The 60,603-nt window shown below is 45.7% G+C and overlaps 2 protein-coding genes across 3 annotated transcripts; one reads left to right on the plus strand and one right to left on the minus strand.

Annotated features, from left to right (window-relative positions):
* Positions 1-36,482: 36,482 nt before the first annotated feature.
* CDKN3 (cyclin dependent kinase inhibitor 3) lies at positions 36,483-43,125 on the plus strand. 2 transcript variants are annotated; one of them, XM_071557238.1, is made up of 8 exons: positions 36,483-36,518; positions 36,919-37,001; positions 38,583-38,638; positions 39,251-39,295; positions 40,087-40,309; positions 41,284-41,315; positions 41,735-41,838; positions 42,582-43,123. In XM_071557238.1, exons 1-8 carry the CDS (start codon positions 36,507-36,509, stop codon positions 42,666-42,668), a joined length of 642 nt encoding a protein of 213 aa, XP_071413339.1. In that variant the 5' UTR covers positions 36,483-36,506; the 3' UTR covers positions 42,669-43,123. The 2 variants fall into 2 exon arrangements, with proteins under 2 accessions (XP_071413339.1, XP_071413338.1); XM_071557237.1 differs by lacking the exon at positions 36,483-36,518 and having other exon boundaries at positions 36,895-37,001; positions 42,582-43,125.
* Positions 43,126-44,638: 1,513 nt separating this feature from the next.
* Positions 44,639-52,443, minus strand: CNIH1 (cornichon family member 1). The gene is made up of 5 exons (XM_071557239.1): positions 52,317-52,443; positions 51,171-51,239; positions 47,146-47,258; positions 46,716-46,859; positions 44,639-45,921 (listed from the first exon to the last, which is right to left on the minus strand). Exons 1-5 carry the CDS (start codon positions 52,395-52,397, stop codon positions 45,894-45,896), a joined length of 435 nt encoding a protein of 144 aa, XP_071413340.1. The 5' UTR covers positions 52,398-52,443; the 3' UTR covers positions 44,639-45,893.
* Positions 52,444-60,603: the final 8,160 nt, after the last annotated feature.

Below are 60,603 nucleotides of genomic sequence, written 5' to 3' on the forward strand. Positions count from 1 at the left end.
GTTCTTTACAAAAATAAATTGTTAGCTGGAATATTCTCCTGACTGGCTGAAAGCTGTTTGAAAACCTGTTCTTTAACATTCACATAGAGCTTTGGTACCACCCAGTGCACCAAGAGGCAAATAATTACCTGAAGCACAACTCACCAAAACACCTCCCTGAGCTCCTCAGGCCGAATCTCAGCACCAGAGCAAGTTCTGCCAACAGCAGCTTTTTCTTGACTCTTCACCCGCAGGGAGCTGAAGGGAGGCTCAGGCAGAGTGGAAATGTGCAAAGTTACTTACTCTGCAAACATCCTCTCCTGCATCCAGCAGTACCTGTAGAAAATGGGACAGCCTGCAGCCCTGTCAGCTTCCTAGGAAAATTGCTCATGGAAGGACTGTATGGCAGGCAGAGTTAGCAAAGGGCTGCTATTCCCATGCTTTAAACTAGCCCTGCTCCCTGGCTTGGCACAGGACTCACCCAAGCACTTGCTGGGACAGCTGGGGTGGCTGGGAGGAGGCAGAAGGGCAGGTGGGCAGCTGGAGCAGGCTGGCACTCAGCTCCTTCCACACTCACCTGCTGTGCAGTGCAGCACCTGTGTCCATCAAGAGAAGGGCACCCACATGTAGGGATGTGAAGCCTCACTGCTCTGCTACACAAATCCAGTCTGATCTTGGGCAAACTGCTTGGATCCAGATCCTGCAGGGTCTGTTCTTAGAGAGCCTTAAATTACTACCTGTAATTATACATTTAAAAAGGTTTGTCATCTCAGTCAAAATTTTTCCTGGGTTCTCTGGAATGTTATAGGAATAAAAATAAGTCTCTGAGATGCCAGGGTAAGTATCTACAGAGGAGATATTTAATGAAGTTAACAGAGCTTGTATTAAAATGTCATTGAAAAACAGAGCCTTTAGCACTGCCCCAAACACAGAAAATCCTCAATCAGAAAATCCAGTGATGAGACAGATGAATAGAGAGACCACAATAAATTTTTCAACTCTTTGCCAAACTTCTTGTTTAAAAATCCTTGTCACAGTTTCAGCCTTTATCACTTTGCCTCCCTTTTGTGAGCATTTTGAGGACACTGTTTAGTGATGAACACAGTGCTGAGTTGGTGGTTGGACCTGATGATCTTTAAGGTCTTTTCCAGCCTTAACAATTCTATAATTCATCTATCTTTTCTTCTGCATTTCATAGAGGCTTTACCAGGCTGCAGAGATGAATGTCCCTTTTTATTGATCCATCAGTTCAGCAGTAGCAACAAGGCCAAACTATTTGGTGTCTACAGCCCCAGGTTCTCTTTGTGGTTCCACCCCACCTGAAATCCCAGGTGCTCTCCCATCCTGGCTCACAGAGTTCCTACCCCATCCCATTTTCCCTGTGTGGTTCCACCCCACCTGAAATCCCGGGTGCTCTCCCATCCTGGCTCACAGAGTTCCTACCCCATCCTATTTTCCCTGTGTGGTTCCACCCCACCTGAAATCCCGGGTGCTCTCCCATCCTGGCTCACAGAGTTCCTACCCCATCCTATTTTCCCTGTGTGGTTCCACCCCACCTGAAATCCCGGGTGCTTTCCCATCGTGGCTCACAGAGCTCCTACCCCGTGGCCTCTGGTCTGTGAGGGGTCCCTACAGTCCCTCCCAGTGGGATGGAGAGGACACTTTCCTCTGCAGCACTCCTGAGGCTTTTTTTCTCCAGTTGCACTGGAACAATCAATTCCAGTAATTAAAGGGATGTGGGAGTTTGTAAGCCATTGTTGTACCAAACAACCTGTAAAAGGCACCAAGAACTCAATGAACTTCTCTTACCTCCTCTTCAACTCCATTTTCACTTTTTGCCTTCTTAAGTTGTTAGAAGGTCAGCTGTGATAAAATACTCTGGGGCAATTCACAATTTTGTTATTTCCTAAAAGAAAAAGGTAAAACATCATCCAGTAGTTTCCAAACAACACATTATCTAAATACTGATTAGCTGCATTGAATCATTGATTTTTGCACAGTTAAGCCAAACCCATTTGAATAATTTTTGAATATTTTAGTTCTCCCTTTGCAAATTAAGATCTTACTCCAACTCCTGTTCTATAAGCTTCCAAGAAGCAGCTGTTGAAGATTGCTGTAGGTCTGATCCCCTGATAAATCCCAGTTCCCCATTTCTCCTGTAGCAGTAGCTGTAGAATTCCCAATGTACTCAGAAGAGTCTGCTGGATTGTCTGTTCATCCTTCAAATCTGACTGTTCCTTAATCCCCAAATGCAGGAACAAGGGAGATGGTCTGGAACAGAAGGAAGAAGGAAACACATCACCTCTAAATTTAGGCAGGTTAGTGAGAATTAAGAAATTACAGGGTGTTTTTCTGTAAGCAAAACATATTCTATGCCAATGAGAGTTTGTTAAACAGCTCCAGGGGATTTGGGTCCCTTCACAGATGAAATGAGCTGAAGTTTTTGTGTCAGTTCTCATTTGTCAGGCAACAATCATAAGAGAGGCAGCAGTTACACCCTGGAAGGGTGGAGGAATGGGGTTACAGAGCAGAGAATTCACAGTAACTGTCACTCATCATCTCTGCTGGTGGTTCCAACTATCAGCATCCAAGGATGCCATGGAAAATCCTACTGCATTTGCTCCTGAAGGCATTCCCGAAGGCAGAAGGAAAGTAGGTTATAATTTGCTGCAGGAAAACTGGGCATTACTCCATCAAGACAGGGAAAAAAAAAGAAGAGTGCTATTTTAAAAGAAGATTATGAAATCAGATGCCATCTTGTGGCCAAACCCCGTGGAATTGCTATGGGAGATACAACACAATACACAAAGCACACAATAAACACACAGACAAAAGAGAAGAAAGGAGGGATTAAACAAGTGGTGACACATTGCTGAGACTTCAGTCTCCAGGTCTGTACTTCTCTGTTCAGTGTTTTTCTGTTTACAGGTGTAGCACCAATTCCTCCCCACCTCTGACAGCTACACTCCAGTAAGGGATAGATCTAATTAACAACAGGATGGTCTTTAAGGTCCCTTCCAACCCAAAGCATATTGTGTTTCTATGAGCTCTGCATAGAAAAGCTCCTTTTGGCCTTTTAGATGATTTCAGATCACCTCTTATGTCCCAAATGACTGGCTGTGTGGTCTCTGCAGGATATGAAACTACCACACAATCAGGTAAAGCCTTTATTTTCACACTTTTTAAAATATTCTCTTTCCTGTTTCATGGTTTTGCTAACCAAAAATCACAGGATCACAGACTGGTTTCAGTTGGAAGGGACCTTAATGATTATCCCATTCCACCCCCTGCCATGGGCAGGGACAGAGTAGAAGGTGTCCACTGTCCCAGGTTGTTCCAAGTTCCATCCAACCTGTCCTGGGACACTTCCAGGGATGGGGCAGCCACAGATTCTCTGGGCACCTGTACCAGAGCCCCACCACCCTCACAGCCAGGAATTTTTTCCCAATATCCCACCTAACCCTGCACAGTGGGAAGCCATTCCCCCTTGTTCTGTCCCTCCAGGCCCTTGTCCATCCCCATTAAGACATGTGGCCCTCCCATTGCACTGTGGGAGGACACCAATTGCTGACTGTGCACATCCAAAATGGAAAAATAAGTGTAGAACATAATCACAGGCACCCAGTGACTCTGAACACACCTTACAGCATATCCAGCACCAGAGGACCTACAGGAGCCCCAGGCCCTCCTACAGAGCAAGACCTGGAGCCCAGGTGGGACCCCTTACAATGTGTAAATGGTGCTAGAGCCCTCATTTTAGGGAAATGACCTGTTCCTACCCCATGGAAACACACAGCACTATACATCTGAACATAAAAAATACATCTGAGCTGGTAGCAGCAGCAGTTGTGAGTAAGGGGTTAACCAGCAGCCATTATTACAGTGAGGAAATTACCCCAACAGAAGTATAATCCACATGGTAGAAGACAAGTGTTATTCACAAGTTATTAATAAAAGAGACCAAAAAGAAGGCAATGCTATACTGTTCTGTTAATCTCATAAGCCCAGATGTTCGTGAAATGAAAAACAGCCCAAGTACATGACCTTTCATACTGATGTAAAGGAATGTTTAAGATATGATGGGATGTTATATATCAAGGGATGTTAAAAACATCATGGAGAAAATTCAGTATGGATAGCAAAAATGTAAAGAATTGAATACTTACAAAAAGATCTGCCTGATAAGATGCAAAAAAAGGAGAAATTCTGATTATAAATTTCCATAATCATGATTTTACACACTTTTATAGATACCACTGGGTATACAGTGCCAAAGTACAGTCAGGGCAGTAATCACTGTGGTATGGGATTGCTGGATTTTCTTGTACACTTTCTCTCAGTGTGAAAGGAGCTGTTCATTCTTTTTGGAGACATGTGATGCTCTGGTTTTATGCACAATAAAGTGTTATGCAGAAAGCACCCTACGTGCAAAAAAATACAAAAATCTGTGGATTCTGCTGCAGCTTCCTATTGGAGTCAGTTCTCAAGGTAACCAATTCATTTGGAAGAGAATTAATTCAGAAATAAAATTTCTGAGGATACTGGTCACCCTTTTCTCTTCCAGCCCTGGTGAACAAACACAAATGAAGAGACACAGGTCCTGTGGTGAGATCAGGAGGAAAATCTGTGTGTGCAGACAGCAAAGAATCCAGACAGCATCTCTTGGTCTTCCCCTTGTTTCTTTTCCTTTCAGATGCTTTGGTGTAAAACATGTGGTTTACACTCCTCTTTGTGTAAACTTCTCCGGGGGTGATCCCAGACACAGGGCAGGCCCTCTGTAAACAGGGTGGACAAAGCTGGGCCTCAGAGCCTGCAGGAACACGTGGCTATTGTAGCTCTTTATTGCCAACACCACCTGGTTCATGTGGATTCTGTGAGCACAGACCGGCACAGACCTATGGGAAGTGATGGGGTAAAAGCAAAGGAACTCACCAAACCCTGCAATCCTCTCCCAGCATCCCCATCCCTGCTGACACTGGAACGATGTGGCCCCACCGAGGGGAGTGTGGGGCAGCTTTGGGAGGTCAGTTTACACCCGGGTCAGCTTATAGTGAGTGTATACAGTATGGGGGTCTGTTTTCTATTTGCTTGTCAAATACCAACACCATAAAGAAAGGAATAGTCCTAAATCCACCATTTTAACCTTACACATACCCACAATTACAGCTGAAATAACTCAGCAATTTTTGAGTTATATGAGTGCAAAGAAAGCATCTGTAACCAATCACCTATTTTTTGTTGGTGCCTTTTTTTTTGGCAATTCTATATCTTAAAAATTGTGAATGCAGTTCTAGGGGTTTTTTTAAAACTTGTTAAAAAAAAAACCAACACATGTGCTCTCAGGCTGAAAACACACATGCCAAATTCAGCCTGGAGAGAATTTTTACGGCTGAGTTATAAAACCCTGAAAATAGGGATTTATAATGGAAATGCTGACAGACCATTAACTACAATAATAACATAAATGGAGCAATAGAATTTCCAAGTTATCTCCTTTTTGTTTGTGTCAGCATTCCTGCACCAAGAGCCTGTGTAACACACACACAGTGTTAGCAGCACATCACTAAGGGTTCTCTCCCATGGAGTTCATGGGATGCAGAGGAAAACACAGCAGGGGAAGGAGAGGCACAATGTCCCTGATGCACCTTGGGGTGCACCACGTTCTCAATCAGCTCTAATTTGATATAGGATATATAGAATATTGATTATCTCTTGCTGGATAGAGATTTTGGGAGGAATCCTGCCATCAAGTGAGTAGCAGACGCCAGGTCACCTGTTTTGCTCCGTGCTGTATCCAAGGAGAACAAGGCATTGCTTGCTGATCCCACACACTTCCACTTCCCAGCACGAGGATTGCTTGGAGCTTCCTGTGTGACCCAAAAAAGAAAGAGGGAGATGATAATTGGGCATGAAAACGGGACACATGAGGATTGTTAAAGATTTTAACTACACTTTGTGTGCTCTTGCTATAAAAGCTCAAGCTCAGAATTCTCTGGGAAGATGAATATACTGAAAATATGCAAACTGTCGTGTTGCTCAAGTTAATTTGTTCCCTGTTACAGACAAGGACAAGTTGTTTAAAATTAAAATAAGTTGCAGCTAATACTGGAGAATCTGTACATTGTTCACCCTTACAAGCTTTCAGTGCTGAACTTGTGTTTAGCCCATCTCTGTCAGTTTAAAACAAAGTGTATATTCCTTATGAAAACATAATTCCAAATTCATGGAATCACACACTGCTTTGGGTTAGAAGGGACCTTAAAGCTCATCTCCTTCCAATCCCTGCCATGGGCAGGGACACCTTCCACAATCCCAGGTTGCTCCAAGCCCTGTCCAACCTGGTCTTGGACACTTCCAGGGATGGGGCAGCCACAGCTTCTCTGGGCACCTGTGCCAGGGCCTGCCCACCCTCACAGGCAGGAATTTCTCCAAATTATTCTGCATGGGATTGACACTGGGAGTGAAGGAGGATGACAGATCAGTGTACAGGAAGGATTTCTCAGACTGAGGGTTTTGAAAGATACTCCAATACAATCAACATCTGGCTTGTTCCCTGCCTCGTTTGTCCTACGCATCCTAAAGCACCTGACATAACATAGCCAGTATCATTCCCATTTTACAGATGGTTAAAGAAAGGCACAGTGGTGTAATAAATTCCTCAATTTTACATATCAGGTTTCTTCCAAAATCCAGGAAAAGAACCAAGTTTTCCCCTTGTTTTAGTAACCTCTGCTGTACAAAACCCAGATTTCAATTCTTTTCACTTCAAGTGTAAAAAGGCTTAATATGACCCCAGAGTTGACAAAACTCATCTGCTTCAGAAAAGCCCTGGTTCACTCCAGAAGCGGAGAGCAATTCTCATATCACAAAAGCAGTTTTCTTAAGAAAAATGCTGAGTTTTATACTAAAAGAGTAAGTTTGAGCAAAAGAACACACTTTTTCTGCTAACATCATCAACAGTCCCTCCCTGCCTCCAGCTTCTTCTGACAACCACCACCTCCCTCAACAGGGAAACATTATCTTAAAAATCATTATTCCCTATTAGCTGCAGTGAGGAGGAAAACCAGTGGCTGTAACGACTCAAGCTGCTTTACTGAGTCCTCCTGCCACTGCTGCTCTGCTTTAGTGCAGCTCACATGAGTGAGCCTCGTCAGTGCTGGGAATATTTGGCAGCCCCAGCTGCCCCTGTCCCCTGGCACTCGGGACACTGCCCAGAACTGCTCCCTCTGGTGCTCAGGCGCTCCCCGAGGCCACTGCTTGGATCGCGGAGCTCAGAGATGACACGTGGCTGTGACTGTTGTTTGCAGCCCGGGATAACACAACAGACGTTCAGTTGTGCCGGTGGCTCGCCAAGATTAGCACGTGGAAGAGCAGGAGCTGGCTGGAGCTGAGGCTCAGCAGGACAGAGGTTAGACTTGTGGGCAGAGGGAAATGCTCTGAGGAGAGCTGCGGTTCCTCTGGAGCGAGGACACGTGCTCGTGGATTATCAAGAGAATCCACCTCTGGAAGTTTTCTTTCTCCTTATTGATACTGAGCTCTCTGACAGCAACATCTGTGAGGAAAGCTTTCTACCCTCTCTGACAAGACAAAAGGCTGCATGATCCATGTGGTGACCCAGCCCCAGGGATAAATGCTGTCTTCGCTGCCCAGCTCACCCAGCTCCCTGTGGCACTATGGACCATTTGGACTCTGAGCATCAGCACCAAGGAATCTTCAGCTGGTACCAAGGGATGCAGCAAAACTTTCTTCCCACAGCAACTACAAGCAGGTTGTTTCCTTGCTCTCACACTGGCTATCCATAAAATATTCTCTTAAATCCATGGAATCACATAATGGTGTGGGTTGGAAGGGACATTAAAGGCCATCTCATTCCACTCCCTGCCATGAGCAGGGACACCTTCCACTATCCCAGGTTGCTCCAAGCCCCATCCAACCTGGCCTTGGACACTTCCAGGGATGGAGCAGCCAAACCTTCTCTAAGCAACCTCTACCAGGGCCTGCCTACCCTCGCAGAGAATTTCTTCCCAATGTCCCATCTCACCCTGCCCTCTGGCAGTGGGAATCCATTGCCTCTGTCCTGTCATTTCATGCCCTTGCAAAAAGTTCCTCTTCATCCTTCTTGTAGGCCTCCTTTATGTTATGGAAGGATGTAACAGGAGTTCTGGACTGGAAGGAAGTTCTCACCCTTATTTTCAAGGCACCAAATAGCCTGAAGAAAAGCAGTCCAGAAGCCCAGTGCCACCTCCAGAGGTCCTTTCTCAAGGATACTGCCACAGCTGACTCTAAAATGAAGATTCTTGCCCTGGAAGTAGAGCTGCCAGGCCGTAGAACATTTTCTGCTGTGCCCAATTCAGACACAAGTATTTCCATCTTCCTGTCTGAGCCCATCCTAAACTTCCCTCTCCATAGGAAAAATGCACAGCTCAGTCCATCCAATAAAGAGCAAACCAAAGGGAGGCCCCCCTCTATCAACTTTTCTTCCCACATTTACACAATCCATGCACTACACACTTCAAAACTGGAAAGAAGTAGAGTTCTCTTGCAAACAATCACCAGAAGTGAAGCAGCCAACAGCGTTAACCTGGCAGCTGAATGCCCTGGGGAATGGCAATAGTGTGGCTAATCCCAGAGGGAAAACTTACCTCAGCAGTGCCCAGCGTTGCTGGCACTGCCTGGAAAAGCTTGGCATCTTGGACTTGATAACATGGTATTAATCATGTTCTTGTCCTCCACAGTCACCATCAAAATCAAACAGCAAAACTGAGAGGGACAGGAAATGCTGAATTAAGGTAACACTTCCCCTCAAACCCACCACTCCAGCCTAATCCTGTTCCTTAGCTATGCCAGTCCTTGTAAATTAGAGTACTCAGGCTGTTGGAAGGCTCCACAGTGAGGAGTAAGTACATGGCTCCCAGCCACACTCACGATGCCTCCCTGCCAACCAACCTCCCCAGGTGCAGGTTCACAGCCATGACAGAGGCTGGGAGCAAAGTGGAACAGATGCAGGGAGTTCTTTCTCCTGGTCTGAGATTTCAAAAGGAATCATAGAATGGATTGGGTTGGAAAAGACCTCTGAGGTCATCAAGTCCAACCCTTGGTCCAACTCCAGTCCCTTTACCAGATCATGGCACTCAGTGCCACGGCCAAGCTCGGTTGAAAAACCTCCAGGGATGGGAAATCCACCCCCTCTCTGGGCAGCCCATTCCAATGCCTGAGCACTCTCTCTGCAAAGAATTTTTTTCTGATCTCCAACTTCAATTTCCCCTGGCAGAGCTTGAGCCCATCGTGCCCCCTTGTCCTATTGCTGAGTGCCTGGGAGAAGAGACCAACCCCCCCCACCTGGCCAGAACTTCCCTTCAGGCAGTTCCAGACAGTGCTGAGGTCACCTCTGAGCCTCCTCTTCTCCAGGCTAAACACCCCCAGCTCCCTCAGCCTCTCCCCATAGGACTTGTGCTCCAGTCCCTTCTCCAGCCTCGTTGCTGTTCTCCGCACCTGCTCCAGCCCCTCAGTCTCTTTTCTGAATTGTGCTCCTGACAGCTTTGGAGAGGGCTGAGGGGAACAGGCAGAGCTCAGCACCTGCCCTCACCCTATGGTTTCACTGTCACGGTGAGAAGGGCAAACTTGCACCATGTGCAGCCTTGGTTTTTAAAGTTACAGAGCCCTTCCTCAGTGATTTATAGTGTTATAAAGTTGTTTGAATTACTGAAAAATAGAGGGGCTAGGCTTCTTTATTTTATTTTCATAGAATCATAGAATGGATTGGGTTGGAAAAGACCTCTGAGACCATCAAGTCCAACCCTTGGTCCAACTCCAGCCCCTTTACCAGATCATGGCACTCAGTGCCACGGCCAAGCTCAGTTTAAAAACCTCCAGGGATGGTGAATCCACCCCCTCTCTGGGCAGCCCATTCCAATGCCTGAGCACTCTCTCTGGAAGGAATTCCTTTCTGCTCTCCAACTTCAATTTCCCCTGGCAGAGCTTGAGCCCATCGTGCCCCCTTGTCCTATTACTGAGTGCCTGGTTTGTTTTTTTTTATTTAGTGCTTCAGTTGGTTTGGTTATTTGTTTCATTACAAGTGATCAGAAATAATTCTGATGCTCACAATGACCAGTAAAGGCCATTGAAATATGCAGGAATAAGTTTAAAAGCAGGTGGTTACCTTATTAAGTGTTAAATATTCAGAGCTGAAATATGAGTCTGTTTCCATCTAGGGCATGCAGTCAATGGCTTCCACACATGCATAGCAGCCCATTAGCACAATAAAAAATATTAGTTATCCAGTTGAAATTAGAACAAATATGTACTAAATGCAAGAATTTCAAAGGATCAGTTTTACTTTAAGAGCTGTCATTCCAGATGGATAGCCATGGATGCCCTAATCTAAACAAATGCAGCACAATAGAAATGATTCTTTGGAATTCTTTTACTCACAGAGTATTTGTGGGAGGAGAGGTGGGGGGATAGAGAGGTTTGGATTCATCAGGTGCATGAAAAAGAACCTTCAAATTTTCATTTCCTAAAGAGTTCAGAGATTCCACAGGCAGAAAAGCAGCTTTCCAGGGCAAGGGACTTCCTCGAGTCTGCAACATCAATTGCATTCACTGCTGAAACTCAGCTTAGGGAAGCAAATCACGATCCCTCTCAACATTGTGATCGTATTTTAGCAGGTCTCACCTCTGCATGAGTTGCCCACTGCAAAATTAATTTGGTGAACTTTAACTGACTCTTTTGGAGTAAAATATTCACTGGCAGGTGGGCTTTAAAGGGACAAGTACCAAGCTTAATAAACACACAGTCTATCAGCTTGTGTGTGTTTTAATAACCATAACAATTTTGTAGGTATTCAAAAAACCCAAAATAATTTTATTTTTACAACAACCTGTGGCAAGTCAAATCGGGAATGGGGCAGTCTAACACTGAACTAAATGCCCATAAACTTTTAGCCATATATGCAAAAAATAAAATTGCACAATAAAAGCAGTTTAGCAGTCCCTGTGCCCACGTTTCAGCTGAAAGGGAACTGTTTCAGTCACATGTGCTTTTCCTCTGGAGAGTGATGTTTGGTATTTTACACTCAGCTCTGGCACTATTTTTCACTTGTTAATTGGAAACCACAATCACTTCTGCAGCGTTTTGCTCTGCTTTCTGTATTTGTGATCTGCACTCAACTGTCAAATATTTAAAGCCCAAAGCTTTCCTGACAAGGGAACAGCATCTGTCCCAGCTCCCCACAGAGCTGACCTTCCACAAGCGGGTCCTGGATTCCATCTGTAGCAAATGGGTTGTTACTGGAAAGACAAAACCCAATTCTACAACCTGAGCATGAGAACAAGACTTCAACAACAGCACCGTGTCTGTTCACACCAGGGGAGAGTTCAGCAGTCAGATTTATCTAAACCTGTGCATTTTGTACTCAAAGGGAGAAGTTTTAGAAACAGATGCAAATCTTCAGCATTAGGTCTCTGGTTGATTAGGGAGCCTTGTCACACAATATAAAACCTGATGTGTGGTATAAAACTTTACTGTGAGATTGTTATCATGGACATTGTTAAAGCAAACATGAGTTACAGTCATGGCAGGACTGTGGGATGTCTCTCAGGTACACACACATATGCCTGTATATACATGTATGTGCATAGCAGTTATCCTTATGGATAGACTTGAGAGATGGGCTGATTCCAATGGGATGCAGTTCAACAAGGCCATGTGCAGGTCCTGCACTTTGGCCACCCCAACCCCCTGCAGCGCTCCAGGCTGGGCACAGAGTGGCTGGAGAGCAGCCAGGCAGAGGGACCTGGGGGGACTGAGGGACAGGAAGCTCAACAGGAGCCAAAAGTGTGCTCAGGTGGCCAAGAAGGCCAATGGGATCCTGGCCTAGATCCAAACTAGTGTGGCCAGCAGGCCCAGGGCAGTGACCCTTTCCCTGGACTCTGCCTTGGGGAGGCCACACCTTGAGTGTTGTGTTCAGTTCTGGGCCCCTCAGTTCAGAAAGGATATTGAGGGGCTGGAGCGGGGCCAGAGAAGAGCAACGAGGCTGGTGAAGGGACTGGAGCACAAGTGCTGTGGGGAGAGGCTGAGGGAGCTGGGGGTGTTCAGCCTGGAGAAGAGGAGGCTCAGAGGTGACCTCAGCACTGTCTGGAACTGCCTGAAGGGAAGTTCTGGCCAGGTGGGGGTTGGTCTCTTCTCCCAGGCACTCAGCAATAGGACAAGGGGGCACGATGGGCTCAAGCTCTGCCAGGGGAAATTGAAGTTGCAGATCAGAAACAAATTCTTTGCAGAGAGAGTGCTCAGGCATTGGAATGGGCTGCCCAGAGAGGGGGTGGATTCCCCATCCCTGGAGATTTTTAAACGTAGATTTGGCCATGGCACTGAGTGCCATGATCTGGTAAATGGACTAGAGTTGGACCAAGGGTTGGACTCGATGATCTCGAAGGTCTTTTCCAACCCAATCGATTCTATGTTTCTGTGATTCTATGATTCTATGTCTCAAATAAAGTGCAGTTTTAAATAGCATCTTTATAGTTACAGTAAAAATACTTTGTAGTGTTTATCACTGGGGAGGAGATTGAGTCACCAAGGCTGTGCCAAACCTTGTCTGGCTGCTCCAACCCTTCCAGTAAGGAGCTCCTCAAAAGTCCCCTTGAACAAATCTAATTTTCATCCTGTACCTCTGGTAAATGTACATTCCTGCACGACCTCTCCAGCCATTTAAGCACACACAAAGACCACAAAATCTCCCTGAACTGGACACCTCCCTACACGGCACTTGGGGACACCTGGGCTGAGTGTTCGACTCGGTGATCTCAGAGGGCTTTTCCAGCCGAAATGATTCCATACCTTCTAGGAATCTGCCCAACTTCGGGTTGAGCTTCACCTTGTTGTTTCTAGGTACCTCATCCCGCCGGTTGCTCCCACAGCAGGCAGGGACATCTAGCGACCAAAAAAAGACATTGCATATAAATAACCATCGCCTCTATTTCCTACACGGTTTTGGTAAAATCAAATCTGTTTTGTTTCTGTGCTATTTTCTACCCATTAAATTAGCCAATACCATGTCCACTCATCCATCATCTTCACCGGGTTTAACCCTCATCAGGAAAAAACAGAAGGCAACTAAATTTATTTTTTAATTTCATTCTAGAAAAGCACTTTTTTCCTTGAAATAAGATCTTAACAGGAAAAGCTGCTGACCAAAAAGTTTTCTCCTTCACACCGAACAACAGGAATTCTGAACTCATTAAGAGGACACTCACATTTGTTTCATTACACATTTCTTATGCTTCAAATAAGACAAAAAGCAACATTCTGCATCACTACCAACTTTCTTTTTCCTCCACATCTATAAATGCTCTCATGGAAAAGGCCCTGGTAAGTAAACCCATATTTCTGACCTGCTGCATGTCTAACATTTCTTCTTTAATAACTCTACGAGCATGGCAGGCTCTTCCTATTAACTACATTACATCATCATTATCAAAGACGAAAGGAAATTAATTTTGTTTTCCAAAGACTTGGCAATAAGTCGGGTCTTTACTTCATCAGACATCTGCTGTTTTTCTACGTATGTCATTTGTGAAGCAGAGTTTTCCCCATGACTTTATTCTCCTCACAGTTTATCATGCGACGCTGTTTACCAGGGAATAAAGCAGAGCAGGATTTCTCATTTGCCCTGTAAAAGTGTAAAGCCAACTTAAAGCCAATGGCATAATCTTTAGTTTGGTTTCAAATGTTTTTTCTCATTTAAAATAAAGCTCAGCAAAGACTGTCATGCAAAAATAACCTCTCGTGGTCTTTGCCTGAAATTTATTACTCGTGCTTCAGGACTTTGTTTTAACAGATGGGACTTTATCAGCAAATTATATGGGCAGGCCACCAACTTCCCTCAGGAATGGAGGAGTGCTGGTACTTACTCAGGCTCTTATCTGTGCACTTAAAGCCATATTCTAACCACAAACTCCTATTTTCATTTATTGATAGAAAAGAAAAAACACAGAGAATCTTCTGTTCTAAACCCCTCCTCATCCCCAAGCTGTGTCCCCCACATACTGAGCAGGAGCTGCTGTCAGATATTTCACACAAGGAAAACTTCCCCTCTTTCCCTTTTGCCAGTTGGATGGACTTGATGATGTGTTTTCACGTCCCTCACGTAACTCCATCAATGCTGCATTAAAGTGGACAATTTCAATCACTTTTCCAAATATTTACTTTGCTAAATAATTTGTTGTGGTTTGCCTGGAGTTTTTCTCTACTTAACTGCTCTGTAATGTACCATGTAAATAACATTGTAAAAGAAAACTTTGCTCGTGGCAAGTCCTTCCAAACTACAGTCCCACCAGCACTCCAGAACTGGAAGGTTTAGTGGATGTATCCAGAATGGAGTGTCACCAGTTCCATTCATTATCTTATCCCAGAAGGGCTCAAAAAAAAAAAATAAACCTGTTCTGAGCAGGACCACTGGGGTCAGAAGGGAGGGAATCTGAGCCCCCACAGCCAGCCTGGCCTGCACCTGCTCCACAGTGTAACCCCTGGGGATATAAAAGGGGCAGGTGAGGGGGAAAAACTAAATAAATAATAACTCCAGGGAAGGAAAGAAAGAGTGATAAGCACAGAGCACCACAGTAGCTGCCAGCTGCTACATCCCATTTCAGAACCTGATATTTATTCTTGTTGCTAATCAAGATCTAAAGGTGCAATATATAATTTATTTCTGAATTGCACACATCATCTTAAAATAAACTTTTTGAAGGAATTTTGAAAATGTGCATCACTTACCTAATGAGACACCACTCACTTTGGAGGAGATGGAATTCTGAAAAGTACAGCACACAGCTTATTTTAAGATTTTCCTACTGAAACCCTGCTTAGCAGTACTTTGAAATAACAGGAAGGATGACAGGTAATTTATTTCAAATGGGAAAGAAAATTTTAGTAGAAGACCACGTAAAAACTTGCAAAAAACCCACTGAAATGTTTCAAGTGTTTTGTTCCAAATTATTGAAAATATCATTAAAACCAAACAATGTTTTCCTGTTCAATGTAATTCTTTCAATTTAGTTTTATTTTTTCGTGTCTGTTACAGGGTCTGTGCTTCAGGACCAGATCCTGTAATGACTCCCATGGAATTTTCTCATGGAGGGCATCTAGGAATATCAGAGCAATGCATTTGAGACTCATCATTCAGCCAGGTGATGTTCTTCGTTAGCAGAGAGATCATAAGTTAATTGTCAACTATAAAATTCAGAATCCAGCACAAAAACAACCCACATCATTCTGACATAGTTAAACCCAATTCGTCGTAGTTTTTACTCCTGATGAGTTGATCATCCTATTCTTCAACCACAAACAAAGCCCTGCTAAGCAAGAGGGACCTCCACTCTACTCAGTGGGCCTTGGATCAGATTTTGGCCAAATTCTGCTTTTTTTCATTCCCAGAATGAATAGTTTCTGCTCCATGGGGAACTCCCCCAAAAATGTGGTGTTACTTCAAGAAAAGGTATCAGAGACTGGACCTCAGAGAATAACTTTGTAATACTCTCCTAGCAAAGAAAGTCTGAAAACTCATTACAAAAGTAAGAGGATTTGTAAAGCAACACTGAAAATCTGGTCATGGTTCTGGCCCAACAATCTATATCTGAATTTCAAATACTCCAGAGTTTGCAGCTAGAGATATAAACCAAATGGTGTGGCAGGGACCACCATAAGGGTAAGGGTTATTTTCTAAATAATCACTAAAATCGTGCTCAGAGGCAATAAACAACTGCCAGAGCTCTGGAGTGAGAGCAGTTAAGGCAAATTCCAAGGTATTTTAGCCGAATGTTGCATTTAAATTCTGACATACAAGGATAGGAACTCATGTGAAATGTGGACCCGGATTTCAATTTGAAACTTCTTGCCATTAAAGTTCAGGGTATGTTTGGGTCATGCAGCTCAGTGGGTTGAGATCTCTACAGGATATCAAGTTTTTTAAAGATACTTTTCATTTTCAGATGTGATGGTTAAAAAATCCTGGGTACAATAAACCATTTGACTTGGGGGAAAAAAAATGTTGAGCTATAAACTGAAACCAAAGCAGCTCAACTTGGGAGTGTCCCAGCTGCAGAAAACTCTTAATTTTAAAACATTTTGATTGATCCCCAATCTCTTCAAATTACAGTGCAGCAAGGGCTGTGCACCCTTCTGAAATCAGCCTATGCCTCAATTACTTCATCTGTGGATAAATTTCATTGTTATTTGAAACATGTGCAAAAGGCAGATACCAGTATACCCTAAAATTGATTAAATATCTACCTCATTAAAGTACAAACCCTGAAGTACAAGAGGCCCTGCTAGGAGGGTTCACTTTGCATTAAGAATTCTAAACCTTGCCAGGGAAATACCATTCTGGATCAATCCAGCTTAGCTGGACAACATCTGTATTTGAGCAGCTGGACACTCACAGCCCCACCACCTTCATCAGGGTTTTCACAGAGTCTCTACTGACAGTAAACACAAACTGGCTCACCTGGTTCACTCAGGCTGTCCCAAGGAGAAAGGCAAACAGGATCAATCCCTCCTCAGGTAAAACCCTGCAGTGAAAACCTTCATCCCATGAACTGACATTTTTTGAGCACCAGATTTGAATCAGAATATTTCAGGACGTTTCAGGAATTCAAAAGTGACTCAAGGAAATGTGAAACCTGACAGGCTGTTAGTCCATTCTGGGGGACTATTACCTTCCAGACAATTATTTTCAACATCTAATTCTGAGGTTTGGAAAACCCTTGTGCCACTTCCCGTGAGGATTCACAGTCTGTTGGCCAAATGTGTCTCTGCCTTGTGATACAACACACTCAGTAACTGCATTTGCTGCCCTTGACACAATACACCACTGAGCATTCACAGACAGGAGGAAAATTTCATACCTTTGTTCTGAGACACTATTTAAAAAAAAAAGCAATGATTAGTTTTAGAATATAAAAAAACTTACATAAACACAAAACTGTCAGGAAAGATGTAGGTGTAGTCAGTCCCACCTTGGCAAGGGAGCAAATAGGTGAGGAGTATTCAGACATTCTGGCTGGATGGAACAATTTTTCCTGCCCTTCTACTACAAGATTGGAGGTGCCCAAATAGCAGGAAATGGCACTTCCTGGAGGGGAGTTCTCTCAATTTTTCATGAATGCAGGAAAGCCCCTAAGCATCCCAGCATACCCTTGGAAAAAACAGAGTCGTGGATGTGTGCTGGATCAGTTTGAACAGGCTGCTCCCAGTTGCTGCCTTCTTTTCCAAGGGAGAATTGGGAGGAGGCAGAGGAATTGCTCCAGAGGTGGTGGCCTGCACTTCATGGATACCCTTCACAGGAGCTCACAACTGTTGCCATGCACCTCATGGAATGGAAGTCCAGGAATCCCTTAAGGAAAACAGGAGTCATGATCTTGGGTGTCCATCACCCAGACAACTCCAGAAGCCAGTTCAAGCTCCATGAGTTCCTTCCTAAAAAGAAGGAGCAGGTTGCAAAGTGGTTTAATCCCCTGGGTGAGCCCTGTGCAGCCTGGGGAGCACAGCTGAGCCCCCCTACAATCCAGAACCTCTCCAGGTGTCTTTCAGCCCCATTTTGCTCCTACAGTTTTGGGAGGAGCAGTTCAGCTCCAGGATGCTGCTGCTCAGAGCCATGTCCACAAGGTGTGCAACAGTTAAGTCAGGAATTTGAACAGGATGAGTTACAGGGTTGTATCAGGTTTAAATCAATCCCTTTTCAGCAGGGCACTTATGTATGTGATTACCTTTAAAGCTGCATGTTCCTCATTAAGTCAGTGGGGTTAAGTACAGCCTTAATGATATAAGAATGATCAGAATATGCTTAACTATTTTACAGATGGCAACTGAGCCAGGACCCTCATTAGTGTTCCTGCTACACTGACAGAGGTTCTGGTCCCTTTTACTACAAGGGAAATGGGGATGTGGTCTTTCATATTATTTCAAGCATTAAATCCAAATGCAGTTTCCAGAAGAAAGCCACTCAAACCCTCACGGACATCCCAGCTATGTTACTGTACATCCCACCTCCTGAGCTCTGCAGGAAAATGTCTTCTGAGTGTGGAAGTGGCAGTTCCCATCCCTGCAGGGCAAGATGCAAAACCTGCATTATTGGAGAATTGCTTGTAAACATGGCATGAGGTTTGTTTTCTAAAATGCTGCAGTGAACAATTTGTCTCTGACTCCAGGTCTGACAAACAAGCCTCTTTAGGCTCATTGGGACAAAGATCAGGAATGCTTCAGTGGAGCTAAGGGTGGAATCAGGTGCTTCTTCCTGCCTGTACACCTCAAAGGCAGCACTAACAGGAAAGAAAATGAATTCTGAGATGAAAACTTCAGAGAATTTAGCTGCCAAACTGTAACAAGCCTCTACTAAATATCTGTGGACTAAAATCTTTTGAGAGCCACACAGCTTGCCCAGATTTGGGAAAATTTGTATAGGGATGCCAAGAGATGTCTCCATTTGATATCAGAAGAACTTCCACACCAAATTTCAAGTGTTTGTCCAAAGCCTGCCTGGGCTCATGATGAGAATGGACAAACCTTTGGTTTGCTGGTTTGATTTAAGCACTGGGTTTTTATTAATGCATTTCTAGTAGAGTGAGTGGAGTGCAGTTAATTAAAACCAGTTAAAAAGCTGGAAGAGAGATCAGTGCAATATGTACTTAAAGCATTTGGGTTTTTCTGGGGATACCAACAGAGATTTAAAATAAAAAGTTAGGAATAAAGTTTCTTGATTTTAAGGGTAAATAATATGGCTAAGGGATGTTAGACCTTCCAGTGACTCCTGGTGGAGAAAAGAACAAGGAATATCAGTGTAAAACACTCTCACCCATAACACGAGGGCTGAGGGACCCTTTTACCTGAAGGCACTGCCCAAAAAGGTACTTCCCTCTGGGCACTTCCACATGTGCAATTCCTGTGGAGCAACAACAAGATCCAACAACCAGTTCCTGGCAGGTGAGATTCAGCTCCAGTCAGCTGGAAAAAAATCTCAAGGGAAATCTCATGATAGTGTTTGTTTCTGTCTTCTTCCATCTATTTGAGTACCTAATTCTCCCCTCATACCCCAAATTTCTGGGTCGTGATGAAAATATAAAACCCAAAAAGTACTGAATAAGGAGAAAAATATTAGAAGTTTGTTGAAGGTACTGGCAAAATGGTTAGTGATTTTCCTCTTCCTGAAAGTGTCAAGGAAAGTAAGACATATATGACAAATTTCCAGTAGAAAATAATTAATTTCAATCAATAAAACCCTAATAATACAAAAACAAAAATAGATTTTCAGCATAAAATATCTTTTGGGATTTAGTAAAAACTTTCCATGAAAGTAGACATTTTCTACATAAAAACCAAAAAGTCTCCATGTCTTACCAAAAACGAATCAACAGGAAATTTATGGCCATGGATACTCTTTGGTGCATCTTTGTATTTTAAGTTTCCTTATTGGAGTTTTTCCTGAGTTTAATCCTGGTGGGCCACTAAGAACAGCACCTTTGTGATTCCTTTCACAGAAACATGGAGTGATCCCAGAGACAGCCAGTGGGCCAGGAGGATCCAGGAATGATGTTGTAATTCCTTAAGGCTCTGTGGCTTTACTGGGGATTTCTTTCCACTGGTCTCCAAAGACTCTTCCTGAGTATGACTCCTCCACCCAGGATGTGTCCATGGGAAGGTTTTATCCTTTAGGACAGAGGGAAATGTGAAGAAAAATGTGAAATCTATTTTAAATGCAAAGCAAGATGAAGCAGATAAAGGAGTGATTTTAAGTTAAGCTAATGAGAGGTGTACAAATCATTTTAAAATCAATATAATTATTTCTTAAGCTTTTTAGAAACACCCATTCCTTGGGAGGACAATGGCTGGGACACACTGACAGTGGAGGCAGGTGCTGCCACCTCAACATGTAATTCACTGAGTGTTATCAAGTGCCTCCCTCACTTTTAAACTGACTACAAAATCAAATTAATTTGGTTCTAGTTTATAAATCAAATAAAATATGCACAAGATCCCTCCCTTTTCTCCGTGTTCACTACACTCACCAGGAATAAGGTTCCACAAGGGGCAGGGATTTACAGTTCAGGAAAGAGACTGAGGGGCTGGAGCGGGGCCAGAGAAGAGCAACAAGGCTGGAGAAGGGACTGGAGCACAAGTGCTGTGGGGAGAGGCTGAAGGAGCTGGGGGTGTTTAGCCTGGAGAAGAGGAGGCTCAGAGGTGACCTCAGCACTGTCTGGAACTGCCTGAAGGGAAGTTCTGGCCAGGTGGGGGTTGGTCTCTTCTCCCAGGCACTCAGCAATAGGACAAGGGGGCACGATGGGCTCAAGCTCTGCCAGGGGAAATTGAAGTTGCAGATCAGAAACAAATTCTTTGCAGAGAGAGTGCTCAGGCATTGGAATGGGCTGCCCAGAGAGGGGGTGGATTCCCCATCCCTGGAGGTTTTTAAAGTGAGATTGGACATGGCACTGAGTGCCATGATCTGGTAAAGGGACTGGAGTAGGACCAAGGGTTGGACTTGATGATCTCGGAGGTCTTTTCCAACCCAGTCCATTCTGTGATTCTATGAGTGCAAGGCCCCAGCAGAGATTTGAGGGAAACAGTAGGAACAGCATCCAGGTTCCTGGCTTGCTCCACACAGAGCTGTGCTGACAGTCTGGAGTTCCCTTCACACTGTCACAGTCAGGCTGCTCACACCGTGTCCCCGCTCCTTGTCCCTTCCATGTCATTTGACTTCCTTGACTCATATTTAGCTCTGATGAGGTTCCACACACCCATCCCCACAGACTGAGGCCCCACATCCCCTCTTCATGCTGCTCAGCAAGCTCAGCCAAACATCCATGCTGAGGCAGCTTCCCAGGCATCCCTGCAAGGGATTTCCTTGAGAGGGTTCTGGTTCCAAACCCAGCCCAACAAAGCAAAGGGCTTTCCCCCACACCTTCCTGTCAGGGCCTTAATTCCAGCCCAATGTCACTGTCACCTCATCAGACACACACAGAGGTGCCAACAAAGTGATGTCCCACCTCAGAACTCCAGTTTGTCACCACTTCCATGTCAGTGACAATTCCTATTATTTCCACAGATCTCCAGGATGTGAATCCGGGGTATGGGCTGTAAACATAATTCACAAAACAAGCTGAGGCTGCATTGACAAAGTGTATTTCTTACTCCTTTAAACACTCAACACACCAAATACATAAAACATCTTGTTTATGAACATCTTCCTGTGTGGACAGACTCACTCTAGAGAATCAGCCCATTTTCTTTGTGTCACATGAATGAAAATCAGCACTGGAAGATAATCTACTGTGGACCCATTTATTGTGATTTATTGAAGTATAAGACACTACTTTTAAACATATTTGGTGTAACCCACCTGAGAGTGACCATCTGGTTAAACAGGATTTTTCTAAGAGATTTCAAAAAGTTGCTGCACTTGGCCTGCAGATACTAATGCTAAAAAACCTCAGCAGTAAGGAAAAAAGTCCAATTACACAAAGGCATAAAGAATTCCTGATCGAAACTCTGCATCATATCCTTGACTGCTGCAAATTGGCATGAAGCAACTTACATGGAGCAGGAATGTGGTGAGCTATTTAAACATGAATGGCTGTAATTCCATAGCATCTGAAATCCTTTTTCTAGAGGAACTCGGGCAACCAGAGTTCACCAGATTGCAATGAGTATCTCACAGACATGATGCTGCAGGATAGAAAGTGTGCTGGTTGTTTCCCAGCAAGGAACTCGAGCATGTGCTTATCTTTAAGCTTATGAGCAGTCACACTGAAGGCCCAGGTTTGTGCCTGAAATTAAACATCAGTTCAAGGATTTGGCTGGGTCAGGGCCAATGCAATTTTAAAAGCACCAACTTCAAAAGCAGGGATTGCTTTGGGAACAGCTCCTCAGGTGCAGCCAGACTGAGCTCAGCTGACAGACATGGGAGGGATGGAAATCCCAGGCACACAGCAATAGGACAAGGGGGCACGATGGGCTCAAGCTCTGCCAGGGGAAATTGAAGTTGCAGATCAGAAAAAAATTCTTTCCAGAGGGAGTAATCAGGCATTGGAATGGGCTGCCCAGAGAGGGGGTGGATTCCCCATTCCTGGAGGTTTTTCAACTGAGATTGGCCGTGGCACTGAGTGCCATGATCTGGTAAAGGGACTGGAGTTGGCCCAAGGGTTGGACTTGATGATCTCGGAGGTCTTTTCCAACCCAATCCATTCTATGATTCTATGAAGTCATTGTCACTTCTCTGCTTCCCAGTAATCTCAGGCCTGACAGTCTCTCATTTAACCAGCATTTTCAAGTTATTGAACATGTATTAAGAGTAGTAAAAGAATTTAAAATCATAGAATCATGGAATCGATTGGGTTGGAAAAGACCTCCGAGATCATCAAGTCCAATCCTTAATAAAATAAACTTACACAAAACTTTGCAAAGTGTAGCATACATATACCTTCAGCTCAGTGTCCCAAAATGAAAATAGAAGATCTAAAAATCTGACTCAAAGATTTGAATTAGCTGTTTTGTCAATAACTGAGTATTACGCAGCATTAACCTGCAACTTCAGCTTTTAAAGTAAGTCAAGAAGACAGGAAGTAGAGATGGAAATCAGAAAGAATAAGAGCTGCAAAATTAAGCTGTTTTCTTTCACATGTGAAATTCCATATAAAATACTTCCCTATAAATAGTTGTCAATAAACACAACTGCTGCAAATGTATTTGGTAAATGTTGAGGTCAAAGGCCTCAACTGTTTATTGCCTTGTAAACTCAAAGGCAAGTAAATTTATTGCCTGAATGAGTTTCAGAGTATTGGCCATCATAAAAACTCTGCATCCAAGGTACAAACCAGTCCATGGTTATTCCACACACAACTCAGGGGCCACCACCACGTGTAGCATAATTCAAAGTATCAGAAATATATCAGAAATATATTGTTGCTGTGCTGGATATCCACTGCACTTCACAGCTGGGAGAACGGGTCTCACAGTTTATGTGAGCTGGGTCTTGAAGACAGAAGATTAGCACTTTAAAGCACTTATTTTCCCTAATTTTCAAAAGGTTGAATGGGTTCCATAACTTTCTCTAAACTCACTAGAACCATGGCTGATGTTTCGTGCCAAATCCTGTTCTTAGATCCATTATTGATAACTATACTTCCAGGATTAAAGTGTTGAGAATCTTATTATCTTCCAACTCCAAAGGGTCAGTTCAGGAAACAAAGTGTATATATAAACATAAATATATTTTCTTGACTAGGGTTATACTTAGGGAATATTATGTTTCTGTCCTCCAAAGTTACAGCTCTAGAGTTGAATGTGTTCAGTGCCCTTCCTCTCAGTGTTCCTTTCTCAAGTACTGTATGACTATTAATTAATGTAAATTAGGAGAGAACAGATACGAATTTACACAAATTAGGGGTGACCTCAGCACTGTCTAGAACTGCCTGAAGGGAAGTTCTGGCCAGGTGGGGGTTGGTCTCTTCTCCCAGGCACTCAGCAATAGGACAAGGGGGCACGATGGGCTCAAGCTCTGCCAGGGGAAATTGAAGTTGGAGATTTTGAAAAAAATTCTTTGCAGAGAGAGAGAGTGCTCAGGCATTGGAATGGGCTGCCCAGAGAGGGGGTGGATTCACCATCCCTGGAGGTTTTTAACCTGAGATTGGCCGTGGCACTGAGTGCCATGATCTGGTAAAGGGACTGGAGCTGGCCCAAGGGTTGGACTTGATGATCTCAGAGGTCTTTTTCAGCCCAATCCATTCTATGATTCTATGAAATTGGACCAAGAGACCATTCTAGGCTCAAGCCAACATGTACCATGAAACATGCAGCCAGTCCTAGTAACTTTGGGGTAATTTTTAATCCCCCTTTAGTGTGGTCAAAAGGGTCCTGTCCAGCTGCCCAAACTGTGCTTTCCAATCCAACTGGAGCCACACCCTGCCTTTCCTCTGTGAGTCCAGCCATGAGCAGCTGATGGTCAGCAGGCAAAGCTTTGCAGAGTGTTATTTGGGAATGAAACTGCTGTTCCATGTGCCAGTCAGGAGCCTCACTCTCCTCACTGTACATGTGTAGAGGGGCACATGGCAGAGCAGCACAGACAGGGCCTCACAGAGACAGGAAACCCACCAAAAAGACACCAGCAACAGCCACACTTTAAAAAATCTACTGCCACAGACCTGCAAGCTCAAATAAATCAGAGATCTAAATACAAAACAGGAACATGCACAGGTACATCTCATTTCCTACAGAACAAGTACAGCATGCAAGGGTTTGGGTTTATTCCAGGCAGATCTGTTCTCAAATATTGTTCCCATCAAACAGAACTCTCTTAGCTTTCCTCCAGCCACTCCTCTGAAATGTTATAAGATAAAACCACTGCTCCATCTGAGAAATCTACCCCAGGAAATTCCACATGCTGCACAATCAAAGGCACAAACACCTTGTCAAAGCCAACAAACCACCATTTAAACTGAAAGGTGCCATGCAAGGTACTGTCAAGCTGACCCTCTTGTTTCTACCTGTAGCTTTTATAAAAACACAGGTAATCCAAACCACATTAACACATTACAAGCACAATACTGTGACATGGTTATGTTTGAGTGGGCAAATCACAAAATTCAACCCTTTCTTCCATGTTCCCAGAACAGCTTTACCTTATGATGCTGATATACAGGAGCCCAAATGCAGAGCACTTATGACTGAAGCCTTCCCTGGAGAAAACTATTCCCATCTCCAAGAAATTCAGCAGGAACTCTGCTCCTTCCCACACCAGAACCACTGAATGCACCCACTGCTGGGGATTTACCATTTACAGGCACCCAGTCCTTGTGGGAAAGGCCCAGAAGGCAGCACCTCCCTCCTTAGTGCAGCCTAACAGAGAAATTACCCAACACAGACCACTCTCACAGGAGCAGCTGCACTGAGGTTAATGGGACCAGTCAGCAGAAGAGTTAAAGCAAATTACAATGGGGAGAAAACAAGCCAAACAATAGGAATGCAGGAATATTAAATACAAAACACTTCCAGGTACTTCCAGGGGTTGTTTAGCCTGGAGAAGAGGAGACTCAGAGGTGACCTCAGCACTGTCTGGAACTCTCTGAAGGAAAGGTCTGGCCAGGTGGGGATTGGTCTCTTCTCCCAGACACTCAGCAATAGGACAAGGGGGCACGATGGGCTCAAGCTCTGCCAAGGAAAATTGAAGTTGGAGAGCAGAAAAAAATTCTTTGCAGAGAGAGTGCTCAGGCATTGGAATGGGCTGCCCAGAGAGGGGGTGGATTCCCCATCCCTGGAGGTTTTTCAACTGAGATTGGCCGTGGCACTGAGTGCCATGATCTGGTAAAGGGACTGGAGTTGGACCAAGGGTTGGACTTGATGATCTCAGAGGTCTTTTCCATCCCAACTGATTCTATGAGTCTGTGATCCTGTAAGGCTGTTTAGCACAGTTAAAGCAACGTCAATTGAGTGATTTTTCATTACCCCCCATCACACTTTCACTCAAACAATGCAGCCATGAACTTTTCTTGGCTTAACATGCGACATGAACAGGGCACTGTTGCTTAATCATTCCCCATGATGTTTATAGGATGGAAATAAGATCTTAATATAACTAGAGAGGTCACAGGAGGGACACTTTAAAGGCTGCACTGCCATGTGTGTCAATACCAAGGGCTCAGCAACATCTGGCTCAATTCATTTTTTAGCTGTTTACTAACTGGAGCCCAGGTGTTATTTCCTCTTTGAGATGGGAAATGCCTTTAATTGATGTTGGTGCACCTCCCTCATGCCAAAGGGGCACTCAGGAGACACTGTGAAAACCAGGGAAGCACTTGTGGGAGAAACTGGGGCTGGGGTTTGCCCATGGCATCTCTTCAGACCACAGGCCCTCAGAACAGAGGCTGTGTCTGACTGTGCTCTGACAGCCTGAGTTGGGACAAGGCTTCTCAGAGCTTCTGGAACACAAATGTAGGAGATGATGACAAATTCCAAAATCCCTACCCTCCTTTCAACAATGAAAATGTACTACTTAGGCATTATATTTTCCCAAATTTCTCCCAGAACAAGGTACAGCCTTTAGGGAACTTTGCCCTTCTAGAAAGGCAGTTTTCAAAAACGATCACCTGTTGCTACACCCTTTCAAAGAGACCTTTCGATCAGTTGGACTCAGTTTGTCTTCCAAAGCTCAGTTAAACAACAGCAAAGCTGCTCATGAATAATTTTTCACAAGAAGCCTTTTTTTCATCCATGTTTGGCAGAAAGCAGAAACAATTTGAGGCTGTTTGAGAAAAATCAAACTTGCCTCAGATGATCTGTATCCCCAACCAAGTTCAGAGCACAGCTGCAGATAGGTTGTGTAGATATGAGCTTTTGCACTCACACAAACATCAAACCACATTAATGGCCACAGGAACATGCCAGAAAAGCTCATTTGAAAATCATTATGCATTTATTTCTACGAGTAACACCTTGTGGCCCCTGCTGTGAGTGTGGTTGTGGTGCAGCCATTTCCTTTTATGTCAGAAATGGTTTTTTGGAAGCTTGGCATGAGAAACACACTAATATTTTTGTTAAGAGAAATGTTAGATTCCACAGCAGGTCCTCAAGAGCAGCAGTGCAATGCAAGTATTCCGATTTTTATCACTTGTAACCCGATTTCAGCTTTTACATCAGAATAAAACCCCTTCAAAGCTAATTTCAGCCCAGTCCCAAGGGAGCATTTGTCCATATCATGAAGGCCAGGGGTTTATTTAACACGATTACACACACATGCTGGTGCAGTCAGATGCCCAACTGGAGCAGCAGAGCTAAGACAGGTCAGGATGAAGGTGCACTGGTGGGGCTTGGCGGGGAACCTGCTTTTAGTGCTCTTGGCTCTAGCTGAGAACATCAGTTTCTCGTTGGTGAGTTCTGAAAACAAAATTCTTTCCAAAGGAAAAAAAAAAAAAAGAGAAGAAATAAATCCCTTCACAAATTCTACTTTGGGCAATTGTGTATCGGTGTCATAACTTAAAATCAACAAAGCGTACAAAGGACGTGAATCAAAGTTAAACATCTGTGGACATGACATTCTTTGATTCTGTTTCTTACACACACTTTTGAAAACAGGCTTCTGATGCATCAGGCTCAGCTGGCAGGAGCATTTCATCCAAGTTCTCTCCACCAGTGCTCCTCCACAGGTACTAAGCCCCTCTGGGGAATGCAGGCACAGAGGTAATAAACATATTCGTTTCATTACAACATCTTAAAAAATGTAAAAATTCTAAAAAACCAACTGTAAGCTGACCTGTAGCCAAAGTACACATTAATTATACAGCTTAAGTCAGGCGGATGCTCAAGGAAAAGAGATATAATGTTACACCCAGCTGGATACTTTGTAGTTAGCACAAATGTAATATAAAGCGTACCAGAGTTTGTCAAGTGTCTGTCTGGATTTTCAGTTTTCATTAGTACCATAATTAAAACCACATTTTCAGCTATATTACCTATAACAAGAAAGGAATGAGAAATGAGGTTGTCAAGGTCAGTCTCTTTCTGCTCTTTATCCTGAGTATCTGCAGGCCACAAGCTGTTGAATTTGGTGTAAACCAGAGTAATAGGAAGGAATGTCACGTTACAACCAAACCTTTGTGGTTGAGAAGACAAACTGATGAGGTCACTTCCTCCTAATCACCAGCAGAGCGTGTTTATCAACAGCCACATAAGTCAGGGGGACAGGAGGCAGCTGACAGACAGACTGACAGATCCATGGAAACACAAACACCCCGACAGGGCTGATGCACACAACGTTCCTTGGGATCCTGCACTTGGTCCTGTGCTGTCACAGTCCCCCCATCCGTAAATGACACTTTTTATGTGGCTTATTGTGCCCTTTCTATGGCTTGGCACAGAGAGCACAGCAAAGATTCGGAAAATAGGAACAATCCATAAGTTGGACAAGAAGAGACTAAGAAATTTAGACGCAGATTCATATTTTTAGCACTTTCAGGGAGTTCACACTTTTGCTTAAAACGTCTAAGGCAAAGTGACAGAGGCAGCAAAGAGAATTCCCCAGAGAGGGGCATGTTGTTCCAATCATTACAGTGGATGCCTTAATTAGAGATTGGTGGTGAAAGGTAGCACAGCTTCATCAGACTCAGCAGAGCTCAACATTAAGGATCTGACACATAAATTTCAGTATCAGAAAATGCAATTTTTTGCATATTCAGGTGCAAAGAAATCGTTGAGGCAACCAAGGCACCAGTGAATGCAAATGGGATTCACTAGATGCAGTTTAGATGGTAAATATGGGGTTAGCTTTCATGAAACCTGTTAAAAAAAACACAATAAAAAAGCAAAGAGCTGCTCAGTCATGTTAAATATGACAGTTTGTGATCCTAAAAATGGATTTTCGCTTCATTTAAAAAACACCCAAACAAACAACTACTATGAAGGAGATGAGTGAAGTATTACGACAGTGAAAGACTTAAAAACGATACCCCAGGAGATAACGTTGGGAGAATAAAGTGAAAGAGCTCATATAAAATACAAAAGGTGTGTTGTAAAGAAGGATCAGAAGGGCAGACTTTGAGCTTCATCCAGTCATAAATCAAAAGCTTGTTCTCCATCATTCTTGCCTATGAGGTCAGCTTTGATTCCCAAGCCACAATTCCCAAAGGATGGAGGTATTTCTGTTGGCAAGTACGTGTCTGTCTTCCCCCAGGCTGGCTCTGCCAGCCCTGCTGTCACCAGGCGCTGTCATTATCTCAATCTCTTTACTGCCCAGGATTGTTCTGTCCTGGAGCCACAGGGAACTATCACAGGGCTGTGACAGGAAAACCCACCTGGAAGACTGAGGGAACTTGCAACAGATTAATTGACAAAGAGGTTTATCAAGCCAGGCCATCTGCAATAGTTCAGTCATTGTCCTTCACAGGGGCCAAATGCTTCAGCATGGCAGGCTCCTGGTGGCATCAGGGATACAAAAGTTATACCAAATAAATGTGTTAAAAAACAGTTTAAAAACTCTACCACCAAAAAATATAGTAACAACTCTCCACCCAGTCACGTGCTTCGTGTTCTTTGTGTCTGAGTAACTCAAGCATCAACCTTTGAGCTTTTACTGTCCACACTCACAAGAACAGTCTGTGTTAGCAGAGCTGCCCACCCGAGCACCAGAGCCTGGCCCAGCACCTCATTCTGCACTCAGGCACCTCCCTGTGCATAAATAAAGGGCAGATCCTTCCAATACAGAAGGATGTACAAAATACGTTGAGAATGTTTTTCCCCAACTGCCAAATAATGTACCAAACCACATAATAACTATAATTTTTATTCCAAGTCTAAAAAAATATTAATTTAAAAACACTTCTTGAGTGTTATCAATACAGCAGGGTTTTATAATGTTCTTACAGAGTGCACTCTATTATTTGCTTCTTCAGTATCATAATGGTTTTACTTCAGTAATTCTCACTTAATACAGAGAAACGCTGCCGTGTGGTGTAAAACCTGATAGTTACTGCGAGTATCTTTTAACGAAGATAACATTTACACAGAATAATTCAGACACCCGATCCTGTGTTTCTAGAGACAAAACCCCTCATTCTTCTGACAACAATCCGTGAGGGAAAGGCACCGATGGGAGTAAAGCCCAAATTTCTAATACAAGATCGCCCTCTACTGCTCAGGAGAGAGGAAAACTGGCGAGGATCACAGAAACACGGAGTGGTTTGGGTTGGAAGGGACATTAAATCTCATCCAGTTCCACCCCCTGTCATGGGCAGGGACACCTCCCACTATCCCAGGTTGCTCCAAGCCCTGTCCAGCCTGGCCTGGGACACTTCCAGGGATGGGGCAGCCACAACTTCTCTGGGCACCTGTGCCAGGGCCTGCCCACCCTCCCAGCCAGCAATTCCTTTCCAATATCCCATCCAACCCTGCCCTCTGTCATGGGAAGCCATTCCCTGTGTCCTGGCCCTCCAGGCACTGGTCAAAAGTCCCTCTCCTTCTTTTTGTAAGTTCCCTTCAGGTACTGGAATTACTGATCATTACCTGTACTCTGGTAGGATTCAGGTAGTCAAGTCGTAATCAGGCCACATTGTGCTCAAAACTAAGTTACAAATATTTTTACGTTTTGTTTTTTGTTTTTTTTTCATCCAGCTGGCAATTTCAGCCTGAAATACAAAAGGAATAACACAGTAGGGAAAAAACTGCTTTTAAACAACTATTTCATTAAAACAGATTTTGTTTGATCACATGTAGACTCCTGCAGAAAGAACAAGCCATAGAAACCAAACAAAAAGTATCATCACAGAGACTTTCTTTACCACTTTTGTGTATTTAACAAAGACAGAAAAAAATTATATATATATATATATTTATAAATAGGAGAACTGGGATAAAAGAAGGGCAAACAAGAAATAAAATATACACCATCTTGAATGAGATGAAGATGACAGTATAATTCTTGACTCCAGATAGCACCAGACCTTCTTCTTAGCTATAAAAGGCTTCACATTTCAATCCAAAATAAACAGGGATTTATTGAAGACTTCAAGTGAATGTATCCTGATACATCATCAGTCTCAATAACAGCAGGGTGCCAGAAATGTAGAAGTTCATCTCCACTAACAATTGCCAGTCATCACTATAAACTAGTCAATAAAAAACATTTTATTTACATCCAACACTGTTTTTCATCACCAGCTTTAGGGCCAAAACTCAGTTCTGGTTTTAATTCAACAAACAAGTAGGATTTATAGGGCTAGACAGGCTTCCATCCCTCTGTCTGTCTTGCAACTCCAACTCCACAGTGCTCTCCTGGCAAAACAATCCATAAACCCAAGTCTGCAACTGCCTCCAATGTATTTGGGAAGAATATAAAGTTTTCTCGATTAGGAATAGGAGGGGAGTTGCTTGTTTTACCCTGAAATAAAATACCTCACAAACACTTTGGCTCAGCACAGTCACCACTCAAAGTGATTTCTGTCAGTGGTTTTTTGGCACAGTTTTAGAACAAACCCCAAACAAAACCTCAAGCATGGCTGAAGAACTAATGATGTGGAAAATCTACGGAATCTCCCAAAATTGTGCTTGCAATTCTAACGTTTATAATCATAGAATCAGAGAATCACAGAATGGATTGGGTTGGAAAAGACCTCCGAGATCATCAAGTCCAACCCTTGGTCCAACTCCAGGCCCTTTACCAGATCATGGCACTCAGTGCCACGGCAAAGCTCAGTTGAAAACCTCCAGGGATGGGGAATCTACCCCCTCTCTGGGCAGCCCATTCCAATGCCTGATTATAATGATTTCTCCAAACATTGCACAATTTTGTCTCTCACAACAGGAATTTTCCATTCATATCCTCACTGTGAGGTGCAATGTAAAGCTTATAATGCAGTGGATCCATTTCCTACAAACAGGCAACTGGAAGAGAAGGGGAGAAGAAAAGAGAAGGTGCCTGAAAATTATGAAACTGTTCTATCTATTACTTTTTCCCATCCACAAACAACAACCTGGAAAAAACAAATGATTCCCTGTGGGATCTTCAGATGGTATCACTGGTGAAGTGCTCTCAAAGACACATGGAACACCACATGAATTAATTAGCTCTATTAAAACTTCCAGAAAGAGATATGAACTGAAAGCTTACTAACAAGTTTTTGGTATTGCAGATGGTTGTTTGGAGTCATCAGTTACCAATGTTCTTAACATTATTTTGATGGTTTGGACATTTCTGACCGGATTTTGTCTCCTTGCAAAAAAAGAACATGGCTTGTTTGTTCAAGGTTTATCTTTAGCTAAGATATACCATCAAGTTCCTTCACTCCTTGTTTCAAACTAGTCCCCAGCTGTCTCTGCCACACAGACACTATTTCATCCCAAGCTTTTACCTGAAGGAAATTAATTATTTATTTTGCCTGTGAAACCTGAGTGCAGAAGGGCAGAGAGAAGATGCTCCTGCTGTCCCCGGGGAAAGGGCCCTTCTTTGGGCACCAATAGCTTTATATCCTCCTTATGTTACAGCACCCAAAACTGCACAGAGGACTCAAGGTGAGGCTGCACCAGAGCAGAGAACCAGTCCTTGCAAACCCACCAGACTTGCTGGGATTGTCACACATCATCTTCTCACACTACATATTTTGCTTACAAATTTTGTTGCCAGAACACAAACCCATTGCATAGAATCATAGAATGGATTGGGTTGGAAAAGACCTCTGAGATCATCAAGTCCAACCCTTGGTCCAACTCCAGTCCCTTTACCAGATCATGGCACTCAGTGCCACGGCCAATCTCACCTTAAAAACCTCCAGGGATGGGGAAACCACCCCCTCTCTGGGCAGCCCATTCCAATGCCTGAGCACTCTCTCTGCAAAGAATTCCTTTCTGCTCTCCAACTTCAATTTCCCCTGGCAGAGCTTGAGCCCATCGTGCCCCCTTGTCCTATTGCTGAGTGCCTGGGAGAAGAGACCAACCCCCACCTGGCCAGAACTTCCCTTCAGGCAGTTCCAGACAGTGCTGAGGTCACCTCTGAGCCTCCTCTTCTCCAGGCTAAACACCCCCAGCTCCCTCAGCCTCTCCCCACAGCACTTGTGCTCCAGTCCCTTCTCCAGCCTCGTTGCTCTTCTCTGGCCCTGCTCCAGCCCCTCAATCTCTTTCCTCAACTGAGGGGCCCAGAACTGAACACAACACTCAAGGTGTGGCCTCCCCAAGGCAGAGTCCAGGGGAAGGGTCACTGCCCTGGGCCTGCTGGCCACACTAGTTTGGATCCAGGACAGGATCCCATTGGCCTTCTTGGCCATGCTCATGTATTTTAAACCTGGGACACAGAGCACCTTGGAAAGTCCTGCTGTTTAATCCCCCCTCACTGTAGATAAATTTAATATTTCTGGGAGGGTATTTATTGCTGCATTAGAGGCATCAGTGTTGTATGTCATGTAACATAAGTGTTACTATCTCTTAAAAGACAGGCAATAAAAACCTTGCCCAAAACATAACCCCAAACAGCTACACAGAGGCACAAACTTACCACTAAAATTCTTATTGTTGTCCACACTTGTGATAAAAATTTATTTTCTTAAATGAATTAAAGACTTCCCATATTCCACCTTTTGTCCATCCTCTCTTCTCTTTCTGCTACACACCTCTAAGAAGGCTCTGGCTCCATCTTTTTTGGACCCTCCCATAGTCATCCATAAACAGCAGTTTGTGGCTCAACCAATTATCTAAAAGCCCCAAATAAAATTCAGATTAAATCACCAATTCAATGTCACCAATTAAATATTCCAAACTACACATTTCAGACCTTATCTGTGACTGGTTTCCCTCACTTTGCACAGGAATCCAACTTACAAACTGACAAAAACTTCCAGAAACTAAAGCCTTGCTGTTGGTGCTTTCCTTTTATTTGCCAAAGGATGGGTTTTGGTAGGAAACTAATCCCTGCTAGTCCTTTCTATAAAACACACCACAAATCCCAATTTGATGTGCTGAGTAACAGCTCAATTTAAGAAATAAGGAGACAACCCTAACAGGCAATCAGCTAATAAACCTAATATTTGTCACTTAATGATGCAAGAAATCAAGGGTAAGAAGGAAACTCACAGGCTTTCATCAAGCTTGGATTTATTGGGTTTTTTGCACTTTTTTCCTTATTTTTACTTTGGATTTCACACTTACAGACTATCCCTATTTACCTCTGTCACAGACATTATAGATTCTGTGGAGCATCATTCTGATTCCTACCACATGAAAGCACCCAAACTCCAGAGAATTCTTTTGATCTTTCCAAAGAATAACCAGCAGCATTACCATTGTTTCTATTATTTAATTTATTTATCAATCTGATGTTGCTGCTTCCATAAAGGTATAACCCTCAGAGTCCAAGCCTGCAATAGGCAAAATCCTGACTAGCCAAAATCAACCACAAGTGGAAAAAATACAGCAAATTTCACGTATTTATCAAAGCATATAAGTGTTGAAAACAATCTCTAAAGGGACCAGAGCTAATAATAAAAACAAACAACATACCTGTTCCTTCATGGAGTGGCTGTAGGAGTTATTAATATTATGTTTACAGCTACAGTGACTCACGTTGCCTCAATTCTTAGGATGTATTTCTTCCCATTGCTCATTTTGGGCTGCAACATCTGGATCTTTTTAATTCTCCATTACACTCAATAATGCAATTTTTGTACCTCTGCTATCATATTCTGTGTTTTAATAAACTGGTCTTCTCCTTGATCCTCTCGTCATGTGCTCCTTCATTCCCTGAACCCATCCCAAATCCCCCCATCCCAAGCAATTTGTTCTGACAATCCTCCTCAGGCTCCATTAAAACCTCCAGCTGTGGAAGGGAAGTTACTGAAGCAAAACTAAAATCCAAAGTCTCCACACCTGGAGATCTCGCACTGGCCCTGCCACAAACTCAAACCACTTGTGCCCAGACATTCCCTTGACTTAAAACAACACCTTTGGCAGTTTCCATCACACTATCAGCTAAATCAATGCCAAAAATCAGTTTGTGCCTGGCTCCTTCAGTTCTATGTGTGCCTCAACATAGGCTGTAGAAATGCCTTATTGTAATTTTAAAAAACAAAATCCCATGTTATCACTCTATGCATAATGTGTCCCTAGGGGTGTTCCCCAGGGGTCTGTGTTGGGTCCAGTCCTGTTTAACATCTTTATTGATGATTTGGATGAGGGGATTGAGTCCATCAGCAGCAAATTTGCTGATGACACCAAGCTGGGAGGGAGTGTCGACCTGCTGGAAGGCAGGAGGGGCTGCAGAGGGATCTGGAGAGACTTGAGAGATGGGCTGATTGCAATGGGATGAAGTTCAACAAGGCCAAGTGCAGGTCCTGCCCTTTGGCCACCCCAACCCCTGCAGTGCTCCAGGCTGGGCACAGAGTGGCTGGAGAGCAGCCAGGCAGAGGGACCTGGGGGGACTGAGGGACAGGAAGCTCAACAGGAGCCAACAGTGTGCCCAGGTGGCCAAGAAGGCCAAGGGGATCCTGGCCTGGATCCAAACTAGCGTGGCCAGCAGGCCCAGGGCAGTGACCCTTCCCCTGGACTCTGCCTTGGGGAGGCCACACCTTGAGTGTTGTGTTCAGTTCTGGGCCCCTCAGTTGAGGAAAGAGATTGAGGGGCTGGAGCGGGGCCAGAGAAGAGCAACAAGGCTGGAGAAGGGACTGGAGCACAAGTGCTGTAGGGAGAGGCTGAGGGAGCTGGGGGTGTTTAGCCTGGAGAAGAGGAGGCTCAGAGGTGACCTCAGCACTGTCTAGAACTGCCTGAAGGGAAGTTCTGGCCAGGTGGGGGTTGGTCTCTTCTCCCAGGCACTCAGCAATAGGACAAGGGGGCACGATGGGCTCAAGCTCTGCCAGGGGAAATTGAAGTTGGAGAGCAGAAAAAAATTCTTTGCAGAGAGAGTGCTCAGGCATTGGAATGGGCTGCCCAGAGAGGGGGTGGATTCCCCATCCCTGGAGGTTTTTCAACTGAGCTTGGCCGTGGCACTGAGTGCCATGATCTGGTAAAGGGACTGGAGTTGGCCCAAGGGTTGGACTTGATGATCTCAGAGGTCTTTTCCAACCCAATCCATTCTATGATTCTATGATTTCTTCCTATTAATTAACAGCCAGAATTACTGACAGAACAATGAGAAATGCTGCAAAAAGAGATGCATTTGAACGCTCCAAGCACAAGAAACAGCCCAGCTCTTTAAAAACAAGGCAGAAAAACAACCTTTTCCCCCCCTAGAACCGTCTTTCATGTTAGATAAATCCAGTTAAAAACTCTATGCAATAGCCCTTAAACCTATTTGCACTGAACAATAGAAAACAGGGCCATGAGAACGTTTGGCATTGAGTTCATGGTTTAAGAGAGCAGAAATTGCTTATTTTCTGCTGTTAAGAGATCCTGTGCTCTCTGCACATGGAATTACCACCCAAAACTCTGCAGGGCACCTGCTCAAGCACATCCTTGCTCTTCCATGTGCTGGAGTGGAAGGCTCACATCCCTCCCTGTGATTTATTACAGAATCATAAAATGGTTTGTGTTGGAAGGGACATTAAAGATCATCTCATCCCACCCCCTGCCATGGACAGGGACACCTTCCACTATCCCAGGTTGCTCCAAGCCTTGTCCAATCTGGCCTTGGACACTTCCAGAGATGGGGCAGCGACAGCTTCTCTGGGCACCCTGTGCCAGGGCCACGTGGCTATCAGGAATAGGACAGCAGCGGACAGGCTTCCAAAATGGATTTAAAATGGAATTAGCGCGGACGGACCCGCGCGCGCCCTCAGCGCCCTCACAGAGCCCCCCCCCAACCTGGGGCGCGAGACTGCCATTCCCGCCAAGCGGCCTCAGCCAATCAGCGCAGCCTGTTTTCCTCCCAAAGCCCCGCCCCTACCCCTCTCGCCAATCAGCGCGCTCCTCTCATGAGGCCGCGGGGAAGGCCGGCTCGGTTTGACGCGCGCGCTGTGAGCCACGGTCTCCTATTGGGCGAGGGCAGAGTGGGCGGGGCAAGTTCGAACGGTGGCGGCGCCATGGTGAACCCGGTGAGGGACCGGGACAGGGGTCGGGACAGGGAACGGGAGAGGGGTCGGGACCGGAAGAGGGGTTGGGACCGGGACCGGGACCGGGACACGGAGAGGGGCTCGGGACCGGGACAGGGACCGGGAGAGGGATTCGGGGCCGGGAGAGGGGTCGGGACCGGGAGAGGGGTCGGGACCGGGATCGGGAACAGGAGAGGGGTCGGGAGATCGGGATCGGGATGGGGAGATCGGCGTCGAGATGGAGGCCGGGATCGGGAGAGGGGTCGGGACCGGGATCGGGATGGGGGCCGGGATCGGGGTCGAGACCGGCATCGGGAGATCGGGATAGGAATCGGGAAAGGGGTCGGGGCCGAGGCACAGCCGGGGGTCCCGTCCCCCGATGAGCCTCTCGCTGTCCCCGCAGCCCGGCGCGGCCTCCGCCGACGGCTTCAGCTCCTCGGACGACGAGGGCCCCGAGGAGGACCCGACCCCGCTCCACATCTCCTGGTGAGGCCACGCCCGCGGGGGTCCCTTCCCTCGGGAGCTACGCGGGATTAAATCCCTCTCCTGCCAAATACGAGGGGTTTTTGTTTTCCCTGAAGGGTCGCTTATTCCGCCAGGGCCGGGGGTGCCCCTGGAAAGGGACCGAAGCGGTGCTGGGGGAGCTGCCGGGGGTGGGTGGGGTTGGAAGGGGCCTCTGAGACCACCCGGTCCATCCCCCGGTGCTGTTCCCAGGGCAGGATGCACAGGATCACAGCCAGGTGGGTTTGGATGTCCTCAGGGAAGGACACTCCAAGCCTCTCTGGGCAGTTCCAGGGCTCTGTTCTTCCCTGTGAGACCCTGGCACAGGTTTTCCAGAGAAGCTGTGGCTGCCCCATCCCTGGAAGTGTCCAAGGCCAGGTTGAATAGAGCTTGGAGCAACCTGGGACAGTGGGATGTGTCCCTGCCCATGGCAGGGGGCGGAATGAGATGAGTTTTAATGTCCCTTTGCCATGAAATGGGCATTTTAAATCACCAGCAAAGGTATCAGCAAAACAAGGTTTAATATAAAGGGACTGGCACAACATAGTTAATGGCAAGGTTCACTCTATTACTCTTTAAACAGTTAAAATAGACCGAGAAAAAGCACACAAAAACCTGAAATCAGTATCATCCAGACCAAAATAAATGCAGGACCACGTATGTGGAGGCTGTGGTTGGGTCTGGGGTGAGGTGGGGTGAGTGAGACCAAAGGACAGAAGGGACAAAAAGGAATACAGCCCAAGCACTCAACTTGTCAACACTCAACTCATAACTTACACCTTAACACTTAATAGCATCAGCTTAACACTTCTGACTTAACAGCACTTATAACTTAACTCTTAACACTGAACTTATTAACTTAACAATTTAACTTGGTTATATGTATGATTTACTGTACTATAACAGTAACTTACTTATAAATCTAAAGGACTTAATTTAAGAAAGCAGCATCCCTAGCACATTTGATATGCAAACAGACATAAAGAGTCTGTACAAGGGATGTCTCTGGTCAGAGCTGCTGTGGCCCAGGAGAGCTCAACAGGTCTTGTTTTGGGCCACTGTTTATAGAGTGGAGTTTAGTCATGATAATCTTTCACCTCAGCCATGCTTTGTGTTCTTACACTCTAAAAACATGAGACAAAAAAGTGTTATTCAGGCAAAATGTTTATGAGGATGTTCATTAGAAAAACAACCCAGGAGACAACACAAGAATGTCTGGGAACAGACAGGACTTCTGATAAGCTCGGGGGAGCTCAGCCTGGGTGTTGTCAAGGCCAAGGCCTAGTGAGTGTTACTCAGATCCTACTGCAGGGGGAGGATGTGCCACCACATCCTTCAAACCCGAATCACTCCAGGATTCTGTGATTTTTTTCACCCTCAAAGCAGTTTTTCCTCATATTCTGATGGATCTTCCTGTGGTTCAGTTTGTCCCCATTGCCCCCTGTCCTGTCTCTGGGCAGCACTGAAAGGGTCTGGTCCTATCCTCTTGACACTTGCCCTTAAGATCCTTATAATTTAAATAACCAAAATATCCCCTTCTGATTTATATTTATTATTTTCTGATAGGTTGCCTTTGTCTCCTCTCTACTCTTCTGAGTTCCTGGGTTTATGTTCCCTTCCAGGTAAGAAGCACTCCCTGATGTTTGCATGTTTGAAAGCTGAAAAGGGGTAACACCTTGAACCCCAAAATTCCCTGTTGTGGATTACTTGTTTCATAATCTACCACTGGAATAATTGTTTTGGAAACACCAAAGCAGATCTATAGAATGAGATCATATTTTTAATATATAAAAGTAAACATTTGAGCTTTCACTGTGTCTTTAACTATCCAAACTGCAGCCCTGGTGAATCTCCTGTGATCACCAGACCAGTCAGCTCTTAAGTGATCTTTATCCAGCCCTTTTATTTGTTGGATTTTTTTATTTGTATTTTTCTATGATGTACCCTGATTTAAAATTTCCAAAACTTTTGATCTGGAAAACACAAAGCAGCTTAAAACCTTGGGCAGATTTCTTTTTCAATCCTATTACAGTATTAAGCAGATAATGGTGTTTAAACTGTCTGCTGTGCCAGGGATCTACCTGCAAATATAAGAACTGTGTTTTATGTGGGTTGTGGCTTTGTTGCTTGCTGTGGTTTTGGGGGTTTTGCTGTGCTCTGTCCTTCAGCTCCAGCAGCCCTTCCATAAGTGTCCCTTGCCTGGAGAGTTAATTGTTGTCCATCCTTTGTTTCAGGCTGCAGGTTTAAGGATGTCAGGAGGAATCTTCAGAAGGATGTAGGTGAGTCTCCTGGGCAAGCACAACGTGCAGCTGCAGCAAGTGGCACAGACACAGATCACTCAGGGGCTTTCCTTCACCTAAACATGAGGCATCTTTAAAGCAGCCAGCAGCAAGATGAATTGCAAACCTGTAACATTCCTTCCCAGAAAAAAGTGAGGTTGGGATAGAAAGGTGGGATGATATAAAGATTTGTGCCAAATATTCCTCTGTAAGTACTGGAAGGGCAGAGACTAATAGCAAAAACCCCTCAGGGTTTAGAGAAGTCAAGTTTAGGAAGAAATTCCTGTCTATGGAGGTGGGCAGGCCCTGGCACAGGTTGTCCAGGGAAGCTGTGGCTGCCCCATCCCTGGAAGTGTCCAAGGTTGGGTTGGACAGGGCTTGGAGCAACCTGGGATAGTGGGAGGTGTCCCTGCCCATGGCAGGGGGTGGGACAGGAGAATGATCTTTAAGGTCCCTTCCAACCCAGACCATTCTGGAACTCAGTGATTTTAAGCTGGAGATGGGACAGAAACATGGTTTAATAATTAACATGCTGTCCTGAATACTGATGTTCTTCCCAGTGAGCTTCTCTCAGGACTCACTCTGAACTGAGAAAATTCCTCACTTGGATTATCTGAAAGCAAATGTGGGAGAGATTCAGTGGAATGAAATGCTGCTCAAAGCAAAATTTCTCACTCCTATTGTCTTAACCCCAGGGATGAAACAAGAGAGTCAGTACCAAGTAGCTTTTCTGTTTATCCTTAAGCTTGATAGGCTTTTGTTTATTTGGAAGTGTCTTAATCCATTGGCAGGAGAACTGAAGAACTGTGGGATCCAGGATGTGTTTGTGCTTTGTACCAGAGGAGAGCTCTTCAAATACCGAGTGCCAAACCTGATAGACACCTACCAACAGCATGGGTTGTGTGTGCACCACTACCCAATCCCTGATGGGAATGCTCCTGACATTGCCATGTGCTGCAAAATCCTGGAGGAGCTCAGGAGCTGCCTGGAAAATAACCGGAGAACAGTGATACAGTAGGTTCTGGTTAGATCTATAAGCAGGTGAAACAATGGTTTGAAATGGGAATTGCATTCTTTAGGTTAGTTCAAGCTGTGAAAAGCTGCTTGTTCTTCCTCCTGCACCTTTTTGGGGACACCTTGTCCTTTCTAAAATTAAATGTTCCATTTCCTCTTGCTCTGTCCAGCAACAGGTTCAAATAGTGTGTTGAATGACATCACAAGGCTCCTTGCTCCCAGCCTACCTGGACACCAGGTGTGCAGCATCAGATGGGAGCCAAAACACCTGCTGTGGGAGTGTCCCAGGCCAGGCTGGACAGGGCTTGGAGCAGCCTGGGATAGGGGGAGCTGTCCTTGCCCGTGGCAGGGGGTTGGAGTGGGATGGTCTTTAAGGTCCCTTCCAACCCAAAGCACTCCAGGGTTCTCTAACATGTCCCTTGGTTGTGGGTTCCAGCAGTGCAAAATTAACTCTTAAATGGCATGAAACTCTTTAAAGTAATTTATTCAGACACCTGTAGCTGAGTTCAGAGTAGAGGGGAAGAGCTTTCCAAGTTCCCTGTACCCTGAATGATCCAGCTGACAGCTCCCTGCATAGACATCCACTGAGTTCCTGGGCTTCATGGGATGCAGAACTCTGCTGCTGTCCTCACAACTATCCCAAAACCCTGGATCTGGTGTAGGATTTAAAGGAAATTGAGTGTGTCCATCCTCGTGCCATTTTCTGTCCTCCCATGCACTTGGGACTATTACCAGGATTGAAGTGGAACTTTAAAATTGAAGTTTCTCTGGGAAGAAGATCTGAAGAATAAATAGAAGATACTCCTGTAGGTATAGAAATAGAATACAGAGAAATTCTTTTTTACTTTCTTGTACCACTGCTCATCTTGGTGATCTTAAGGTGAAAATTGTGTCCATATATTTACATGTTGGGGGTCTCTGGGTGTGGCAGTTTCCTACAGCTTGTTACAACCAGATATTTCCTTCTCTCCCAGCTGTTATGGTGGCCTCGGGCGCTCGTGTCTTGGTAAGAGCTTGTCTTAATATAAATATGATCTTCCCTTATCCCAGTGTTCCCTCTGGGACACCTAAAGCTTTCAGGAACATTGGTTACTGTGTGTGCCCAGAAGGAAGGGGTGGTGATACTACCAGAAGTCACAAAGAGGAATTAACTGGGTGTACTGGCACTTGAAAAGCCTCAGAATTGCATCCCAAGTCCTGCTGGGAAGGCAGGGGGGAAAGAGAGGGAGGGTTTCCATGATTTCCAAAGCCTGCAGGTTTGGGCAGGAGCAGTGGGCAGATGGGCCAGTGCTGAGAAATAGGATTTAGGGAAAAAAACCCCAATAGATCCATGACCTTGATAGGAGTGTTGCTGGGGTGGTTTTCCTGGGACAAGCCCATGGCTGTGCTCAGCAGCATCCATGAGGACACACCTTTCTCTTGCAGTGGCTGCCTGTCTCCTGCTCCAGCTGTCGGACACGCTGGCACCTCAGCAGGCCATAGAGAGCCTCAGGAACCTGAGAGGATCTGGAGCCATACAGACCATCAAGGTAATGGGGCTGCAGCAGGTGACACACGTGACTAAACACAGGGGAGAGCTCAGCCAGTCCCTTCCCAAACCTTCCCTTCCCAAACCTTCCCTTCCCAAACCTTCCCTTCCCAAAGGGATCCCTCTGTCTCTCCCACACGCCCCACAGCTGCTCCCTGGGGTTTGAGGAGATTCCTGCTGAAGCTGCTGAACAGCTTCTCCCAGGTAACAAGGAACAGAACAAGAGAAAATGGTCTCAAGTTGCTCCAGGGGAGGTTTAATTTGGATATTAGGGAAATTTGTTGTCCAGCCCTGGCACAGCTGCCCAGTGCAGCTGTGGAGTGCCCGTCCCTGGAGGGATTTAAAAGCCATGTGGATGTGGCACTTGGGGACATGTGTCAGTGGTGGCCTTGACAATGCTGGGGAAATGGTTGGACTCAATGATCTTGGAGGGCTTTTCCAGCCTCAGTGATTCCATGATGGAAAATAAAGCAGCTTTGAATTCTGACACCCAACTCCCACCTATGAGGACCATGTTTTGTATTATCTTGGGCTCATGTGTGCCCTTGGTGGGGGACCACAAGATCCAAGCCAAGATCCATGTAATCTGACAGTGAAAAATTCCAGAGGATCTGGACTAAGCAGAAGCAGCACAAACTAGAGGGTGCTGTTTTCATCCTGGGGTATCAAACAGCTTTGTAAGATGGGTGGTGCCTCCTCTGGCAGCACAGAGCACTGACTGCAGACCCGGTTGTGCTTTTCCAGCAGTACAATTACCTCCATGAGTTCCGGGAGAACGTGGTGGCTCACCTGGCAGCAAAGGACACGGTGCTGCGATCAGCATCCCGATAGCTGGAACTGCCCTGGGCACCTCTGGGTCTGTGGAACACACCTGGACACACCACTCTCTCCTCACCTTCACTTCCTCAGCTCTGCTTCCCGTGTGGCACAGCTGATCCCCCTCAATCCGGGTGTAATACTGGGTTGGGGAAGGAGATCCTACAGGACATGCAGCATCTCCCTCTCCTTGGTCTCTTTAATACTCACTGCCCTAAAAATACGTGCACAAGTGTGTTTGTGCTCATTGCTGTTCTGGTGACCTACACACCTGATGGGCTGGTTTTCCATGCAATAACCTGGAATCATGATGGGATGATGGAGCTGGATAAAAACTATGTCACTGGAGCTGTTTGGAAACACCCTCAGCTCTGCTTTAAAGCAAAGTCAAGTCAGGCTGGAGCACTCACCCCTTATGAGCTGGTGAGAACTCATTCTAAAATGTCACATTTCCATTCAGTGTGTTCAGGAATATTTAGGAATGAGTTCCCTCATTCCAGAAGTAGGAGGTGTTGTACCAAAGGCCTGTGACAGACCTGGCAGGTGGGTTTTAGGTGACTGTGCCAGGAAGTGACACCGCTGTAGCTGCGTGGGTGAGGCTCTGGCACAGCCCTTCTGTTTTCTGACAGCAGAGAAAGTAAACAAACAATCAGCTGTGGGCTGAGAGGATCCCACAGGAACAGTCCCCATTCCTCCTGTTTCACTACATCCACTCATAAAGGCAAGATGAACAGGCAGATTTTGATAACATTTTGATTATTCAGGACCTTCCCAAGTCAGAAGTGACAAGACTCCACCACAGCACCAGCAGGCTGGAGTTGAACTCAACTCACTGCTTTGAATTTAAATTTCTCTGTTTAACATGTTAAACCCAGACACTTGAGTGCATCTTGAAAGGTGATTTCTGTAGATTAGTTTTTACTGCCATTCCCTTCTCCACTCCTACACCAGACACAGGAACTCCCAGTTTCCACAGCGTGGCATCATTTAGAGAAAATACTCTGCTCCAAATGTGCATCAGGGTTTAATCCTTGCAACTGGTGCATTTCAGATATTAAGTATTTGTTATATGACTCAGCAGGAAACTTGCTGACAGGGAGAGCAATGTTCTTTATTCCCTCCATTATCTTTTGCCTCCTGGAACTCCAAAAATAATGACAATCAGAAAAGCAATTTCATGTACATAGCAATAAGGTGTCAGGACTGTTCCTTCAGGAAGAAAATTTTAAGTTAGCACAGCATGAATTCTCTTACCCTCTGTGTGTTACAGAAAGAGGAATTCAGAGCAGAGAGGAGGAAACTGCCACTCTACATCCCCTGGGCACCCAAACTTTGTGTGGTGATAACCTAGAATGGGGAAAACTTGGGAGAAAGGACAATCCCAAGCTACAGGAGGACTTCCAACCAGGAAGATTAAACAGACTTCTCCCTTGCAGAGGACATGAAGGTCTGTTCACTCATGCCCAGCATAAATAAGGTGGAAAGGGGGAAATTTTTATTATGTCCTAAAAAATAAGAGCTATGGGCCACGAAATGAAGTCTGGCAGAACTGTTAAACATGTATTTTTACACACTAAATAAATTCCACTGCAGAACTCACTTTCTCAGGATTGCCCAGAGAAGCTGTGGCTGCCCCATCCCTGGGAGTGTCCCAGGCCAGGTTGGACAGGGCTTGGAGCACCCTGGGCTGATGGGAGGTGTCCCTGCCCATGGCAGGGGGTGGAATGGGATGAGCTTTAAGGTCCCTCCCAACCCAAACCACTCTGGGAGTCTGATCTTCCACACCAGGTCATAAAAGTGCTCAAAAAGCAACTGAACTGATGGCACAAAAGCCATTCAGGGCTGTTTAAGGTGCAAAGGCTCTCCCAGGACATCTGTAACACACAAATTTCCAAATCTCTCCCTCTTCAGACAGATGTTCAGCATCTGCCCCATCTCATCTTTCACACCAGTATTGGAATACCTGGATTTCTGGTGGACCCCAGTGCAAACATTGGTACAATTTTATTGCCCCTTAACACCCAAGAGACCCAAAGTGAACAAATACACAGTTTATACAAAAAAAACCTTTTACTAGAACTGGGAAACTCTGCATTGTTCTCCAGCACAGGTAAATGAGAAAGACTAATTATTACTTGTAAATTAAGCAGCTGTTTGCAGTCACAATTTACAATGCAATATTTATCTGAAACATCTTCCTCTGCCCCCATCTACTATTTAACTTCAGGGGAAAAAAGGCAGGAAATGAGAGCTTCCCTTTTCCAGACATAACTTGATTCCATGTTCTAAAGGGAATGCAATTATCCATGTAGAACTAACCGATGGACACAGCCAAATTTACAAACAAAACAAGGCACCAGGATAAAAGGAAGTGTTGCTGAATTTGAGACTCGTTTTTTATTGTCATTTATTGCACTAAGGAACAGTGGGGCAGTTTCACAATCTCACTTTCTGCTTTGAAAAAGCCTGGAGTATTTATTACTCTTAAACCCAAGAGTGTTTTTATCATTGGACTTGGTAAATGTTGGAGGTTTGTCCATTTGTTAATGAGACAGCACAGACATTAAAAAATCATTTAAATTCATTCCTTCATGGACAATTCAGCTTCTCCTACCACATGACACAGGCTCGAGATTAAAGCAGGGCTAATGTCTGGGGCAGATACAGGAGGATCTGGACCATGCAGAAACAGGGAAAGACTAACTAGACAGAAAAAAATAAACCAAAATAGAACTGTTTTTGCAATTGTGTCCATGAATTCATATTCTAAAACCGTCATCACCTATGGGCAAAACAGCATTCCAGTCCTTCCCAAGCACTCGGAGCTACGGCTGATTTAGAGTTAGGAGTGGGATACACAAGTCCAAGTGAGCCACTACAAAGCCCAGCCTAAAGCAAACCCCTACTGTACTAAGGCTGGTAGTAACCAACACCTACTCCAAGGTTATGGCTGTTCCTTATGCAGTGCAAAGTCCAAACTTTCCAAACCCCAGTCACCTTTTTATATCCATTTACATGTAATTCTTTAATTTCAGCGTCCCAGTAAAATATAAGAAAACAGTCTTTCCACAAGTATAAAATGTGGAAATGTTTTAAAAATAGGGGAGTCATTGTTTTCTAAAGCAATTGCGATCGTTGGGTTCCGGATTTAATCGTGGTCAGAGTTCTCCTTGTAAAGAATCCATGGGTTTTGTGGCTTTTGCATGCACATAACTGGAACAAAGCTTGCTGAGTGTCTTCTTAAGAGCTCACCAGAACATAAATCATGCTGCAAAAGAAAACAAAAATATTAACATGCATCCTTCTGATTAGTGTTACACATTTAATGTACATTCTAAGGAACAAATTCATGTCAGATACGTGGATTGTGACTGAAGATTTCACAAAATTACTTTTCTGTTTTGACTTCAACAAGATCACACTTAGATCAAATACCTTACCCTAAAAATATTTCAGCTTTTTAATGAGAATACTCTGAGGGTTTATTACATTATGGTTAAAAGAAGGAAAGGTTGGAGCTTTCCAGTCTCCAGTCATGGAATGCAGACTCAAAACAGTAATTCCAACCACATTAGGACTTGTGTTTGAAACAGAACTAATGGTTATTGTGGATTCCTTCTCAGGAAAGTTCGCCCCTTCCTGAAAACAACAGTATGATATATAAACATCATATCACAGTCACAGAACAGTGTGGGCTGGAAGGGACATTAAAGACCATCCAAACCCACCCCCTGCCATGGGCAGGGGCACCTCCCACCAGCCCAGGGTGCTCCAAGTCCTGTCCAACCTGGCCTGGGACACTTCCAGGGATGGGGCAGCCACAGCTTCTCTGGGCACCTGTGCCAGGGCCTGCCCACCCTCCCAGCCAGGAATTCCTTCCCAATATCCCATCTTTCCCTGCCCTCTGGCAGTGGGAAGCCATTCCCCCCATGTCTTATTACTCCATGCCCTTGTCCAAAGTCCCTCTCCCACTCCAATCAGGCACTGAAGGAATATAGCCCTACGTACAGTATTTCTCTGGTGCACTGAGCCAAAAATCTCAGACAGAGGGGGAAAACTTACCCATATAGGTAGTAAAAAAAGGATAGAAGGTAGAATGCTAATTTGCACCATCCTTCTTTCTGGCAATAGGCTAAAATATCTGCATTCATGATGGTCGTAGGGTCGTAGAGCCCCGGGCCGCTCATCACGGGTCGGCTCATGTACCTGGAATGGGGCACAGGAGGGGTGGGATGAGGGCCAGGGAAACGCTGGGTCCTGCCCCTCCCACCCCGGAATTCCAGGACACACAACACAACTGGATTCTCACACAGCACAACAGAATAAAAACACCCGAGAAAGCCAAGTGATGGTTCTTGTTGTACAGCCATGACCTGAACTTTCATGGTGTTGTATAAAAAGCATCTTTGTTTTCCCAAGGCACAGGACACGGACAGGACATGGCAATGGGAGAATGGGAACACTTCACCCAGCACAGCCACACCAAAATTACCTCCAAATATGATAAGCCAACAAGGGCATATTGAGACCCAGTGTGAGCCACTCTGCTGCACAGAGAAACATGACACAGAAGAATGCATGGATGAGGTACTCTGGAAGTACAAGCTGCAAAAGAAAAAGGTGAATTAGAAGTTTCAGTCACACAGAGCAAAACGTGTGGCGTTTCAGCTGCTTTGGAGGTGAGTGATTGTTTAAAAATATCATTTAAAACCAACACTAACAAGAAGAAGACTGTGGAACGTGAAAGCAGCAGTGAGCAGTACATGCCTTGCTGTTTTCACAAGATATTCATGGACCAAGTAGAAAAATTTATCAAATCAAATGCTCAGATCAGTACTTTTTAATTGCTTCTAAATAATTAAGAGATTCCAGGCTTTATACGTGACCCTCAGAAGAGATCATCGAGATATTTCTGCTCATGCAACAGAGAAATATCAGCAGGGAACATGCTCCATAGAACAGCCTATAGGCAAAAAGATGGTTGTGTTTTCCTGGTTTACAGCTTTGTTTTGGTATCCACACCCCCACAACTTCCCAAAGTCGAATTGCTGTCCAAAGGTAACACCCCAGGCAGGGCTTTACCCAACCACACCAGCACACACAGGGATAGTTGGGGGGAATTGGGCAGTTTTCCCTCACAGGTTCCCACTGTGCATGCCTTACAGCCCCATGATCCAGCAGAAGCTTCCAGCAGGAGCCCACAGAGCCCATTCTCAGTGTACCACGAACCACAGGGAGCACGGAATGCCAGGTGTGTTAGTGTCGTTAATTGGAATAACAGGGAGAGGTACAGAGAGTAAACACATGCAAAGAGCTGCAAAATCTCACACCCATCACAAGAGGAAAGTTCTCCACAAGTCACTCCAAAGTGTTATTTGCTGCTTTCTCACACGGTTCAGAAGGAATCATGCAGGGAATCACAGGATGGATGGGAAGGGACCTCACACACCATCTTGTTCTATGCCCTCCATGGGCAGGGACACCTCCCACTGTCCCAGGTCGCTCCAAGCCCTGTCCAACCTGGCCTGGGACACTCCCAGGGATGGGGCAGCCACAGCTTCTCTGGGCACCTGTGCCAGGGCCTGCCCACCCTCCCAGCCAGGAATTCCTTCCCAATATCCCAGCAAACTCTGTTCTCTTTCAGTTTAAAGCCATTCCGCCTTATCCTGTCCCTCCATCCCTTGTCCCCAGTCCCTCCCCAGCTCTCCTGGAGCCGCTTTACGCCCTGGAAGGGGCTCTCAGCTCTCCCAGAGCCGTCTCCTCTCCAGGTGAGCCCCCCCAGCTCTCCCAGCCTGGCTCCACAGGAGAAGCAGCAGATCTGTAAAAGATTCTCCTTCTCAACTCAGGCCAACTAAAACTGCTGATGACAAACACTCCATTTCTACCCAAAGATTTCAACTGCCTGTAACTCCCTCTGTGTGTGCCCAAACACACACAACACACTCTGTCCCTCTGTCTGGGCAGTGACTAACACTGCATAGGATGATTACATCAAAGTTTCAGTGGTTTACAATTTTTTTATTCTTCTCTTGAAGCCCCAAAAATATCTTCCTAGAAATCTAACAGCTACCAACAAACATTCTCACCACCTCCTTTCCTACCATCCTGCATCTCTAAATGAAGAACAACAAAGCAAACTTGCATCAACACCACCAAAATTCAGCTGTCACACACGAAATTTTCCAAGTAAATATTTCCATCCAGACCCTTCTTTGCATACTTACCATGTACACATGGCAATTAGTTATAGCAGAACAACCACCACCCTGTCCAACACACAATGCATTTGGCAGCCTGCTCAGACATTCCAAATCTGTATTTATTTACCTACACAGCTCAAAATATGTTTTGTTTTGTTTATTATATCCTACTCCCACGCTGCAATACCTGCCTCTTTCAAATCTCCCACACTTCACATCCTCCCTTCCTATCCTAAGGGAAAATTAATTACATCATTTTCTGCCATATTTATCACAGAAATGAGGGAGGGTGAATCTGGTTGCTGAGAAAAGACATGACTATAACAGGAGCAGGGAAGAGAAGGAACCAGCAGTGCACTAAGGAGTTTCTATTTTGGGATAATCTTTCTACTGAGGTGTCTCAATTCCTACCAGGATTTTCAATTCTCTGTCCAGGAGAACAACACTCTTTGTTTGTCCAGCATCATTTACCAGATTCCCTTAAGAGCCTGGATCTCAACTCCACTTTTAGGGGCTCATCTGCTCCCACAGGAGCAGCAAACATGAAGTTATTTCAGATTTCCAGCCCACAAAGCTGCCATGAGAAGGACACTCCATGCACGTGGGGTAGCACGGGGTTAATATTGGGTTAAACATGCGCATTTTGGCACCACAAAGGTTGCAGGAAGACCATGATGCATCCATGGAATGAGAACTGGCCTCTCCCACACTGCAGCAGGAATGACTGGAACAGACCAAGCAAGGGAAACTGTTAAATGCACAGCTCTGTGAGCAGGAACCCCCCTGGCTGAGCTGCAGCCTCTGCCTGGCTCCTCTGCTCCTCCCCACCCTCCTCTCAGTCAAGGTTCACCTCAATTTGGGTGCTGTGTATCTAAAATGCTTTTCTTTCCCTTCCAGCTACTGTGAATTCATTTTTCATTTGTATAATGTACTTAAAACACACTAAAGTTTCAGTCCAGGCCACGCTGCTTCCTCAGCCTGGGCACAGAATGAGAAGAAATGCACAAAATCCTGCAAGATCCCACCAGATGTCCCTTAACAAGCCTCCTTCTTTGCTGCTGAGCTGTAAGAGATGCAGGGAAATGGTTTGCCTCAAATTCTTTTCCTAAGCCAAGGAGTGTCAGAGTTGCATCCAAGAGAGGACACCAGGACACATCCCTGATTCTGGAACACAAAATAGAGAAGTGAAGATAATTCCTATCACCTTCCACCCACCTAAATCCTCCAAAAAAAGATCAGAACTGACTTGGTCAACTGACTTCTCCCAGGCACTCAGCAATAGGACAAGGGGGCACGATGGGCTCAAGCTCTGCCAGGGGAAATTGAAGTTGGAGAGCAGAAAAAAATTCTTTCCAAGAGAGTGCTCAGGCATTGGAATGGGCTGCCCAGAGAGGGGGTGGATTCCCCATCCCTGGAGGTTTTTCAGCTGAGATTGGCCGTGGCACTGAGTGCCATGATCTGGTAAAGGGACTGGAGTTGGACCAAGGGTTGGACTTGATGATCTCAGAGGTCTTTTCCAACCCAATCCATTATATGGATGTGGCACTGAGTGAGAATCCACCATGTGTTGATCCAACCCCACTGTGATCACCAGCCCAGGGCACAGAGTGCCCTGGGCTGGTGATCACAGTGGGGTTGGATCAAGGGTTGGACTTGATGGTCTCTTCCAACCCAATCGATTCTATGAATGCTTAAAAAAACAACTGTCCTCCTCTAATTTCAGAGTTTAGTAAATCTGGCTTGAAAAACACGATTTATTCCTACCTGAAGTGACTTTCTGACACCTGACAAGGCATGTAACAGTTTTCCCCAAGTTTCAGCAAGCAGAACTGGGTTTTGCACAAAATATGGAAATCCATGAAGTTGTTGTAAGCCCCAAGGAACAAATAACGAGCAGATGAACAGGCAGACTAAACAAAAACAGCTGAATAATATTACAAATGTTCCTAAGAAAATGAAAGGGGAGTGGCATCAAAAAACATGAAACTGAAAAGCAGTACACACCTTTAATGCAATTTTGACTCTTTTAATCTTTTTGACCTTTTCAACTGTCTTTGTGCCGAAAATGTGGAAAGCAGATTGAAAGAATGTTAGTATGACAGCTGACAAGATCACCAGCAGATTAATAACAGTCAGAATATTCAACTTGAAAGTAAAGAATCAGACAAAGAATTTCCCTACAACTTCTACCAACAGTGAGGTTTCGTCAAATCAGATGCAATTCTACTCCCTAGGCAGATTGCATCAATCTAACACAAAAAATGAGCACTTTACATTAATTTATTTAACATAATGAAAAGTTTAGTGTGCTACTTACAGGATTGAGGGTATTACATTGGTCTATGGGGTTCTTGTAATCAGTCTTCAGTTCATCAAATGCTATAATCTAGGGGGGAAAAAATGCAACAGTTGTGATTCCTCAGTCCAGGAGCGAGGGTGTCTTTTATCCATGAAAAGGAACATTCTGGCACAGAACTGCTGTCCATGTGTTCAGGGACATTTCTCCTAAATTTTAACATCACAAACCCACAGGAAAGTCATATATAAAAGAGATTTTAAAAACAAGAAAGCAGAAGATTCTTCAGGTATTCAAAGACCTTTGTCCACCCTCCACCTTTTTATTCCCTTCACCAGCGAGGAATTTCCAACATTCCCTTCATCAGTTCTTGCCACGCAGACCCCAAACCTCACACAGGACTGTCCTGGTGGGCAGCAGGAACCTGACATGGGGTTCCTTCAGCCAGAAAAACCAATAGCAAGCTTAAAGCTGTCAAATATTTTGCCTCACTGTCTTAAGTAGATGCTGAGCCCAGAAATGTATCACAGAACTGTGAGGGTTGGAAGGGACCTCTGGACCAGGCAGGTCACCCAGAGCAGGTTCCGTGTCCAAAAGGAGCATCCACAAAAAACGACACATCAACACTCGACTTTCTCATGCCATAATAAAAAAAAATTATTAAAAAATGATGCAGCATGAAGTACAAAAGCCACTTCTACAGAACAAACGCCTGCCAAGCATCACATCGTTCCCTTGAGCACCTCCCTGTGCAGTACTCGGGAAGGAATCCCAGAATTATGGAATGCTTTGGGTGGGAAGGGACCTTAAAGATCACCCCATTCCACCCCCCGCCACGGGCAGGGACACCTTCCACTGTCCCAGGTTGCTCCAATCCCTGTCCAGCCTGGCCTGGGACACTTCCAGGGATGGGGCAGCCACAGCTTCTCTGCCCACCCTGTCCCAATGTCCCACCGCCCTCCCCGCCAGGAATTCCTTCCCAATCCCCACCGGTGCCCCCGCGCAGCCTCCCCGCCCGTTCCGTCCCCATCACCCCGCACAAAAGCCCATTTTATCCGCGGAGCGGCCGATCCCCGCTCTGAGGGCGGCTCCGGATGCGCCTCCCGCGCTCCCTCCGGGGGTCTCTGCGGGGCGCACCCCGGGCCGGGCGGGCGCGGCCACACTCACATGCCAGATGGCGAAGAAGATGAGCGCGGCCGTGAGGAGCAGCGCCAGCATGTAGCAGAAGGCGGCGAACGTGAAGGCCATGGCGGCGGCGGCGGCGGCGCGGGGGCTGCCGGGCCCTCCCTCCCTCTCTTCCTCCCTCCCTCTCTTCCTCCCTCCCCTCCCCTCCTCCTTCCCTCCCTTCCTCCCTCAGCCCGCCCGCGCAGCCGCCATGGCCGCCTCCTTGACGGCCCCGCCCCCCGACGGCCCCGCCCCTGATGGCCCCGCCCCCTGATGGCCCCGCCCACAGCGACCCCTGCCGGCCCCGCCCCCGCAGCGCCCGCTGTGCTACAAAACTACTGGAACAAAACATATACATAAATATAAACATTGTAAAACAATCAATGTAGCAGAAACTGAGTTTTAAATTCTATTGTTATATCATTTTTCTTATGAACTATTTGTAAAAAGGAAAAAATCAGTCTTACTCAGACTTGTTTAAAAGAGACTAGTTTAACAATCAAGTTTACAATAAAAACTCTGAAGATAATGAAAAACAACTGAAAATGGTCTGACCTCTCACACCACTGGTCTGCTCTGGCCCCTCACACCACTGCTCTGGCCTCTCACACCACTGCTCTGGCCCCTCACACCACTGCTCTGGCCCCTCACACCACTGCTCTGGCCCCTCACACCACTGGTCTGGACTCTCACACCACTGCTCTGGCCCCTCACACCACTGGTTCTGGCCCATCCATCCTGTCCACTCCCCTCTGCAGAGCCTTCCTGTCCTCCTGCAGATCGACACTCCTACACAAATTGGTGTCGCCCATGGATTTACTGAGGGTGGACTCAATTCCCTCATCCACATCATCAACACTGATCCTGGGACACCACTGGTGACCAGATGCCCACTGGATGCAGCTCCATTCCCACAGTCTGGGCTTGGCCATCCAGGCAGCGAGCAGTGCACCTGTCCAAGCCATGACCCTTTCCAGGAGTTTGGGTGGGAAGGAATCTTCAAAGAGCATCTCATTCCAACCCCTGCCATGGGCAGGGACACCTCCCGCTATCCCAGGCTGCTCCAAGCCCTGTCCAACCTGACCTGGGACACTTCCAGGGATGGAGCAGCCACAGCTTCTCTGCCCAGCCTGTGCCAGGGCCTGCCCACCCTCACAAGAATTCCTTCCCAATTAAATAATCTAAATCTTTCCCCTAGTTTCCATCTGTTCCCCCTTGCCCTATCCCTATTTGGCCATGTCAGATTACCTGGTCAGCACAAACTATGTCTGTAGAAAAAGGAGCTGGCAAATTTGGGAAGCAATGCTGGCAAAGGGTGCAGTGTGCCCGCCCCAGGGAAGGGCATGATGGGTCATACGATGCCAAATCGATACGACCCAGAGCCTGTTGGAAGGGAACAGCAAGATGAGAAAAGAGCTTGAGGAGATGATCACACACTGTCCTTCCAAAGGGACATGTAAAAGTCATTCTGGTTAAAGTAGTGACACCTTTCAGCAAAGGCAAGCTGGGGTGACATTGCTCAGCGTTTCCTCTGGAGCAGCCTGAGGAATAATTTCCTTAAAACTACCAGCTGCCAAACAGTAAATAATATTTTCCGGTGCTGTCTGCCGGGAAGCGTGACAGCAATTAATGGAGTGTCACAAAGAGAGATGAGCAGAAGCTTCATTTCCTTCAGCAAAATACAGGGGAAACTGCAGCAAATGAGCTGTCTTTAGAAAATCAGTTGTTGTGAAGATGAAGTTGGTGTTTTGGTGTAAAATAACTCATCCCATCCACAAACTCTGCCAGTAACAACCCTGTGGTGTCATTATGACCAAAGAAACCCCAGTGTGAAACCCAGAAAATAGATTTTGAAATAAATTTTCATGAAGATCAGCCCTGAGCAACCTGCTCTAGTGGAATGTGTCCCTGCCCACGGCAGGGGTGTTAGAATGAGATGGTCTTTGAGGTGCCTTCAACCCCAACCATTCCACGCTTCTGTGAGATAATTAAAAGGTGAGAAAGCCCAGAACAGGTGAGGGTGCAGCAGGTCCAGGCAGCTGCCCCAAGCTCCCCCCAGCTCTGCCCCAAGTGCTCTGCCATCCCCTCCAAGGGGGACAGACAAGGTGACCACTGGGCAGTGACAACATCAGTGAGGGCTGACCCTGTTATGTGTCCTTTCCATCTTGGGGACAGGAGGGATCAGAAGAGAACCCCTGGCAGTGCCTCAGTGCCATGTCCTGACAGCTCCTCATCCCTCACTCCTGAGAAGTCAGAAACAGCACAGCACCCAAGTCTTCCTCTGCAATAACTTAGTTTTCTTCCTACAACTTGATGCTTCATTAGCCTTATTTATTGGCAAACTGTTCATTTCTTACAGGCACACACTCCCATGGCCCTTGGATTGGACTCTGCTGGAAGTTCTGACAGTCAGTGTTCAAACTCCCTGGCTCAGGCTTTTCCTAAGCCATCCAGGAGGCCAGTTGGCATCGGAAAAACTGGGAAGTACAGAAACAGAGGATGTGTGAAGAGTTCCCGTTATACCTTGGGGCTGAGGAATGCTGGGTTTCCAACACGGAAACCAGGAGTTTGATCCATTCAAGGTAAATATTTACTTAAATAACCACCCAGACACGGGATCAACACAGATTTGTTATACCTGGAGCCTCCCTGGAGGGACAAAACCCAGAGGAATTACAGAGTTGTGGCCCTCCATCTATTAATACTGTTCATGAGGGAATTGTGGCTCCTCAGCAGACCCACAACAAAGCTCAGCTGTGACAGGAATTTGTACTTTGAGGCACATAAACACACATCAATGTGCACTAAGGACTCTCCACGCCCAAACAACCAAAGGGGGTGTGACGTTGCCAACTGCATTCAGTGTTTTCTTGTGCATCAAAACGTTGTGCAACAGGGATGTGCAGTGTCAGAAGTGAAAAGGTGTGTCAGTCATGTCTTTGCATTTGCAGTTAATGCTGATTCTGCCTCAAGGAATGTTTTATTCCCTCGGGTGCTGGCACAGCACCCAGCTGCAATTACCCTGTCAGGGAAAGCGGAAGGCAGCTGTAATCTTGCACAACAAAGGCTTGTGCACTGAAGGATTTCTTGCATTATAGACTGATTTCTTAAGATAACACAAAAGGAAATGAAAAGCAAATTCTGTAGAAAAAAGGTCTAATCAATTCTCATTTCATTTATTTATTTGGGATCTCGAATCAAACGACGACTGAGTATTTTGTCAGACTTTTCTCTGATTAAACTTCATAAATAATGTCAGGAAGCCACAGCAGAGCTCTGGAGGTGCCCCACAGCTTTTAATGCACTTTCACTTTTGTCTGGACACATTGAGTTTAATCCTGATTGCAATCCCAAGGGAAAATGTCGGTGTCTGTTCACTTCATCTTAAATCCCTCTCAAGTATTTGTCCTTATCAGAAAACAGCCATAAAATCAGCCATAATTCAGTGTGTGCCAGCCTGTTCATAGGGAAGATTGTGGCAGAGAACTGGGAGGGAAGATTGTGGAGCTATTCCTGTGAATTATCAGGGTAGCAGTACACAGGTTAACCACATTAAAGATAATTTCCCTGGGAAAATTGTCATTTCGGGTACAGACATCAGAGAAGAATTTAATACTGTTGAACTTGGTAACAAAAATCCTGCTGACTTGAAGAGACTTTGCTTACATAGTTTGCAGGAGAGAAAAATCTGGATATTTATCTACAATTGAAGGGGACTTATAAAAAGGAGGGACCTTTTATACGGGCCTGGAGTGATTGGACAAGGGGAGGGCAGGGTTAGATGGAGCAATATACAAATAACAGTGTTATTTTGGGGGGGACAGAAACAATAAGGATATCAATCCCCATCCCTGGAAGTGTCCAAGGCCAGGTTGGACAGGGCTTGGAGCAACCTGGGACAGTGGAAGGTGTCCCTGCAAGTCCAGACTGGAAAATATCCCCTTTCCTGTTGCTCTGATTAACTCACCTCCAGAATTCCTGTTTAGGCTCTCCCATTATGTAATGACCACATAAACAAATTAATGTTATAAATTCATTTGCACATGAAAGTGAGTCTTGAGAGAAAGAATCACATTTAAAATCCAGTTTCAGAACACAGACACTGCCAGGCATCTCACCATGACTCATTACAGAATCCACCCGTGGCCTCAATCCCTCCACCATTTACTGTCAGATGGCAACAGTTTTCATTTAATAGGCTAAATACTGAATATTCAACCTGTCCTCTAAACAACAGGGTTTGTTTTTCTCTTGCTGTGCAGAGCTCCTGTTAATGGCTCTCTACAATTCTGAGCCTGTGTCATGACACCAATGTTTAGACAGGCAAAGGGACCAACAACTGTATTTTCAAGAGCTGTTTTATGGTGTGTTTCAGAATTTGGCTGCTCATTAACAAAGGAAGGGATTTTCCAAAACATTCTGGGTTAGCCTGACTGTAGCAGGGATGACTCTAAAAATGTCACCTTTAGTCCTCAGCTCTTAGAATCCCAGAATGGATTGGGTTGGAAGGGAACTTAAAGATCAGAGAATCAGAATGGATTGGGTTGGAAAAGACCTCTGAGGTCATCAAGTCCAACCCTTGGTCCAACTCCAGTCCCTTTACCAGATCATGGCACTCAGTGCCATGGCCAAGCTCACCTTAAAAACCTCCAGGGATGGGGAATCCACCCCCTCTCTGGGCAGCCCATTCCAATGCCTGAGCACTCTCTCTGGAAAGATCATCCAGTTCCAGCTCCCTGTCAGGGGGAGGGACAACTTTCACTATCCCAGGTTGCTCCAAGCCCTGTCCAACCTGGCCTGGAACACTTTCAAGGATGGGGAGTAATACCCTTATTGTTTCTGTACCAAAATATATGTTGTTCAGGGCTCAGTGTCTTGTCAGCAGCCAGACTTTGGTGTCCCTGTTCTCCCACGGCCATCCCACGTGGCCACCTTCAAACCCAGTGTGTACTCACACACTTAAATCACACTTAACAGGATTTCAAAAGCCTTCAGCTACATCTAAATTCCTTCACAAATCTTGCTTTTGATCTCTCCAGCTACATCTGTATTATCAAATCAGCTCAAAGCTGTACCAGTGCTAGAAATCCACCCTGCTGGCTGTTCCCAAGTCCTGCCCAGCTCTGGCTCTGTGGCTCTGTGTCCGTAGGAGTTCTCCCACCAGGCACAGGGAGGAGGGTGGAGTGCCTGGCTCACACTCCACATCTGCCTCTCCAGCCTGTGTGGATGAGGGCACACAGCCAGTCCCTCCAAGATTTTAGGTCTACACTGCAGGGAGGACACAAGAACAGCACTGAAGATGCAGAACACTCTGTAAAACGAGAACGGCTCTGCTTCACCTGCCAGACAGGGAATGGGGGCTTATGTCAGACTGTACTTAGAGACCCTGGAATGGGGCCATCCAAGGAAAAAAGGGTTGCTGAGTGGATGCCTCTATTCCTCAATTCTCCCAGTAATGCAGCCATACAATTTGTTTTGTACTCCTGAACCCAACAATTGCACATTCACAGTTGGAGGTAGGGTATAAATATTGTCTGTAGCTCATCCCTTGATCCTGCCAGGCTCACTGAATTAATCACACTTGTGGATCAATCCAGGATTTGTTGCTGGCAGAGCAGATGGCCAGGCAGGCTGCAGTTGTGAGCAAGGCGGGCACGTTCTCCTTCCAATTATCCAGCAGCATTTTCCAACGGCGGATGTTTAAAATTAGACATTGTTTTGAAGAAATGCTAAATCTCTCTTGTTCTTTTCAGCTCCATAAGGGCACAAACCCCTAATTTTTGCTCTGCTGCCCTCATCTAAGGCCTCAGTGAAAGTGTGGGATGGCTGGTGCCCCTTTCCCTTTCAGCTGAATGTTTTCTGCCCCAGTTTCTTCTGCTGTCTTCCCGTTTACCACAGAAGAGGTGACAACACCAGCTGCTGTTTGGCACGGGGATTTCAAGGGTGCATTACATTCATTGCTGAGCCGAGGGCTGCAGGAAAGGGAAGAGAAGCTGCATTCATGAGACTCATGGCACGGAACAGCAGGAATGGGGTAACAGTGTGTGCCTTTCAAACAGCCTGGATGGGACTTTCCCGTCGCAGGAGTAAATTTGCCGTGAAAGGCAGACGTGCTGTTTTCCCAGTGTTCACATCTGTTCTGCATTCAGAGTCCTTCTGGATGATAATTGCTCCTGTCTCCTCTCTGTCCCCTGCTGAGGAGCTGCCAGAGCTGTCGGGGGAGTTTTGGCCCAGCTCCATCACGTTCTGTAGGAGACGTCTCTCGGAGCTCCAGAGGTGAACAGGGTTAATCCAGAGTGTGTTTGCAGTCCCTGGAAGAATGAAACAGTCCAGAGGAGATGATCCCCATGTGGTGGAACACAATGGGCTGCACTGATTAACCACATCCATGCAAATGTGTTGGAATCACCTCCTTCACTTCATGGCACTTCACTTCATGGAGGTCAGTGGGAGCGAGGTGAGGCTGCAGGGGATGCTGCACGTCCCAGCCTGTTTTCCAGGCAGGATCACACCACCTTGGTGGCACCCAGAGAAACAGCAGGTATGGAAAAGAGCCAAGAAGATCTGGGAGGAGAACAGTGGCCAAGTTCACAGAATCACAGAATGGGCAAGGCTGGAAGGGGCCACAGTGATTCATCTGGTCCCACCTCCCTGCTCAAACAGGGTTATCCCAGAGCATGTTGCACAGGATTGTGTCCACCAGTTCTGGAATGTCCAGTGAGGGAGACTCCAATCCTGTTTGGGCAATCTTTTCCAGTGCTTGGTCACTGCACAGGAAAGAAAGTTCTACCTCACATTCAGGTGAAATGTCCAGTCCATCAGTTTCTGCCCATTGCCTTGTGTCCCAATCCTCAGCACCCCAGGGCAGAGCCTGATCCATCCTGACACCTCCCTGCAGATACTGACAGACATGGATATACCCTGCAGAGGATGTCACCAAACTGGAGTTACACACATAGAAGCCAAATCCAAGATCTCCAGCACTGAGAACCATAAGCCCCTCTGGGCAGGCTTTTCCATATAAAGATGAGCAGATTTTTTGGACCTTGGGGATCATCACCAAAACTGCCCTGACTGTGCAAACTAACAAGGGCAGGGGATGAGTCACCTGCCACATCCTCACTTTGGTTCCAAGGGGTGAGGCCCACCTGAACTCCTCACCCCTGCCATACAGGAGCCCAGCTGAACAAATCCCAACCACCCAACACCCACAGAGCACCTCAGGCGTGTCCCACAGCCCTGCCAGCTCTTCCCCTCGAGGCTGCTCCATATGCAGCCCTTCTGCCTCTCTGGCATCATCTCAGTGTCTCACTTGCTTGTGTTGGCATCCCCACTCTCACATGCACCCAGCAACGTGGCAGGACCTTCACCTTTGAGGAGCAGGTGAGGAGCTTTGGGGAGCCGCCTTGTACTTCAGCAAATTCCATGATCCACGGGGCACATGGAACAACAGGCACAGGAATGCTCATGTGGGTAGCAACTGCCCCAGCTCCCATCCCTGGAAGTGTCCCAGGCCAGGTTGGATGGGGCTTGGAGCAACCTGGGATAGTGGAAGGTGTCCCTGCCCATGGCAGGGGGTGTAACGAGATGGGCTTTAAGGTCTCTTCCAATATAGACCATTCTGATTCCTCTTCCATCTCTCCAGAACCAACTACATTTCTCCTCTTCTCTACATTATCCCCAGAGGCCCTGCCAAGCCAAGGGATGTCCTTAACAAACTCCTGGCCCTGGGCAAGCTGCCTCTTCAGACCCCTGGAAGAGAAAGCCCCAGCTGTGGGATCTCGGGCTACAGCAACTCTACAGGTTTGTTCTGCTGCCTGGAGGTCTCACATTTAATTTCCCATTCCCTTCTCTGGTTTGGACTTTAATAACCACTCAACTGCCCTTTCCATTGTAACTATTACAAGTCAGTGACCTTTCCTGTGTGGAAGCAGCTGCCCTTCCCTTCATTCCCTGGATCTCCTGGCAATTCTTTTTATCCTGCTGCTGTTTCTGCTGTCTGTGATCTGGCAGTACCAATAAACCACTGCCTCATTTCCTGGTGCAGCACACTCAGTGACCACACAGGGCTCCACAGGTGACCTTCCCCTCCCATGGGACAGCTGTTTATTCCTTTTTTCTCTCCTTTCATCAGCTGTTCTGCAGAACCATCCTGTCCCACAGCAGCTTTTTTTTTGTTCAGATATTTTGGCAACAGATTTTGCTGTAACTTTGGTGCCCGAGATGCCATTCCGGAGGCAGATGTGCTGGAGCAGCTGTGCATTTTCTCCTTGACAGAGCCCTCTCACTG

Source organism: Pithys albifrons, chromosome 6, assembly GCF_047495875.1.
Source record: "Pithys albifrons albifrons isolate INPA30051 chromosome 6, PitAlb_v1, whole genome shotgun sequence".
Classification (NCBI taxonomy): domain Eukaryota; kingdom Metazoa; phylum Chordata; class Aves; order Passeriformes; family Thamnophilidae; genus Pithys; species Pithys albifrons.

What these genes read in the sequence shown, in the direction of transcription:
- CDKN3 (XM_071557237.1), top strand. Translation starts at nt 36,895, where the DNA reads ATGAGCCTCTCGCTGTCCCCGCAGCCCGGCGCGGCCTCCGCCGACGGC. An exon ending in GGGTTTATGTTCCCTTCCAG is followed by an intron (nt 38,639 to 39,250) that starts GTAAGAAGCACT and finishes CCTTTGTTTCAG; the next exon opens with GCTGCAGGTTTAAGGATGTC. An exon ending in GAATCTTCAGAAGGATGTAG is followed by an intron (nt 39,296 to 40,086) that starts GTGAGTCTCCTG and finishes ATCCATTGGCAG; the next exon opens with GAGAACTGAAGAACTGTGGG.
- CNIH1 (XM_071557239.1), bottom strand. Translation starts at nt 52,397, where the DNA reads ATGGCCTTCACGTTCGCCGCCTTCTGCTACATGCTGGCGCTGCTCCTC. An exon ending in TCTTCTTCGCCATCTGGCAT is followed by an intron (nt 51,240 to 52,316) that starts GTGAGTGTGGCC and finishes TTTCCCCCCTAG; the next exon opens with ATTATAGCATTTGATGAACT. An exon ending in TTGGCTTATCATATTTGGAG is followed by an intron (nt 46,860 to 47,145) that starts GTAATTTTGGTG and finishes GCCCCATTCCAG; the next exon opens with GTACATGAGCCGACCCGTGA.